This window comes from Zonotrichia leucophrys, chromosome 5 (assembly GCF_028769735.1).
Source record: "Zonotrichia leucophrys gambelii isolate GWCS_2022_RI chromosome 5, RI_Zleu_2.0, whole genome shotgun sequence".
NCBI lineage: Eukaryota > Metazoa > Chordata > Aves > Passeriformes > Passerellidae > Zonotrichia > Zonotrichia leucophrys.
In genome coordinates, this window is record NC_088175.1 from 15262256 (window position 1) to 15315112 (window position 52857).

The 52857-nt window shown below is 39.0% G+C and overlaps 1 protein-coding gene and 1 long non-coding RNA gene across 5 annotated transcripts; one reads left to right on the plus strand and one right to left on the minus strand.

Moving 5' to 3' along the window:
- Positions 1-3508: 3508 nt before the first annotated feature.
- On the minus strand, positions 3509-50384 carry TSHR (thyroid stimulating hormone receptor). Its single transcript, XM_064714844.1, has 10 exons — positions 50050-50384; positions 39591-39662; positions 37671-37745; positions 28367-28441; positions 27229-27303; positions 24463-24540; positions 23424-23492; positions 17386-17463; positions 8618-8806; positions 3509-7819 (listed from the first exon to the last, which is right to left on the minus strand). The coding sequence occupies exons 1-10, from the start codon at positions 50223-50225 to the stop codon at positions 6415-6417; spliced, it is 2292 nt and encodes a 763-aa protein (XP_064570914.1). The 5' UTR covers positions 50226-50384; the 3' UTR covers positions 3509-6414.
- On the plus strand, positions 33552-38203 carry LOC135448641 (uncharacterized). Of its 4 annotated transcripts, XR_010440542.1 has the most exons (6): positions 33582-33622; positions 33799-33963; positions 35472-35565; positions 35696-35986; positions 37042-37144; positions 37386-38203. It is a non-coding gene; the product is annotated as an uncharacterized LOC135448641 (long non-coding RNA). The 4 variants fall into 4 exon arrangements; XR_010440539.1 differs by lacking the exon at positions 33799-33963 and having other exon boundaries at positions 33552-33622; XR_010440540.1 differs by lacking the exon at positions 33799-33963 and having other exon boundaries at positions 33571-33622; positions 35813-35986.
- Positions 50385-52857: the final 2473 nt, after the last annotated feature.

The following is a 52857-nucleotide window of genomic DNA, read 5'->3' on the forward strand; positions in this document are numbered from 1 at the left end:
TTTCATACACACCTTTCCCCTCAGAGGAACAACTGGCTGACTCTAAGTGGCCTGTCTGGTTCCACCAGGTAATATATTCTGGGAAACAAAGTGTTGTGGGAAGTACAGCATTTCTAAAAAGGATTTATTGAAGAATTCATTTGCTGGGACTACTGCTTGTAAGTTTGTTTTGGCACAGATTGCCTTTTGTTTCAGAAAATTCAAATTGTTGTAGGATGGAAGTCCTTTCCTCCTGAGCTCACTTTGTTCATGCTTTTAATGAAGAAAAAGCCCTAATGCTGGGAATAATATTTCTGATGTCCTAGTTTTTGTGAGGTGAATTTGTCCGTCTGATTTTAATAAGTAGTTTCAGTCTTAAAACATTAAATCAGCATCTAGTAAAATTCCCTGTATGTTTAAAGAGTTGACAAAGGGCTTGGTAAGTGGGATGATGATACTGGTGTTAAAAATCAGGTAGCTAAAGGTGAAATATATTCATATCACAGACATTTTTGCATGTATCATTCAAGTTGGTTTTGGGAGGGAGCAGAAAGAAAGTAATTTGATCTGGTAAATTTAAGAAACGGTCTACTGTTAATCTTTGTTCAGAGTATCTTTTAGCTTTCATTTTCTGTCCTAAATGTTTTCATGTCCTTAAGCTACTTTGTTATTTCTCTCTGAGGTTCCTGTGTTGCCAGGTAGCCTAAATCACTTCAGATAGCAGGTGGGAAACGTAAAGTAATTCTTAAAATTGAGTGTGGGGTTTTGCAATAGCAGAGGAAGGAGATGTAAAGAGAAACTGAAACGAGGAAACAGTACAGAGGAAAAGATAAAACAATGCAGCCAGCCCTTAAAAAAAAAAATCAAGGAGAGACTGCAAGCTTACTTTCATGTCAAAGGAGAAGTGTATGTATGAATTGAAAAAGACCTTTTTTTTCCCTTCTGGACTTTTCATGGGGAAAGTGCATGTGCCAATGCGTCAGATGCTTTCCTAACTGCTTCTTAATGAAAATACTGTTCTTGCTGCTTTATACTGACCATTGCAGGGTTTAGTCACAAATCTGTAGTTGGCTAAAAAAGAATTAATTTGTTGTTTCCACAGCTCCCTCTAGGCAGCAGCAGTAATCCACATATAACTTAGGGAATTCTTACTACAGTCAGACTGAAACCAGCACAAATACAGCTTTAGTGCTGTTTGGTATATCACTGCTATCCTGCATGTGTCAGCAGCAGGCTGTGGGGCAGACAGACATTCAGGTAACACCTCAGAGCCTGCAGTGAAAAGGTTTTTGTTAAAACTCATGTTACTGCTCCAGTTTAATTTGTTGCAGCTTTGACTTCATAAAACACACAAGTACTGCAGTTTTTCTTCACTTTTCAAAGAAAAGCCACTGTCATTTCAGCTGAAGCTGTAAGACAACCAGCATGGGCTTGGCAGTCCAGTCAGTTATCAGTCTCAATGTTTGAAACAGAGGCTCTTCCAGACAGACAGCAAAGTAGGTCTTATAAAAACTTTCACAGTATATATATGAGTAACAATCCAGTAGTTTCAGTCACTTTCTAATGACTGTTTAGTGAGCTGTTAGATATAGGTTGTTAATGAAGTTGATGTTGACAACATATTTCTTTCCTTAAGAGAGAAGAAAAATAAAGGGTTCTCCTCATCACAGCTGCATATTGAATAACTGAGAGCCAAAATTAATGGGTTCTTTCTCCTTGAACTCATTATCCAAGCTTCATGAGCTTCCGTGGAACTCAGCAGAACTCCACAGGTGTGTAGCAGTAAGGATATGACTTGAGATGGCCACAAGTGCAAGCCCTGGCGTTGCATATAATTGGGACAGCACAGAGAAGTCCTCTCAAAAAGGTGGGGTAAGATTCGAATTGATTATATTAATCCCATGGAAGTTAAAGCCTTTGAAGGAGTAAGTTCATGATGGCCCCAATGAGATCCAAGTCCAGTGCATGCAGTTCATTTTTCCATGTTTTGGAAGCGTTACCCAATTTATTCAGGGTGGAAAGAGGCCAGGCAGTTACAAAACTACACAGGATTAGTATCATGTCTGAGAACCTAGAAATTTGGGATAATGAGGTAATTCAAACCAATGTGTGTATATGAGGGCACAAGGGGGGCAGGTGTGGAATGGGAATAGGAAGTTAAGAGCTGATGGGTTCTGATAAATACTCTGTGTATTGACCTCATAGAGCATTTGTTTACTTTCACATCATGATTTTCAGTCAGATGGAAGAGACTAAACAGATGAAAAGTATTCCAGCTTTATGGAGAAGTGTTGAATTCCAGGTTGATGATGTTGTCAGAATCTCCCAGTGTGCGTCACTAAGACCTCTTAACCATTTTCTGTTCCAGGGCATGATGAGGGCCCTTCAGCATCCCCTGCCTTAGTCCACAAAGCCTTCGTGTAAGTGCAGTGTAATGCCATGTTTTCAGAATCCCTACAAAGGAGGAGGAGGGTGTCTAAGGGAAAGGCATAATATCCAACTAATTTTGTGCCTCACTGTCCAATTTTAACAGCAACCCAAAAACCATTTGATTACCAAGTGGTTTTAGAGTGCAGACGCCTGGCATCTGTCAGAAAAACAATGCAGATTATGCTGCTATTACTCATCAGCCTTCCCAAACAGCCTGGGAGGGAGAGTTTGGTTCATATTAACACATAAGCATAGGGCTTCTACTCAAACCAAGCTTCTCTTTTTAATGAGAAGCTCTCTTTTTTTAGTACAGATTTTCCTGTAATGTGAGCATGAATACTTTATTTATCCCACAAGAAAGGAAGCAACAGGGCATTTGTGTTAATAGACCAAAATGCTATGCTAGTGATGTGAAATTTATCTTTGGTTGCTTGTGCTGTTTTCAGAATCCAGACACCAACAGCAAGGCAGGGTGTGCTTTATTTTGATTATAGCTGACCTGTTGCAGATGACGTCATCTAGAACCAATACTTACTCTATAAAAAACTCACATCTCTCTGTTGGAGAGAGAGGAGACTACAAAAGGTCACCTAAAGCCATTGAATTGCTCAGAGAAAGTTCTGGGTGTTCATAACTAAGGCCCCATCTCAACTTCACAGCTTTTGTTTCTTTCCGATTATCTTGGATGTACTGAATGATGGTTGTGGAGCCTCTGAGCTGAGCAGTACTACTGCTGTTCCTTTCCATCCCTACTGTACTGTCTGAGATGGCCATTTAGGACATCCCTCTCACAGCTAGTGATGGAGCTAAAACACCCCAAACTTGCATCAGACAGTGTGTCATGGGATAGGTCAGCCAAGGAGAACAATGAAGTTAAAAGCAAAAGAAATGGTATTAACTTCTTTTGTAGGAAAAAAAATCTAAAATTTCCCAAAAAATACTTGTTGAGCCTCTTCCAATTTCAAACAAAACATTTTTATTCCCATGCTTTGCATTATTTCTGAAGTATTCTAGAGAACATACATACTAAATGCCAGAAATAATACAACTTGCTGAGACAGATTTAAAATAGCAAGTACTACATAAAGGTGTGCACAAACCCAAAAATGGCTCAAGGAATTGATCAGACCAGGAATGGAGGAGAATACCTATACGATACAAACATTTACAAGAAAAGGTCTGGCAAATAAATTATTTAAATTGTATTTGCCTGGACCTTCCCAAGAGCTTCTAAAATGTTTTTTACCAAGTTAAACACAAGAAGGACTATGCAAGATAAACTGGAAATATCAAACTTCATTGATAAAGGCAGTATCTCAGAATTCTTTTAACAGGCATAATATATATGCGATAATGAGAGGCAGAAAAGTTCAATAATGTGTAAATATATCTGTCATCCATTAGTAACAGCAAATAGCTGCACTAGTTTACAAACAACCTATACCAGTCCAACATACCACATCTTTCTGAAGTCCTACTACTTTCTGTGAAAGAAATATTCATATTACTTTTAAAAGCACTTTTAACATAAACTTGATTTAGTCTTTCCTTTCTTTCTGAAAAAGAGTGTGATTTAAGCTTGGGTTTTCTTTTTCACTGGTACACTAGTGTCTGTGAAGTCCGTAGGATAAATGTCCATTAGAGCTTGATTGTCTGTGCTGCTGCTGAGGTACTAAATAAAGGCACTCACTCACTCTTTCTCCCTTTAAGGGTTGTTCCAGTATCAGGATGGTGGCAGAACCTGGTAGGGAGGCTGTTGCATCTGGAAACTCCCATGTTTATATGGGATTCTCGGACATGGCCTGAGCATTACAAATGCAGCTGTTTCAAGAGTAAGGAATTTTGCTGATCTGCACACTTAACAAGCTTTAGAAGTCTTTCTGTTGTAACACTGGGCAACTCCAGATTACAGAAGAGCAGGTAATAAATTATTATTTGTATGGATTTCAGCAGTTTTGCTTTCAGAGTTTGCTGAGAATCAACATAAAATGGAAATATGCCTCTCCCCCAAATAAACAGCCAAAGTAGTCTATAATACAATATTGTAGATTTCTTAATGGCATTGACAGTGAATGATTATTTATTTTCTATAAGACCATCTCATGGAATTCATTAATCTAGGCCATTGCTTCTGCTCATTGAAGCAGCCTTCATTTATAATCAGAAATACAGAATCAAATTGAGTTTTAAATACTTGGAAATATAGAATCAAATAGAGTATGTACATGGCATTTGCAATCACTCAGTTTCCAGCTGCAGTAGCCAGCAGTTCAGAGGGCTTTACCATTACAGTTTTTGGATGCCAGTAGCCCATATTATATAATCCCTGACTATTGTCTGATCAATTTAATTTAGTTCCTCAGAGACTATAATTCCATGAAAACCAGCATAGATATTACAAAATTAATTTAAAAATACCTACCTGAAGGCAAATATTCTCACAGTATTTTCCATTCTTAGGCCAAGGCTTTCAAATATCTGAGTGAAATGATCCATGGTAACCTTGGTAGCAGCTCAGCAGAGCCAGTCTGTGGAGCTGGCTGGGACCAGGTGTGATCCTGCCAGCAAAGCCAGGCACTCAGGCCACTCTGGTGTTAACAATGCAGCTGGAGCAGAGCAGCTCCTGCCCTGAGTCCTGGTGTCTGCAGGACGTGGAGGGCCAGGCCTCGTTTGTTTGTTTGTGGTGTAAGAATGAGCCAAGCTTGCCCTTGGTCTGGCCCCACCTAGCAGCAGGTAGGGCAGAAGGATGCTTTAATGCTGTAGACTGGGGGTTGTTCCTTGGGTCTGAGCATGGATTTCCTTAACACACTGTGGAGAGCACATGTCCCAGCTACAGCAGGCTGTGGTCAGCCAGAGGATAACTATGGGATTCTCATAGTTTACCAAGGTTAGGTAACAGATCTCACTACAAGATAGATGTTCTTAAAACATGCTGAGGAGCTAGAAGTCAGTAAACTGTATGGCAAGAAGGAACCTAAAGGTGTGATCCACTCCCGTGGTCTAAGTTGAGGTTTGAGGTGGCTCAACATAAAAAAGGCTCAAAGGAAAGTTCTACCCTGTGAGAGAGAGGTAAGTAGGGACAGCAGAAGTGGTAAGAAAGCAGGGTGTTCAGGGCAATAAACATGCTCAGATAAAACAGCACTGAAATATGGTAACAACTGGATCAGTCATGCAAAAAAACCTAAACAACCATCATTAACTTGACTGGGTAGCCTGGTCTTCAAAACAAATTCAAATAAACCAGCTCCTAAATAGATTTATCCAAAAGTGAGAGGGTGATAGTAATGGACACAAATGCCCTAATTTTTCTTACCTGTCACCTTATGAGCAGCTGCAAAATCAGGGAAAATTTGCCTTTTACCACTATAAAGGCAGTATGAAGAAGAAACTTGTTTTCCCACCACACCAAACTAAACCAAGAACAGCAAACAAAAGACTAGATTTGTTTTAGGTCAGGATGACAGAACGAGAAGAAACCTCTTCCATTTTAGGCCTGATGGAAGTTTTAGAAATTTGCTCTTAGAAAAAACCCAACCTTTTGACATGTAGGTGTTTAAGAGCTTCAACCTTTAATTTTTTAAAAAACCACGATTTTAATTATCCAGCTTTGTCCAGTTTTTTTCAGTTATATAAGTTATGTAAGTTACCACCAAGTCTTACTTACTGTTGGGCTTCTTTCTTTTTTTCTTTTTAAGATAGGGGATATTTTATATTTGCTCAGTTTATATATATATATATATATATATATATGTATGTAAAAATTTCCTATTTGGGTAGAGCATTCACATCTACTTCTAGAATTATCATCAGGACCACATGTTTTGCCCTGCACTGATAAGAGATTCAAATAAGTGGTTTGTCTGAAAGAAGACCACTCTAGAGGTACTTTCAGCTATAGCAAAGCATAACCTAGGGGAAAACGTTATGGACAATATTATCTCTTCACTTGATTCACATATGGACAATCACCTCTTGCCCAGGTTTTGGCTGTGATACTTTGAGATGTTAGAGCTCAGTTTGCTTGCATTCTTCTACGAGAATTTGGTTCTGCATTGTCACAGCAGGAAGGTAATCATTGACTGGGTCTTGAATGCTTGTAAGAGCCTGACCTATCCCTCGGCTGATTCTCTGCCCATAAGACCCACTGCTGTTTTTGGCTGAGACTGTCTGACCTCTGTAGACTTGAGCCTGATGCTCACAAATGCCAAACTTGCTTAGCAGGATGAACACATCTCTGCGGAAAGCTTTGGTGAAAATAGCGTAAAGGAAGGGGTTGGCACAAGAATTGAGCGGGTAGAAAAGTACCAGCAAAATCTTGGAATTGGAGACAGTTATCAGTGGTTTGTTCATAATGGCAGATAAAGCATGGAAAGAGATGGGAGCCATGCACAGAAAGTCTGTGAAAATCAACACAGCCATCCTCTTGGCAATTTTGGTGTCTTTGTCCCCCGATTTGTACTGGGGGTTTCGCACAGTTACGTAGATTTTTATGTAGCAGGCGCAAATGATGACGAAAGCAATAATATTACATATTAAAACAAACACAATGTAGGCTTCAGCCACTGGCGTTTCCGTGTCCATGGGCAAGCAGATGCTGACTTTGCTGTAGCTGCTGACTCCGAGCAGCGGCAGAAGGGCGAGCAGGATGCAGGAGAGCCACCCTGCCAGCATGACGAGCACGGCGTGCCGCAGGCGGATCTTGCGGTCGGGCCGCATGGCGAAGGTGATGGCATACCAGCGCTCCAGGGTGATTGCGGTCAGGGTGTACACAGACAGCTCGCTGGCAAAGACCGTGAAGAACCCGGCTGTGTTGCAGCCAGGCCCTGTCTGCCACTCTATGGCGTGGTTGTAGTACTCTGACCTGGTGTAGAGATCCACTGAAGCGATCAGGAGGAGGTATAGCCCCATGCAAAAGTCAGCAAAGGCCAAGTTACACATCAAAAAGCGAGGTACAGTCAGTTTATAATGACTGGTGAGAAGGATGAAAAGGACAAAAATATTGCCTAGGATGGCAAGCAGGTTCACAAACCACACCACGATCCTCAGAAATTGATATCCCATTATATCCTCACAGGGATTAAACTCATCAGGCTCTGGCGTGCATATTACGTCTTCATTGCCTCCACAGACAGGATAGTCATAATGACTGTCAAAGGTCTGCACATCTTCCATTTGAGGGTTCTTGAGCTCTTTGCCAAAGCCAAGATTTCCGTCTCCATGCTCCTCCAAAAAAATGTAATAATGGGGATTTTCATGAAAATTTGTGAACTTGGTGTTTGTGTCATACACAGCGTTGGTGTGGTCTGTGTATTCCTCTGCATAATCTTTGTAAAATGGGTCTCTGAGAGTCTTGACTGATCTCTTCTGAAAGCTGTGGCTGCTCTGGTTACACATCAGGTACTCCAGGATCCTGAAAAAGTAGAGGGGGAAATCACTGCTGGCATTTACAGTCTGACTGGTGCACAGATTGTGAACAGAGGGAATGCTTCAAAAGCAAATCATCCTGGATGAAAATACAGCTATGAAAATGTGATTGGATATATTGTTGTTAACAGACCATGAAATGTACAATAGCTTTTCTGGGCTATTTTTATTTAACTGTATTTTTAATTTTATCCCCAGCAGTAATTTTACTTGTTTGTAATAAAAAGATAATCCATCTTCTTTTTTGAGATCTACAGTCTTAGGAGGTAAGAAGACATTTATTTACTCTTTATAACTTCTTGTATAATACATGCAATATTACTTTCTTTTTCACTGTTGCTTCTCCCAGAACTTCCATCAGTCTAATTTCTGTTCAATAGCTTCTTTACAGCTAACTAGCAGTGCTGGAATTTGGAATGCTGTACCAAATGGTGTGTTACAGCAGTATTTGCAGTCAAAAATTTTTCAGTAGTTAACAGCTTTCCAGTTAGAGAACATGAGACTTGAGGCTATAACCTCTCCAACACTTTTTTCCCAGGACTTGCTGTAGAACATTACCCTTTTCTTTTTTGTTTCGCTTTAATTCTGGGCTCAACCAGAGGAGGAACTGCTACAAAAGGACTTACAAAAAAAATTGTTCTGTCACTTCGCAATTGTAACCTGTTTCAAAGAACATTGTCTATACCTAGAAAAAATTGTTACAAAAGTGCCAGTAGATGTATTTTTATAAACATTGTTTTTACTGATATATTTTTAAGAATAAATGCCAGTTAGTGAAACTCACCCACTTTTTTTTTTCCAGCTCTTGAAAGCACAGCAGTGACTTGGGTATGATAGGTCAGCTCGCATTAGCTGAAGAAATACCTTTACAGCTGGTAACTTCTTTAAAGTCCACGTATTTTTGGCCATTAGTTCTTTCAGGCTTTCCAATCCTTTGGCTGGAAGGTTGGCAACAGCTGTTCTGGAGACGTCCCTAAGAAAGAAAAAGATTACTAGATCAGGTTTTTTTTTTTCAAATTGTTACTGTTCTTCAGGAGTTTCACAGAATTCTACAGTAAAAATCAAATCCTACGGAGGTGGGGGGTTTATATTGCCTTGCTAAGTTCTGATACCATTCAAATTCAAGAAGGCTGTTCATTTCTCTATGATTTTACTGTCTTTTAAAGCTCTTGTCTATAAGACACATTCTGTGTCTTTTAGCACAGAATAGGTATTATAAAGAAATATAATGACTTTTAAAATTACACCTTTAAAGCCAACCAGATACAAATCCATATGCAACCACACAGTTTTAAAAATCCTTTAAAGAAATCACATCTTCCACTGGAAGAGTTATATTCCCTTAGACTTCCTGAGATTAATTTTAACCTATTGGCATGTTTTAATAGAAAGCATTGCAATTCCTACAAGAATATTCTCTATATACCGAAATTTAATTCTTCTAATGTAGTCCATCCTGAATCTGTCAGAAAACTGAGTATTATGTTTGTTGCTTTCTACTTGCTGCTGAGGTGGACTATGAGAGAGATGATGCACATCTCTCTCTGATGGGGAGGTGGCTTTCCTTTCTGACTGCCAGGTGAGTTTCACCTCATCCTGCTAGTGTTTTCTACTCAGTTTTTTGCTTTGTCCCAAAACCTCTTCTAGTGACACTTGAAGTTAAGATGTTTTTAGAATTACAGTCTGTGAAGAAGTAAATCTGTAAAAGGAGTTCTAGGGTGGGAGCATCGTTTGAGCATTGTTTTGTCATGAACACTCTCATAATAAATAAATCTAGTTTTTCTACACTTTCTTATCCATCTAGAAGTCTTGCTCACTGTCTGGTTTCTTGAACCCAAAAGGAAATTGGAACCAATTTTATGCTTTAAACGACTTTTAAATGTCTACAACATTTGCGTTTGCTCTGTTGTTTCTTTTTTCCTTTTGGTTTGTTTGTATTTGTTTTTAAATTGAGTTAGAAAATGCTCCTCCTTTTAGTAGGAGGACTTTTTCATTTCTAAAAGCTCCCTTACTATCATATGTTCTTTAATATGTCACAACTAATTAATTTCAACGACATGAAATTCTTTTTTGTTCTTCTGGAGTCCTTTTTCATAGGTATTTCTACCGACGGCCTGAAGTGGCTCTTACAAAAGTCTGAATATTGTCTGCTATCATTTTACATTCTAAAGGATCACAGAGTAGTTGAGTTTCCAAATCATCCAATTTGACCTCCTGGATCAAACCAGGGTCACCTGGAGCAGGTTGCTCTGAGCTGTCCCCCATTGACTTCTCAGCATCCCCAGGTCAGGAGACTCCACAGCCTCCTTAGCATTGTGTTATGGCATTTGAGCACTCTCACAGCAAAGAAATTTTTTCAGATGTATGATGAGGTCACCTCTCATTTGTCTCTTCTCAAGGCTGAACAGGCCCAGCTCCCTCAGCCTTTCCTCGTGAGAGAGATGCTCCAGAGCCTTAATCATCTTTGTTGCTCTCCACTGGACCTGTGTCAGGAGCTCCAAGTCTCTTGGCCTGAGGAGCCAGAGCTGGACACAGCACTCCAGCTGTGGCCTCACTAGGGCTGAGCAGAGGGGCAGGATCACCTGCCCTGACCTGCTGGCAATGATTTTCCTTCTTCTGCAGCAAAACATCTTGGTAAATTAGATCTTGGGATAGATCTTACCAAGACAAGGCTGGCTTTCAGCAACCTTCATAGGTCTCCATCAAGTTCTAATGGCTGTGGCAGCTGTCTGCAGGTAGGTTAAACACTGTGATGGGAGAGGCTAAGACTCTTTGAAAGGGAAATTACAACTCACAAACTTTTGAGTGTTTTTTGAAGATGTTCTGGCACAAGCTTATAGAGAAAGATGATCTTGTTTGTGCAATGAGTTGGGAATTCTGACAAGCCTTGACAAAATCAGATATCAAGAGCTGTTGAGGTAACTAATCTGTTACGAGACAAGGGGAATGTCTCTCCTGGATTCATTGAAAAATAAATAAGAGAGTGGGGTAAAAGCCAAAAGCCTGAGAACAGAGGACAGGACTTCGTGTGAGAGGAAGAATGGAAGGTTAACTGGTATCTGAATATACAGGTTACTGCAGCAGGGCCCACAGAGGTGAGGCTGGCTCTGGTACTACTGAAATACTCATAAACAGTCTGGGAAGGAAGTGATAGGAGCTGCAACAAAGCTTGTTTCTGGTACAAAGTAATACAAGGTAATGAAAGCCAAACCTGATTGTCTAAAGAAGCAGAAGGCTTCTGCAATAGTATGTGACTGAGCAGAAAAATAATATGCTTCAAAATTAATGAATGTAAAGTACATTTAGGAAAAAAGCAATTCCAACCTTACATGGATGACAGTGGGATTTAATTTAGCTAGCACTGGAAAGTTCTTGGAGTCCTCTGCAAAAGTCAGATCAGTGTTTTTAGTCATGTTGAAGGAAAATGGAATGCTGAGAATTCTTGGGAAAGAAATAGAAGATGGAGCAAGAAACTTCACTTTGTAGGTCTAGTCTGACTGTAACTTAAATATTATCTGCAATTCTAAAAATGGTATATGCAGTTATAATAAGAGCATAGAAAGCTGCAACTAGGATGATAAAAGTTTCAAGTTGTTTATATATGAAGTAATAAGGTGCAGATAAGGATTTTTCTCTTGAGGACAGCTACATCTGGAAGCAGCAGTAGTAGACTATAGTGCCATGCAATTTGTGAAGAAGGTGATTGGTAATGATTATTCACTCTTGTGACATGAGTTTTGGAGCTCAGTGGAGTTCCAGAGAATGGAGTTCAAACACACTTAAGAATGTGAGGCAAGAGACTTAAAAAATTATGCCTTCTCTTATTTTTACACAACTGCATAATTGTGAAAATCAGTGCTGTGGTTCATCATGTAGGCCAAAAAGCTAAATAACAAGAACAGTGTACCTTTTTGGTTTGGTTTTGTTCACATTCCCATCAGAATTGTCTGGGTCAGCAAGAACACACTGGGGGACAAGGGCTCATGGTTTGGAAACAGCTGCTGAGAGGAGTTTCTCTGGATGCACAGGGAATGGAGCTGCAGCTCCTGGAGAGCTGTGAACAGAAGGGAGTAGCAGGGCTCCAGTTGTGGAAGCAATTTCCCAGGGAGCAGAGGTGAACATGCAAAGTCTGTGGCAACTCAAGAGTGTTAAAAAAGTGTGAAAGAAACATTTGTTCAGTGAAAAGAAAGGGCTTGGAAGAATTAGTTGTAAGACTGTCATTTCTGTTCTATCTTCCTGTGAATTCTTTTGTGTATATGCCTATGGGTGTATATTTAAGCAGACAGGTATTGTAGGTTTTGTTTTTAAACACTCTTTTGTACTGAGGACCTTGGGGAAAAGTTACAGGAAGAGATGCCTTGAAGTTATGGTTGGTTTAGGATTAATTCTGGTGCAGGGCTAGCAATAGATACTTTGTCCCATCCATAGGCCATATTAAACACAATGGCTCAGAAGTTTGGAAGTTTCCAAAATCCCAGTTTGGGAAGTCCCTAAACTGCTGGTATGTGGTGTCTGCCAGCAAAAAGCCTTGTGACCTCTCTGTACCACTGCTATCACAAATTAAAGAGCTTCCTGCAAGTCTGGTGACAATCTGTCTCCCAATGGAAGATAATTCTTTAGTTATTCTACCTAGGCCCACACTTTGTGTGTGTGTCAGCTGGCCAAGAGGAAAGTGTGGGATTCTCAGGGATTTTTTTAAATCTTACAAATCTAGTCTTGATGATGATCTAATCAGATTCACAATCTACTTCAGCATAGCAGCTGTCTTCAAACTAGATCGAAAATACTTATAAATAATTACTAATCCTCAGAGCCATGTGAATCCAAGTAGTTGGAGTTGTCTAGACTATAGTATCTGTGCCTGCATTCATAGAGAAGACACATTTTCCTGAATGATCTTTGTGTGCCAGTGTATAAAATCATTAAGGTTGGAAAAGATCTTTAAGATCATCAGTCCAACCATCAGTCCAGCCATCAATCTAGCGCTGTTCCAATGCTTTACAAGCCCTTCTGTAAAAAATCTTTCTCTAATATCCAATCTAAACCTCCCCCAGCACAACTTGAGGTGATTTCCTCTTGTCCTGTTGCTTCTTACCAAGCCTGATCAGCCGGGTATGATCAGTCCCAGTCAGTCAGGGATGATCAGTCAAGTTTCTGATTTTGGTCTGCTGAGAAAAATGGGAACTGACTGCAGTTGTGCCTGTCTCATTAACATCCTATCATATGGATAACTAAGATGATGTTTAAACACAACAGTGCTTACATTGCATGTAGGAGTGTCTTGCTGGCACTGCCTAGCTACAGCTTACACCCTTAAAGAAACACAAGAGAATGGGCAAGAGGTCTGATGGACTTGTCAAGAGGATCTGTCTCAAACTGAAGTGGCCATAAACCAAGCTAGGCAGGAAACTGATAAAATGATTGATAGCAAGTCACAAGGACTGGATGGTTTTCACCAGAAATGAAGCTGAAGGAGGAAGTAGTTGAATTGGTAAAAGTGTTGTGGAACCTTCAGCTTCGCTCCTCTGCAGAAAGGCAGCAAAGAAGCCACACTGAATATGATATACCTGGGCAAAGTCAGCATGTAAGGGGCTTTTGTAAAAATAAGTCCTGCCTTGCAAACTTCTCTGAGCATTGTACTTACGATCTGCTCAAAGTCTCCTGGGACTTCTACAAGGCCTTTGACGAATGCCCACAAGGTTGAGACAGAAACCAGGCAGACACACTCTTGTGGGAGGTATCACATGCTCAGGATTATGGAAAAGCCAAGCAACATTCTCAGCTCGCCTAAAGCCAGACCAGACCTGAGCTTTTAAGTAGCCATGGTCTGCAGCCCACTCAGGTACTGCAAGTGCTTGTGTAGAGTTCTACACTGTGAGGGGGAGCAGCAACCAAAGTGCTCTCAACCCATCTCAACACTTTGGCTTGGCAGTGGTTTTGTTTCGTCCTCTCATATTTTCTTGCATTTCTAGGCTGTTGCTTATCTCAGCTGAAATTTACACATTATATTGAATGAGGTTCAGATAAATGTGGGAATAAAACAAAGCTTATGAATTCACAGATGTTGTTTTCTGAACCAACTGTATATTATAGAAGTGTTAAACAGATACTCAGTTGCTCAGATTTTTTTTTCTTTTTTCCTGGGTTATTATATTTAAGTCTAGTTCTTTGTTGGTTTTATGAAGTCACTATTTCAGAACTAGATCTAAGTAATATTAGCTTTTATCAACAATCCTTTTCATTGCTGGAAGCATGCAATTGTAGTTTGAAATCCAGTAATAGCAATAATTTAAAAGACAAGTAGTTAAGAAAATGAGATTGAATGCATCATAGTACAATTGAGACTTTTTACCTAATCATATACAAACTTCTGACAACTGGAATAGGCAAAGCATAAAATATATAATAGATGCACTTAAACTACACATACTATTTTAACTCTAGTGAAAGATTTTTTAAATCTAAAAATAAGCATTGTTTGATTAGCAAAATACAGAGTGCTCCTCTTGCTCAGAGACTTGCTTATGTCCCATGCAAGGAACCATTTCTAGATTGGGAAATGATGCTTTAAAGAGCAATTCTTCATTCTACAGATAATTAACTGCTCACATGTACCTTGAGTGACTGTAATATTTTGAATTTGGACTCTGTTCAAAAGCTAATTGAATAATGAGCCTGATTGTATTTTTGTTGTACTCTGTTGAACTTTTGCTCTCACAGCAGCTCTTGTTGCATTTAGTAAATCGGGTCCACCGAGATGCTGAATCCTTGCCAAGGTTTCATTTTGAGGTGAAGAGCAATGTAATGTCATCATTGTCTTAAAATAGTCTTCTAAAGGGAGCAATCAGTGTATACATCCACATACATCTGAGTATACAACAGTGACAAAGGAACCAGAATTGCTGACATCTGTTTTCCTCTATTCAGTGAGCACAATCCCTGCTTCCTCTGCTGTTGTAAACTGCAAATTTGAAAAAAAAATTACCTAGCTTTTCACTACTTGAGTATGTTTAATTAGGTGGTCTGAGAGCATGGCCAAACTCACACAACATACATATAGTCAGGCACAATTCTTTGTAGTTAAATCTTTCTCATTAAAGTTTCTTTAAAGCCAAAATGGAACATTACCCCATTAGGGTGGATCCAAGGTCAGTATTTCAGCCTTTAAGTTGCTGTTGCTGCTGAAATCCTGATCAGAAAAAAAGCATGATCTCTGAGGCACACATTCCAACTACCATAAATTCCTATCTGAAGAGTGGATATAGGGAACTCCAGACAATAACTTCTGCCAGCTTGGTAGGGAGGCAAGACGGAATTTCTCTTTAGAACTCCATAAATGCTCCCCTTTTGAATTTTTTTTTTTTTTTGTGCATACTGCTGCCACTAGAAGCAATGTCATTCATTGTCCCAGAGAAAAAACAATATTCTCACAATAATTTTCCATAGAGTTAATTTTCAAGAAGAAACAGCTTGGAAGTAAAACAACAGGGTGCCTGAACAAAAAAATTACTTAACAAACTTTTCCTTATAACAAGCTAAGTTGTTTACAGTGCCCAAGGGAATATGGAAGGGCTGTATTGGTCAGACTTTTCAGACTGTTTCACTAGTTAACAAATCTGGGGTCTCTCTGTAAGTAACTCATTGGTCATGATGGCAGAGTGGGGTGTGTACTAAGGTACCAATTGCAAGGACATTTTTGTTGCCTGTGGGAGATGTTAATGGCCATTGACATGACACAACCACAAATACTAGGTTTTCACTCAGTTTTCATATTTTGACTTCAGCCCTCTTAAGGTAATGCATATGTGGGAGTGTCAGAAGCTCTTTTGTTCCTGTTAAAGTAATTCTAGTTCCTGAAGATCAGCTAAGAGATCTGTCCAGGTGGAAGGATTTCACTTTAAATTGTTGCTCATTTTATGGCAAACCTTTTCCACATCACACATGCAGAATAATTCCTGGTTATCTGTGGGTAACACAAGCCCCTAAGCTCCTATTAAAATTACAATAAAACATAATTAAAAGCTAATAACATGAATTGTTAATTCTGTACTGGTTTTGGTTGGCACAGAGTTAAGTTTCTTTAGAGTAGCTTGTATGGGGCTATGTTTTTGATTTGGAAGTGAAAATAGTGTTGATAATCCAGGGATGTTTTAGCTCTCCCTGGGCAGTATTTACACACTTTTGTTTTTCCCACCATCTGACCAGTGAGGAGGTTAAGGGTGCACAAGCATTTGGGAGAGGACAGCCAGGACAGCTGACCCCAGCTGACCAAGAGATATTCTAGACCTTCCCAAATCATGCTCAGCACTACAGACTGGGTGAACATTTGCCAAGACTGCTATTGCCAGGGGACTGGCTGGGAATCAGTGGGCTGGTGGTGAGCAATTGTTTTTGTTACATCACTTGTTGTTCTTGGGTTTGGTTTGTTTTCTTGACCCTCTGATTTTTTTTTTCAACATCCCTTTTTCAATTATTAAAACATTATCTCAACCCATGATTTTTCTCATTTTTACCCTTCCAATTGTTTCCCTCATCCCATGGGGTGCAGGGGCAAATACATGGCTGTGTGGAGCTGAGGTGCAGGCCAGTGTTAAACTGTGATGCCATCCTAGGAGCTCTATCTTAGGACTTACATAACAAGGTATCATGTTGTGAAATACTCTGGGTTTTTCAATCCACTGTTGATTTACTGTGCTGACATGCCATTTCTGGCCCTCTGCCTTTGAGAAGCAATACCTCTCTCTGTAATGACACTATAGTAAGTACCACATCTCTTTAGTTGTAAGTACTGCTAGGACTCTTATTAGCCATGAAGGTGTATCATTCTAAGAGGAGATGGATAGCTGGCTTTTGAGACTGCAAGTATAAAACATGTCCTGAGATCAAGGATCAGTGGTAGCTGGGATAGCACAATAGTTATGGAGGACTAGAAAAAAATTCAAGTCATTTGAGATATCTAACTTGAAAACAGGGTAAAAAGGAAGTTCTTTAGTTTTTAGGAGTTGTTTTTTTTTAATAGGCACATCCTGGGAAAGCATCTCTAGCCCCTAAACCAAGAGGTTTTGTGTAACTGTTACATCTCCAAGCTAGCCTTTGCTCAGGAAGCTTAACTGGCTCTTACAGCATACAATTAACCACCCACAACCTTTTGCAGCATATTATTACTTGTTCACCTGTCTAGCACAACAACAACAACACTACTGATGCTTTAAATATCCACAATAATCAAGAGTCAAAAATCTGTGCTTCTGCAGGCTCTCACCTGTAAAAAGAGTCCTTCTTTTGTATTACAGTTGTACAGCCATAAGACAAGATGTATTACAAATCTTGCATAAGAGTATTTGGTAGGAATAGGATTCCTACATCCTATGGAATGTAGGATGCAAGCATTTCATAAATCAGTTCCTTCAAGTGCAGGCTTTGTTGCTGGTATTATTTTTGTAAACATACCATTCCTGTCCCTGCTGCTCTGATGCTAATGGTTGTGAAGAAATTGTAAGCTAAAACAGTATTATTTTTAAAGCTTTCTCTAGTTCATTTTCACCTACTTACAGTAGAGTTGGTCCACTGTACACTCCCAGAAATGCATCATCATTGATAACTTTGAGGTATTTGTTCTTGTGCAGATAGCTGCAGAAACAAACAAAATACAGTGATTTGGAAGTAGTTATCCATAGGTTACTGAAGATCTCTAGTTTACTTGCCTGCACAGATGTACAACGGCAATATGTATAAAGGCCATCCATTCCCAACCACATACTGAAACATAATCAGTTACTTCATTTTCTGTGTACCCAAGAAATAAAATACAGGTTTTCCATTTTGAAAAGCAATTAAATTCCTCAACAAATACTTTATTTTTGCTAATTTATTTATTATCTTTGTTCTAAGTTTTTTCTCTCACTGTCATACACATAAGAGCACGTGCATATATACTCTATCTCCAAGTACATATGTGGGAGGATGAGGTCAAATAGTTTTGTTTTCGTTCATCAGAATGAACGAAATGTTCATTCTGTGTTCATCAGGCTGAACACACCAAGTGACCTCAGCTGTTCCTCATACATCCCCTCAAGGTCCTTCACCATCCAGGCCTCCTTTGGACACTCTCTAACTTTAATATCTTTTCTTATATTGTGACCAAAACTGCTCACAGTGAGGCTGCACCAGAGGAGACCAGGACAATCCCTTCCCTTGCCCAGCTGGCAGGCTGTGGTGTGGAAAAAATTAAGTTAATATTCTAATCCTGTCCTGGTTCAAGTCATTGGCAAATTTTTCATAACATTCACTGGATATAAGTTTATATTGATCACCATAGTAAGAAATGAGAAGTAAATGCACTTCATCTGGGTTACACAACACAAAGTCTTAGAGAGCCAAATAATGCTTCTGGCATGCTATTCATTGGACATTACTCATGCCATAAACCTTGCTTCTTACAGAAGGAAATAGTTTACATCACCTTCTTAGCTGTTGTTTGAAATAAATTTTAATTCTTTATTAATACATGGCATTCTACCATCACCTGGTGTTTGTGTTTTCTGAGAACTGATTTTCATATTCTCTAAATTGGAACATTATTGTTCTGATCATTTCCTTTAGTGTGCAAATTTGCTTATGATTTTTTCTGCAAAAATAATACAAAAATTAATACCAGAGCAACAGTTAAGATTTAATCCAAGATTTCAACATTAAGTTGTAGTGTTGAAGGACACAAAAACCTGCTTAACCTAATAAAACCTGTCTGCTTTAGTAACTAGATGCTATTATACAACCACTTAATTACTTGTCCAATTTTGAAATATTTTCCCCTGATGTTTGAGTACCATAGTGACTAATAAACCTGAAATATAATAGCTGATATGTCTGATAAAAATCTTCAAAGTTACAAATAGAAACAGTTAGAGACTTTGGGAAGTACAGAGCCATGTGTTACTAAGGAGGGGCTGCAGTGTTAGCTGCCAGTTTTCACATCCATGAGTCAAGCCCATCAGAATGTACAATTTCCTGATGCTAATTGGTTTCAGTTGCTTAGGCCCTTTTATTTTGATAAGTACTGCTTTTAGATGGAAAGAATAAGACCTTGGTAAATAATAATTTGACAAAAAAAAGCTCATGTAGAGTCAGTTCCTTTTGAAAGTGCCATTAATCCTGCTGTTACTGGTAGTTAAATGATACTGAATGTCATTTAAATTCCCTGCAGAAGAGAAAACTACAACAGTGGTATAACATATCTAAACAAATCTTAGAAGTTTTAGAAATCACATAGTTATGTGTAATATCTAGCCTCAGTGGGGACACTAGAATAATTGTAATTTTGGAGAGTTGGTAGATGGCAATCAGATACACACGAATACCCCAGTGCAAACTACAGGAAATCTGTAGCAGTACTGCAGAATCTGGAGTAGGAGATGCTGATGTTTTTGTAGTGCTCAAGTAAATGAAGGCCCTTTTTCATGTTTTTCAATCCAGTCAGAGCAGTAAAGCACCTATACTTGTGTTTAACGGTCTCTATGGGGGTCAGGGGTAAGTAGGAAGAATATTGCATTAAACCTCGACCACACCAGAAAACTCCATGGCTGCAGGATGCTGAGCAGGACCTTCTGAGGGCACAAAACACCAACAGGACATTTCAAGTGCTATGTAAAATATATACATCCAGCTGGGTTATGAAATGAAGGTTAAAGAAAGGGAGAACAGGTAAAAAAAGATGCAAGTGAGCAGTACTAAGGATTCATCATATGATTTTTCCACACAATTGTTTATCTTAACTCTGAGCTGTGCCAAGCATTATAAGTGAACCCTGAAAGTGCATACTAAAGTAAATATATTCTTTTGGAGTTTATTTTTGTGATTAGATTTTGGGATTGCACACTTTCCACTTCAGTAATTTAGATAGTTCTGTAAAAGCTCATCACAAATATATTTTGCCATTCACTGAAAATATCTTTTAAAAACTCTTCTTTCCTCACCGATTAACTTACAGAAATAAACATTGGTGCAGCAGCACTACTTTGCAGGAGTGATGCAGTTTGGGACTTAATGATGGGTTAAGATGAGAGATTCGAGTGTGAGATGAATGCTTTCAGTAAAAGTATCCCTCAGCCCTTCATTCCTGGTTCCTGACTTTCCTGCCCTTATGAAACTTACACAGCAGTACTGTGGATCCTTGCTGGATGGCAAGACCACCTAGGTAGTGCTACTATTCAGTATGATAATGGAAACCCTTTATCCATGATTTTTCACCTATACCAGTATTAACTTTTTGGCCCCCTTTAATTAATAGGCATTTTAATACAGCAAGAGTAGTAGAAAGTCATAATGCATAGTAGAAGATAGCCTCCAAGATTCCCAAAATGTCTTCTGATTTATGGATGGAACACTAAGTCTTTGAATAATTTGCAAAAGTTTTTTATTGTTTTGCTTTGTTACTTACTTTTGTCCTTGAGATACTCATTCAAAACACATTCAAATTTCCCTCACCCTTTTCCTATTAGTTTATTTTTGCTCCTGTTTTTGTTAAATTCAAATGCTCTTGGATCAGACCCAGAGAAAAACAGGCATTTCGTTCACTATACAGTGGTAGATAAACAGGAGTTCAAATTAGAAATGTCAGAATAGAGAAAATTAAATATTTGCCTCTTACATTAGCTTAATGCTGCTGCTAGAAACAACAAATCTCCAAGCTTGCACTTAGCAAAATTATTCTTTATCCTGTTGTACGGTAACCAAACTACTTCAGAAAATTAGTTTAGAAATTTCAGTTTAGTTTATCAAACACATAAAGTCTTTACCACTCATGTTCATCTCCCTTGTTTGCCTTGTACATCTAGAGTAGTGCTCTGCTCCAAGTAGATGTCATATGATTTAATTAGGAGAAAAGTTTTTGTTGTAATAAACCATTGTTACTGCTGGTAGATAAACCCATGAACATAAGTCTAGTTTTGGTTATTCTGTTGGTTGTTTGTTGTTTCATTTTCTTTTTAAATTTGATTGAGTAGTGCATCATAGTCAGTCTGTGGTAGGATTCACTTAGGGTCATAAATCACAGAAATTACCAGGTTGGAAGGGACCCATAAGCATGATGGGGTCCAACTCCCTAGTCCTTGCAGGATGATAAAAAGCAAAATCGTGACCGTGACCATGACCATCATCCAGATGCAATTTGAACTCTGTCTTGGTGCTGTGACCCCTCCGCTGGAGAGCCTGTTCCTGTGACTGGCCACCCTCCTGCTGAAGGACCTTCACCTAATGTCCAATTGAACTTCCCCTGATGCAGGTTCATTCTGCTCTCTTGTCTCCTATCACTGGTCACCAGAGACAGATCAACCCCCCCCCCCACTGCCCCCCTTGAGGAAGCTGTGGGCTGCCACCAGATCTCCCCCTCATGTTCCCCTTCTCCAGGCTGAATAAGCCAAGTTACCACAGCCACTCCTTATAAGTCTTGCCCTCAAGGCCTTTCACCATCTTGTCTTCTCTGCTTTGGACACACTTAAAGAGTTTGACATCTTGCTGATATTGTGGCACCCAAAACTGCCCCCAGCACTGGAGGTGAGGCTGCCCCAGAGCAGAGCAGACCAGAGCAGGACAATCCCCTCCCTTGCCTGGCTGTGATGCTGTGCCTGATGCACCAGGGCAGGGCTGGCCCTCCTGGCTGCCAGGGCACTGCTGGCTCAGGGTCAACTTGCCATCAACCAGGACTCCCAGTTCTGCTTCTGTGGGGCTGCTCTCCAGCCTCCCACTTTGTATGTATAACCAGGATTACACGGTGCCAGATGGAGAATCCAGCAATTGTTATTGTTAAATTCAATATAGATGGTGATGGCCCAGCTCTCAAGTTTGTCCAGATCTCTCTGTAAAGCCCTCTACTCTCCGCCTTTAAAAATACTTATGTATCTTTAAAGAACACTAAATAATTTTTTTTCTAAAAATAAGCAAACAGCATAGGGGGATAGAACATAAGTAAATAAAGGAAATATAGAATATAATCTTAAAGAGTTGCAGCTGAGCCAATTACTAAGGATTAGGAGCAGGCCTGATGTTAACAGGCCACACCCGTAGCCAATAAGAAGAGTGTTACAAAAGAGTGGATTGGTGGGAACTGCAGTTAGGTGGCTGCTGGGAGAAGAAGGAAGAGTCAGTGCCTAGAGGAGATGCCCATGAGAAACATCAAGGAGGCACGGAAGTCCAGCAATAAGGAACCCTTGCAATGTAATGTCAGCTAACAGTATCTACAGAGGCTAGTATGTGCTGTCTGCTTCTCTCCTTCCCAGTTCAATAAAGCAGATGTTTAGGACTCCAGATCTTCTAAGACCACATTTTCCTTTTATTTTTTAATAATAAGGAGAATTCCAAAGAAGATAGAAGCAACAGTACCTGCATACTATGAGAGAAGCATAAAGAAAAATTGCTACAAGATAGTGTCCAACCTGTGTTTTGTCAAAATGTAAGAAGTGGAAGAGCCAACACAGTTAATATAATGGCCAAGGCTTGGAAAGTTTCTGAGTATTGCTGCATGCAGCTTAGAGGGATTCAGTCAAGACACTGGCTTTATTTTTGCCATATTTTACATCTTGCAATTTCTGTGGGCACTAGTACAAGCACTATGTCATCATGGAAAACTTCCTTTTTCATGTGGAACTTCAAAGTAACTGAACTAGTGTGAATAAAATCAGATCTATTCCAGATCTTTGGTTTAACTCAAACCTTTCAGACTTTAGGAAGTCTAGCTAGCTGCTAAGATAAAATAGGCAGTTTGGAAAGATTAGGACCATGTGAAGTTTGCTCTTATGGAATTCTTATAGAATTTAAGCCTAATTTAAAATAAAGCACTAAAAAGAATCATATCTATCCTCATGTCTCTCTGGTTAATTTAAGAGCTCATGATGAAGAAACCTCTTTACTCATAAGAGTGACAGAGTTTTTGGTCAAACCTCTGTAGGACAAGAGTAAGCTCTGCCAAAGTGAATGGGGTCACTAAAATTGAGATTTATTCTCTCTTAATGATTGAAGCAGATGATTTTGGGTATGGTGTAAAAAGGATGTTCACTCACTAAAGATTATTTTTTCAGGAAATACAATAAGAAGTTGGGATATATGAAAAGGTTAATTCATGCTTTTGAGATGCGCATCTCATTTCCAGTGTAAGTGGCTGGTTCCTCTGAGTTGCTCCCAGCACCTTACACCACTCTCTTTTTGCAGGTAAGAGACACGTGTTAAAGAACTGCTACCATTATCAGGTAAGTGCTACACTTACTAACACAAACAGTCTTGTAAAAAAAAGCATAATTTCCGTCCAAATTGTCTTAGAAAAGGTACTGATCAAACAAAGTTTTACTGTAGCTTCAAGCCAGGACAAAACTCCCAATTAAATTACTTGCCATGATTTTATTTCTGAGCTATAAATATGCATACTAAATGAAAGCACACTGCAAAAGACATTAAGCAATGATACTGTTATTGCTGGCAGAAATTAACATCCTCTCTTTGCTCTTTTAAAGTAATTAAACTAAGATAGGTATTTCAGAGCCTCAAATAAGCAGAGAAGTTTGGGGTTTTTTTCTGAAAGAAGAGAATTACCTGCTACTTACATAGCATCCAGATTTGTCCCATTAAAAGCATGGCCTTGAATACTGGTAAAACCATTATTGTAGAGTTTTCTGCAAGCAAAGAAGAAATTACATCAGTGTATTCTGGGCTGTTTCAATACATGAATACCTAACATCCTATGCATCATTTTTCTTTGCAACAGCACATTCATGGATGGGTGCAGTTTAATCTCTTGAAGAAGCAGCAGTTACTGTGCAAGGTCAAACAGATGCCCAGAAGTGCACCTGAATCAAGGTTGCCATGTGGCAGGTGTGCCATCCACCTCTATTTACAGCAATGATAGACTAAACCACTTTGTTATAATTTTCCCACTCTTAAACTAAAAGCAAGGGAACAAAATCCTGCTAGGATTGATTAAGGAAGGCTACAGGAACTAACTAGCAAAAAAGTTGTGATTTTACTATCAGGCATGCTTTAAATTTTTGGAATTCATTCTTTTACTCCCTTAGAGCAAAAGGATTTTTTTTAGAATTTCTTTAGAATTCATCTGTTTGCATTCTAATGCTCTTCCTTCCAGTTCAGTTCATAACTCATTACAGTAATTTCACTCCCATCAGCTCTTTCTTTTGGCTCACATTGACTGACTTGCATTACTGAACTTTATTTAAGAATTTTCTTTAAAATATAACTCTTCTGATGTTTGCCATCCATTAGTTTCCATGGTATGTACCACTCAGGTTGCAAATAAAGTTAGACACAGTTATAACCCTGATGAATCTTTACAGGGAGAGAACTTTGCACACTTTCTCCTTTGATTTTTTTTCAAATATAAACATTCACTGGCACTAGGGTCATAGAAAAACTACTTTAGTCAAGCCAGTTTAAAGAAAAGAGCAGGACTGATTCATATAGCTGTCAAAGTACAGAATTTATGCAAACTAGACTATAGATGCTATCTGTGATGTTTCTCTGTTGCAAACTACTAGAGAGTAGGAAAGGAATAGTTTTATTTTTAAACATTTTGCCATAGGCAATTACCAGAGAGGTGATTGCCTTGTGACTTAACCTGGAAGAACTTACAGGGTTAGAGATTCATTACAAAGCCCATGGAAAGCATTTGCAGGCACTGAAGTCATATAAGGATTATCTGCAATTTCACTGAAAAAGGAGACAAAATATCACAATCAAACATCTGCCCAACAGAGCATCTGGAGAACAGCTTTGTTATTAATTGTTATGTGTCTTGATAATAAATAGAAGTTTAAAACATAATTATTTAAATTAATTAATTTAATGTATTTTAATATTAATATAAAATAAATTAAATTGCCATATTTATTATACGTTTAAATTTATTTCTTCAAATAAATAAGTTTAAAATAATAACCTATTAAATTATATCTAAGGCAAGAAGATACATGTAGGATGAAGAACTGAGCATATTCCAGCACCCAGGAATACAGCTCATGAGGTGAATGGGTTTTGTAGTTGTGGTGAGGTGAGCCAGCCTGTGTGATGATGGTGGCCAATGGCACAGACAGGGCCCTGTCTCATGAGCCAGAGGATCAGCAGAGTGAGTAACCATTACCATTGCAGTGTCAATTGAACAACCCATGTGGCTTTAGAGCTGAAATCCTGCTCTCTAAATTCAGGTAAGATATCAGATAATACCTTATCAGGACAGAGGCATTTTACTTTACAGAAGTGCATCTAGCACATCTCTTTCACTAGTAAGTGAAATAACTTAGTGATTCTTCTCACCCCTTGTCCAAAGGAGTGTTTCACTACTCATTTCTTAAATACTTTAATTTTACTCCAACTCTGCATTCTTCATAAGTACATTCTGTCTTCAGACCAAAATTCTGTTGTAACAAAATGGAGAAAGAAAAGCTAAAGAGATGTACTATTACTAAACTGGAGAAAGGAGAGAGGAAAAAGCTAGTAGAAACAAAGGGTAGAACCAACTATTTGATTGCCCTTTTTCTGATTTTTCCTGAATAATACTATAGTCTGGAAACAAAAATATTTTGCAAAGGTTTCTTTTTCTTCAGCTTGTGGAGTAGGTACAGCCTAATAAGGCCCATGCATAAAGTCCATGGGCTGAGAAGTCAACAATTACCCATGTGCCAGAAATAACCTCATTCCTTTTCTGTGCTACATTTGTGCGTATATATGTGCTGACACTGAACAGTACTCCAACCATTTTCATTCCAGGTAGTTTTCCTTGATAGGTGGTTTCCACCACAAGTTATTTGGGTTTGAAATTTTGCAGATTAGTTCATTTTTTCTAAATAAATGTTTACTTGTAAGTTGCTTCACCTCAAAGGCAGAGTCATACAATGAATGGGTTTCCCCCAAGCTATATCTTACTCATTATTTAGAAACCTATTATTTTTCAAGAGCATTTTTTTCTTGATGGAAGAAACAAAGAGTCTTTCATTGAATAGCAATATTTAGAAATAGATATCATAGAACTACCTTGAAAGCACAGCTCTATTCTTGAAAAACTCTGTGCAGCATATAAGAACTATATTTATATTTTGTTATAAAAATATAAAAATATAAAGATATCAAGGCAGAAGTAAAACAATTTTTAGCTTTCTGCCACTTAGAAAGGCACTGAGTTAGTTAAAGAAAGAACACAGATGGTTGTATAAACTGCTTTGTTTCATCTAGCCTCTTCAATTCTTGGTTCTCTCTACTATGTAGAAGTAGGTCTAGCAGAGTTTTCAATCTAAGCTGAAGCCTTTCTTGTCTTTGAGAAGCTCCCTAATAGTTTTTAGGATGTAGTTACATCTCAGAGCTCTGACGGGCTCAGGTTTCAATCTTGGAGGCCCACAGCCAAGGTGAATGTGTGTTAGAACAAAGCTTATTTCTGGTCTCAGAACTTCCTTGGAAGGGAAGATCTCATTGCAGAACAAGCAGCATTCCTCTACTGCTCTGAGGTTCATCCTGCCCGTGGCAGACCATGAATGCAGTGGGAACTGACCCTTCTCAACCAAAACCACCTTTAGCAGCACTGAAACACGGCCTGTGCTGGATCATCACTCACATCTTTGCAAATCACCTTTAACATAACACACCTATTTTTAATTGCCTTTTGTCTAGCCCATCCAGCATTCTCTTCCAGCTGAAAACTGCTACAATATAAGATTTCTAACTCCTCTCTGGGACCAAGAAGTGACCAAGATACTTTTACCTTGTTTCAGCCTGCAAGTCTTTATCTGCAGCACTCTTCCTCCTCAGCTTGATTACGGCTCAAACTTCTGACTTAGTTTAAAACAGGTGGATATTGTCTGTGCTTTTTAAATACCAAGAAACTCCTGCTTATTTTAGAGTTCAAAGCAGAACTCTTTGTTTCTATAATACCTTTAAATATAATAGTGGAAGACCTCCTTGTCCCCATTTGCATTCTATTCTTTTTCTTCAAGAAATTATTCTGCAGTTTTCTTCACCATGCTAGCAAAATTTGTTAGAAGAATTTTGATAGGATGACTTGATGTTAGAAGGATGTATGCCAGCTGAGGTCCCATGTGTCACACTATTCTCATTTCATATTAATTCAGCCATTGCAAAACCAAAACCAAAATAAAAGCAAAGGGCCTGTAGAAGTTGGGTGTTATAAATGTGCTGTGTGTCCATGTCTCTAATTCAGGTCAAATGTGTAGTGCTAGGGGAGCTGGCATTCTCCAGATTTGGTGCTAATGCTCATTGAAATATTGCTTGAGGAAAACCACTTTGTCAAACTTAAATGATATTTTTCTCAAAACCAGAAATGTTCATTATACATTTTCATGTGGTCTGAGGATGGCAATATTCTAACCAGCTCTGAGGACAGATACTTACAGCAAAAAATTCACATCAAATGAATAGATTTTGTTGAGGTCTGGAAATACTTTGAGTCCAGTATTAAAAATACCACTGAAAGAGGGAAGAAACAGAAAAATTTGCTGCATCAGTGAACAACAACCAACAATGTATTAAAAGTGTTCAACAGAGCGGGATGGTTACTGCATCCTCTCTATTGTCAATCAATTCATTTATAATCAACTGTCCAAAACAGAAGGATGCAAGAACAATATAAAAATTTCCAAATGCCAGACTTATGATAAATTATAGAATCTAAAAAATGAGAACACATATTAATAAGACAGCCAGGTGGATCTGTAGAGGGAAGCATCTTGTGAGGCTGATAGGAAGAAAATAATTAAAACTCTGCTTTAAGAGTTGTTCATATAGCTCTAAAAAGGGAAACTGTCTAAAATGTGAAATGCTTAAAGCCTCTTCTTTATGAACTCCTATAGAGTGAAAACAACTGTAGTTCTCAATTTTTAAAACTATTATCCTGAAATGGAATTTTTTTACTATCTTTTTTTATTACTTTCACATCTATAGGAAAAACCTGGACAAATCTTTCCTCCTTGCCGCTGCCTCCACCACGTACACACAGAGGCCTTTCTTCCAAATATTACTCAAAATCACGGAAGTTTCTTTAGAAAATCATGAGTAATTTTCAGGATTTCTTTCTGCCTTATGAAATCAGGTGTCTATAGGTGAGCTTTTCACATTTGGCTGACAGCTATGCTTTAAAACCCTGTGTAAATGTGTAGTAAATACTAAAGACATGTATATATCTGTTGTGTCCTTTCTTCCCACTGATTCCTACAAAAATGGAATAAGTCAGCACTTATCATAAGAAAAGAGCTAGCTGTGGAATTTTGCTAAGGAATATTAGTCTATTCTAAATATTTAATGGATAAGACAAATGGAAAAACTACTGATGAATTTGTGGACATGTTTTCCTTTCTCACAAGAGTAGTAAGAGTTCCAACCCCTACCCTTGCTGGCTTTCTGTTATTAGAATAAAGCAACAGGGAAAAACATGGCAGTCAGCTCCAAAATCAAATGCAAACAAAACTGCTAAAATGTAAAGAGCCATCTGTGAGATTTAAATACCAATTTGTTGCAGGTACTAAATACTTACAGGTATTTCAAAAGTGGGAGGTTTTTAAAGGCATCTGGATCTATGTAATCCAAGTTCCTAAGATTTCGAATTTCACTGTAAAAAGGGAGGAACATTGATAGTTAATATTTAATAATGGATCACAACAGAAATCATCAATGTTAAAATGAAATCTCAGGGACCTAATTCCTGCAGCAAGCTTTTTGTACTGGACAGCACTAGCTCAAGACCAGAGCAATCTTACAATGATGCATTATCATCTGGATAGGTGCCATCCTGGGGACTGGCCTTTTGAAGCAAGGGGATAAGAAGTACCTAAGATTTGATTATGGATCCTTTCTCTGCATGGTCCTAAAATCAAAACAAATACCCTGTGGTAATGGCTGTTACTTTGAACATGGTGGGGGTTTTGTTTCTGCAACACTGAGTAAAAAGAAGAAAAGTAAAACTTTTGTTATTTGTATATAATAATCCTATCAAATTACAACCATCTATGCACCTTATCATTTTATGTGCAATTTTTCTGCTTACTTTCTTCATGGCTCTGACAGTATTTTGTATTATTTTTTCCTGTCTTTTACAGAGCTCATCAAGTGATGGCTCAGTCACTTAAAGCAACTTTGTTCTGAGACTTGGAATGGCCACAACATTGACTACATAACCATGCCCAGCAGTACAGAGGATGGCATATCTCTTTGCTGTATAACAAGGCAAGATGTAACGTAGACTTCATTCCTTATATCTTCTGTCCACAGTAAAGTCTTTAAATACTTCCCCCCAAGAGAAAGCTTGGTCTGCAAATGGCTTTTTAGTCTGCTCATGTTGAAAAACCAGCCTGACACTAATCACAGCTATGGCCATGATGGTGCTTTCTGCAGGTGTGTTGGTGGGGCTGCTGCCCCTCCAGCCACTACCATCATTGCCTGGAGTCATGATTCTTCCTCATTTTTCTAAAATGTTTCTCTCTTCCCTTAGTACAATTTCCCTGAATACTTCTAATTCTTCTATTTTCTAGCAGATTTCTCTCTTCTCTATCTATAACAACAGTCAGCAGTCTGGCTGCACCAAGCAGACTATGCCAAAATTCTCAGTATTGAGGTAGATTCAATTGACCTACCAATTTTCATCTTTTATTAAAAAAAGCCCTCCCCCATCATATGCAGGCTTTTAGTTTCTTGGACTCTTTACTGATTCCAGCAGTTTTGCATGGATGGTTTTGCATGTTTGCTTCTATTTGTTTACCTTAAATCAGCTCTGGACACTGGTCTCATAACACTGCTGAAACAACTCTCAGCCTTTCTGAAATAGAAACCATGTAGAAAAATGGTGCCAGGCTTCCTTCTGATACTAGCAGTGGAGAATTGGTCTGAAGAAAACATTTCTAGTTACTTATATAAAGAAATTTTATAAAGATGACAGATTTAGAGGGCATGATGGTGCAGGTTATGTGAGTGATCTTCCAGCCTTAAGTCAGTCAAAAAAGTGCTGCTGTTGGACTGAGACCCAATGGGCAGAAACCAGTAGTGTTCAATTTGCCATGGCCTAACTGTGCCAAGTAACCTATATAATATAAGAAACAGAAAATTGGGATTTAAAACTACCTCTGGCTCTGGAATTGTTTTAATAGGATAAAATCAACCCAGACAATTTGTCTAAGAAATAGAAGTGGGAAAAAAGACAGAAGTTAGTAGATAAATCACTATGTAGACACTGGTACAAAGATTTCAGCCTCTCCATATATTGTTGTACTGACAAAACAGTTCTGCTTCACCTTTCTGCACCAGTTTTCTCTCTGTTTACTAAAACACTGCCGGGAAATGAGGATTGCCCTTTTACTTGAGTGTTAAATTGATGTCATTTATTGCTCTAGTACTGCTACTGTAGTGCTGCATTCAACTATTCTTCACATCTCTTAGCTACTTTGAACTGTAGCTCTGTTTCTGTATTTGAAACAAATCCTCTCAGTGTCAGTTTCTTGCTTCTCTCCAATTATTTTAATAGTTATGTAGCTATCACATTCCCAACAGTGGAATTTGCTTCATAAACATTAACTGACATGTTTTTTCCATCACTGACTGCTTTCAAAATGTTGGACTTGTGAGCTTCCTGGCCTGATAATCCTCTGTGGACCAAGCATATTCCAGGGAAAGACAGTCTTCAGTTCAGCCTTTAGCCTGGAAATGGATAATGCAATGGAGTATCAAAGAGTCATGGGTTGTTGCTATTCATAGATAGCAACATTCTGCCTAAATTATTTGGATGAGGGTACTGGAAATAAGAATTCAAAATCAGCAGATGGTACTAAAATTAAAAGAACAAAATAATGTAATGAGATACAATTTTGATTTATTAAGTAATTGGACCATGAGAGGACATTTGCTGATTAAACAATGCAAATTAAAAGCTAATTAATCTGGGAATAAAATATTTTAAACAGCCAGATGAGACAGCACAGTAATGAGAGAAAATCTTAAATAATGTGAAGGAATCAATATGATTCAACTAAACATTGGGAAAAGGTTTATATCCCCGCTGTTCAATTTTCTTGAACTGGTAATTTTTGGATTCAAAAAGAAGTAGACTTAAATATCTACTGTATTTATACTTGCAATTCATCCTACTCTTTGTATTGCAGAGGTGCCTTAAAGCCCAAAAGGAAGAAAAGGGCCATTGTGGAGCAGACAGCCAGGCTCAGAAGTGTCTAGTCAAAACAGATGAGAGAGGTATAAAAATAAAAGGTGATTTGACAGAAGTGAGTGTTACACTTAAGAAGAAATGAGGACAGAAATCCAATTTTCCCTACTTCTAGTCCAGTCAAATGTGCCTCCTGCATTTGACTGGCCTGAATATGTGGCCTCTCATTTTGTCTGGGGGAAAAGGAGAAAGATCTTGTGTGCTGTGGATAAATGTAGGCAACACCAAGGCAACCATGACACACAGCTGAAGTGCAAAGAGTAGATTTATTCCATCATCTTGAGGGCTGAAGGATTCAAAAAATCAAATAGAGACACAGAGACTGCTAGGCTCATATTGGCAGGGGCAAAACACAGTGAGGCCTGAGTGCTGCCTTACACATCAAAGGGGGCCTGGAACACGTGCAAACCTTCACAGGGCTGTGGTTTACATCTCTACACTTCTTATCTCCTTTCCCTGCTTACAAAGAGGCCCAAGTCTATAAGAAGAATGCTTTTAAGTCTTTCACAGTTTTCTGTTGTCTTGTGAGAAAATGTCACTTCTTCAGTAGACAAAAAATAACCAAAACAAACACAGATACATGAATTCCCGACACTGTTTTCTAACATCTCCTCGGTGCAAGACTGGTCTCTGAATGAAAACAATTCTAATTCCAATTTAGTTTTCTCCCTTGCCAATCTTCTCTTTTCCAACCCTTTCCTCCCCACAGATCTTCATTTCCATTCATGAACTGTGCTGCTGTCCTTGTTTTAAATATTCAAACATGATTAGTCTTAGAGTACTGGAAAGAATTTCTCTCTAAAATCACAGATTTAAAGAATATCTACTGCTCCATTCATATTGGAATCTATGAAGTTAAGCCCATAAGGAGGAAGGATATTTGAATAATTCTGGTCTCATCAATTAGCAGGACAAACTGCATTTCACAATTTCTTTTACAGTAATCAGGCATGAGTAATATACTCAAAGACACATAAATGCATGGCCCTAATTTTCAAGCTGTAATCAAAAGACTGCTGTGGTGTAAAGATTAATCCCAAAAGGTCCGTAAAGATAGAAGACCAAGTTGATTATCAGTAAATTCATTAAGCAGGGTTTGCACTTCTGTTATTTATCTTCTATGAATTGGTGAGTTGAAAATATTTAAACTTGTGAGCTTAAAAAGTTATGGTTCTTTGAAAAGCAGCTCTAGGAAAACTGTTAGTAGTTTAAGCTGCCTAAAATGCAGATAAAGCCAAAGAGTATACTTAAAATGGCTAGTAAGCTAGTTCTCAGATATCTAAGTGTCTATGAGAGCTGATTTAAAATTACTTTTGAAATGCAGCTTTAAAAAATAGAAGAATCATGGCATACAGCAGTGTTACAATTCTGAGTCCTTCTGGGTATTAAGTGCTTTTAAGGTACAAGAAAACATGAGACAGAAGGCATTTTTGTTGACCATTGATGCAAAAAGCCAAAAGGTATCCTGAACAAACATTTTACTTTGCAGTCCTAACTGAAATTACTTAGAGATGCTAAGTAATTAGAGATTACTCATTAAGTAATGAGATGCTTATTAAAAAAAAAAAAAGTATGCTGCTACTCTGCTACTTTCCCACAATTTAATAGAATTATTAGTGGAGTATTTACAAAAGTATTCAAAGTTGCTTTACAAACTCTATTCTTGGAAATACAAAAACCATTTAAATAACTGTCTTATTTGTGCTTTAAAGACACTTGATGTTTGACATTTTAGTTCTGGCACTCAGACTAGGAATTTAAAATGTACTAGGTTTACAATCAAATCACCACCTGATTGTCCAAGAACAGCAATTCACTTTTCATTTTTAATGAAAATACACAAAAAGTTTATCTCATCAAGAATAGGTGTGCAGAGAAAGTCACTTGATTTTATAAAGATATGTGTCAAGATTTACAGATAAATATGAACTGATGTTTAGTTGTAAAACTATAACTACTTTCAAATCCAAATGTATCTAAAAATGAAACTAATAGTAAGGCTATTCAAATATTAGGCTAATTAATTAATTGAGACATATGCTTGCCAGCTAACTTTTCAGAAATGTTAATATGCTACTTAAAATTTTATCTGAATTTGGTAACATAAAAAGATGCACAAACTTTTACATATTGAAGTGGAATCTAAATTTCATTCACCAGACGTGCTTTTCATACCTGCCTTGCAATATTGATACATTCTTGAGTCTGTTTAAGCCCAGAACTCAGAAACTGCAAATCTGGTTTTCGAGTAGCAACACAATCATGTTATGCTGTGATACCTGCAAAGACTAAGGATATCCAGGTCAGCAATTGTGAAATAAGCTTTAAGTTTTAAATAAGCTTTTTTTTTTTCATTGTACTGTGTAGGGGGATAGAACATAAAATGTAATCTTACCCCCTAAAGAGTTGCAGCTGAGCCAATTATTAAGGATTACGAGCAGGCCTGATGTTAACAGGCCACACCTGTAGCCATCAGAAGGGTGTTATAAAAGAGTGGATTGGGGGGAACTGGAGTCAGTGGCTGCTGTGGGGACAAGGATGAGTCAGGGCTTAGAGGAGCTGCCTGCAAGAAACATCAAGGAGGTACGGAACTCTAGCAATATGGAACCCTTGCAATGTACTGATAATAGAACTTCTGCAATATAATGACAACATATTATAGTAACCTGGGCCCTCCCTCTCTACCTTCTGTGATTTCACAGCTACCTTAGCTTCTCTCACTTGTTCATCTACTTCCATGTTTTATTCTCCTCCTGCAGCCAAACCATCCATGTTGTCCCATCTGCATGCACCTATTTAAGCCTTTGCACCACTGGCACCAGAAAACTGGCTTAGGCTCCCAACAATCTACTTCCTCCTCCACACTGCAGATTTTAACAAAATTGTTTTGCACAGCACTATCCCAGCTCTGAAATTCACTGCAGGTACACAGTATTCCCCCATCAGTCTCTTCAGTCTTCCTCTCCAGATGCTTCTCCCTTCTTCCTGCAGTGCGGGATCCCCTGGCCTGGCATGATGAGCTGTCCAAGAGAAGGGCAGCCCTTGCCCTGAGGATGGAGGGGCTGCTCTGCCCTTGGCTCCATCTCCCTGCAGGGCTGCAAGTGCTCCCCCAGCAGCTCTCCAAATAACGTCACATAAATGAGGGCAAGCCACTTGAACCATAACCTTTGGCCTTGTTCCCAAATGTGAGAGGGCTTTTAATGTGGTTGTCTAAAAGAAGAATGCTTTATGAGCTGGGAGAAGAGAGTAGGGAGAGACCAGGGGAGGGTGAGCCAAGACACAGAGAAAGGAGGAAAAGAAAGATAGAGGTTCTGAGGTTCTGTTTGCAGGACTGTTTCCCTGAGAAACAGAGACCTAATTACAACAGGTTTTTATTTAGTGTAATGTAAGCTTCAGTTCTACTAGTAAGGCAACTACAGAGAGGCACTGATTGCTAATCAGACCCTTTCACAACTACACTTACAAAAAATACATACTTATGTAATTGTATGAGAGAGACAGATCTGAATTCGTAAACAGACATGCTTAAAAAAGGTAAATACAGAGAGAAGAAACAAGACACCATTGTGAGACCAATTTAACACAACTGAGGAGGAAAAAAACCAGCAGAAATGTGTTCCTTATTTACATCTTCATAGAGTGGAAGTTTTGTCATTAATTACCAGCAAAATGAGATGTGGCTCATTAAAATACAGCAGGTGATCAGTATCCTTCTTTTGCAGAAGTTGCTCAGTACTTGAAAGGCATGGATGCATAAAAATATGACCTTTATAACATATGGGTCACAAAAATATGCTTAAAGAGCTGAGGTCTGGAAGGAACAGAAAGTCAGGACAGAGGTACATGAACCAAATAAGCATTGAGAAAATGGGTTGTTGAAGATCAAGGCTGAAGTGTACTAACTAAGCTTGGCACACAGATCATGATGAACACAGGATGCCTATTCACATAACGCTTGGCTTAAAGCAAAGCATTAGTTCCTTCCACAAACACTGAATTTTCTCTTGAAAAGTTTCTATGTCTAAAAACAAATGTTTTCAGAATGAAACTGTGTGTATAAGTTTCAGTTAGGGTGAAAAGATTATTTATATAAAGCTGCACTTTATGAAAGTTCAAAGAAAAACAAGCTGTAAAAATAAAACTCTGTGAAATAACTTTTCAAAACTGTTAATCTCAACCTCCTTTAAAATACTTTGTGATAATCTTAACCTAGTATTATTTTAGCAATAATACTTTAAAATACTGTAATCTATTAAATTAATTTAATGTAAATACATTAAATTAATGCATAGCACAAGTTGCAAATTTATCCCTGTATTATGCCACTCTTTGGAAGGTAAATCAAACTCAACAGTGATAGGTTTTAACAAATCAGGAGTTATAGAAACAATTCATAAAAATTATCAAATCTGTAAATTGCTTTCTTTCACAGCTTATATGCAACTGTCGAAACTTGCCAGATGCTAGGATATTCCCTGATTAAATTATACATGTGCCTTACTTCCAAACAGAGTTTTTTAAACCTGGTAAGCACTTTTAAGTGGTAGAGGTGGCCCTTCTTTGAGGGCTACCTTCAAAGTCTTGGGGTTTTCCTATAACTTTTGTGAGCAGAGTTCTAATGTCTTGTCCTGGGTAATAATTTTGGCTCTTGTGCAGGAAAAAAGGAATCTTGTATGCTGTCCACAGTTTCTCTTGGCAATGCTTTGTGAGAAATACAAGGGGTCCCGTGTTACCATACCCTTGTATAGTCAGCAGGAAATGTTCTCTCCATAGTGTCCCCACAAGGCTGTGCCAGGGGTGACATGAGAGTGACATGAGCCTGGGAACTCTGCTGACTCCTGCACAGACCTGCAGCTTTCAGTCATGGACAGCACATCCAGGCCTGGGGGCTGCAGTGGGTGTGATTTTGGAGCTTTCTGGAGCATTTTATCTTCAATTTCTAATAAGGTGAGCCACAAAAGAAGTGCCATATGAGGAATTTGTATCACAGTGGCAGATACTTTATTCATTGCTGATAAAATGTGCTGACAGTCAATGTTTCACTAAATGTTCATTTTCATTAAACAAGAAATTTTACAGACACAACAACTATGAAAGAGGAAGAGAGAACATGGACACAACAGGCTTAGGTAAAAACATCAACATAATAGGAAATGGTATTATAACCACAGGTAAGTACTGATATCACACCAAAGCCTTACTGTGAAACTCAGGAATACTATTGAAGCATGTTGTTGGCCTGAAGTAGATCTCAGGATCCTTGCACTCTGCTTCTAGATATGCCAGTCAGGTTCATGTTCTCCTAGAGGAGTCACTTACATTTTCTAGCATTAGTTTCTCTCTTTATCTTCACTAACAATAATTATATTTTTCTCCTGTAACTTTGTTAGTCTTTCTGATTCACACTGTGTTAAATAGAAGGAAAAAGAATCATAGAAAATACAGCAGTGTTACATCATCATCTAATTCAATCTCTTTCTCTGAGTGAAGATTAAATAGATCTATAGAATTTCAGATCATACAGCCTTAAAGGCCTGCAGTGGTAGAGACAATGTCTCCAGGAAAACAATTCTAGTGTTTATTACCATAGGAATAAATACCAGCCATAGGAATACATTTCCTAGAGGCTGCCATGAGTCTCATCTAATCTACTTTAACATTATAAATACATTTTCAAACATTAGTGTGAAAATAGGTGGTAGTTTTCACCTCTTGCAACAGCTTTAAAAAAATCAATCTGCCTCTGTCATGTTTTCTTTCTGGACACAAAAGACCTTTCTCAATTACTGTGTTTTCTGGATCCATGGTGACCTACAGTGCTCTCCCATGGAACCTCTGCAAACAAAGATCTCTGAAATATGCCAAATTCAGCTGAGCCTTACAACAGTGGCACACTTTCCAATCCCCCTTTTGGATCAGTAATGGAAACATGGAAGAGTACCAGATACAGGAGGGGTCCTTTGGAGCTCTCTCTTCAATACATTACACTCTCATTTTGACAGGGTCCTGATGGATGACAAGAATTCTCTGGATGCATACAGCAGTTCTGTAACTGCCCTTAGCGTGTCACTTGGTGTGGATTGGTCAGAACAGGAGAACAAAAAGGTGCAGAAACACTTCCCAGAAGCCTTTTCCCCTATTATTCTTGTTCCACTTAATAACCATATAAACTCTTCATTTTAGTAGTGCACTTTCAGAATGATTACTTATTCTTCATGTCTCCATGTAGTGCCATTTTGCTTTGTGCTTTGCTCCTTCTGATTTTATTTCTTATGCTTATATTACTGCTTTACACTTACCTGCAGTAAATTGACAGAAATAATTCTTAGTTACCATTTTATTTCAGCTTGACATCAAGTTCATGATGCACTCCCACTAGTTTCTCAGTACATTTATCTACATTTCTATGGGAAGATACAGAAGGGAACCAAAAAGATGTATGGAAAACAAGCACAATGAAATAAGCTCAAGAAAGAGACTGAATCACTCCACAATTATGGAGAAAGGAAATGAAAAAAGGAATATTTAGCTACATAGGAGACAGGAATGATGAACATCATCACGTATATTATTTCTACATATTCCAAATTTATCTCATGACTGTATTCATTCATTTAATTACAGTACTTACATGTGAGTGACTTTGCTTAAACTGTTGAAGGAATGGGCCTCCAGACTCTGAAGTGTTTCATCTATGGAGATGTAACTAAACACCAGCAAACAGAAAAATAAACAGGCCTCAGACACTGGGAAGCCACAGCTAGTGCCCATCATGCCGCTTCATTTGTCATCTCATTATTTTTCTCATCCAGCTATGATGGCACTCAGAAAGAGAGCAGGATTTAAATCAGATCAACACTTGTCAGCAGCCACAAGGCTGCTTATTTTCCCAGCCCTTATTTTCTTCCTTCTCCCTCTCTCCACCTTTCTTTGCTTTTTTCCAACCTCAGCATCCCCCGTATTGCTGCCCCTGTTGTCCTCTGCTGCTGATGGAGAGCAGCTTGGTGACCCGTGGGGCACTTCAGGAGAGGACAGGCAGGAGCAGGGAAGGCCCTGGAGGCTGAGCTGAGGCTGGGCTGTGTCAGCTGGCACTGGGGGCACAGGAGGTGCAGACACGTGTGAGCTGTGGGGAGCTGAGTGCCCAGGGTGGGAAAGGCACTGTGCTGCACAGGGGAATTGTGCTTTACGTGGGGCTGCTGGCAGAGAGCTCTCTGGGGGGCTCCTTTGTGGGGAGAAACTGCGGGGAAAACACTTTGAGGAGCCACAGACTGGGTGTTTGTGAGGTACTCGTGAATGTGACCCCAAAGCATCATCCTATCCTTGACCTCAAAAATACTGAATGTTCAATTTGCTCTTAAGCCAGCAGAAAGTACCAGGTGAATCCCTTGTACCAAGATTTAGTGTATTTGTGTTATTAACAGTGTAAACCAGAAATTGAAATTGCATTTGAATATCCTATAAAACATTTATGCAGTGATGCCTTTCTGACAGAAATTAGCTTTGTAATTAAGCATGTAATTTAAATGTTTTTTCTTTCATTCACGTGGAAAAGCAGCACAGGGGGAAAAAATCTCTACTTCTGGCTATCAAGAGTAAATAGCCATGCAGTCATTTAAGAGAAATTGTAGCAATAACATTTTTGTTTAAACAAAGTTCATAAAGAGGAGAACTAAATCTTCTATTCAGTACAGATAAAAACATGTTTATTTGTGGAAATCATATAGTAGACATCATATAGCAAAATGAGCTGCTGTATTTTGAATAATAAACACAGTATATAATCCCCTGTTGAAACTTCAGAACATTTTCCAGATGAATTTGCAAAACCAGGAATGATTGGTAATTTTCATTGCACAGAAATTATGGGCGGGAGAGGCAAATGAGACATGTGGTACATTAGAGACCAAGACATATACATAAAAGTTGTATTTAAAACACAGGTACTGATTCCCTAACCTGAAGTTTATATCAAGAGGGTGGGAGTTCACGTTTTGTGGTAGTAGTAATGCTACAAGAAATATCCAGATGGACATTGACACTATTAAAATTTAAATTGCAGTGGAGCTTTTGGAGCCAAAGAAGGGCTGACACCCTTTTATATTGAATCAAACTCTGTTCTAAAAAAAGTTCATCCTTTTTATATATAATATTATACATCATGTGAGGGATATCCCTCCCTCTCCAAAAAAACCTAAACAATACCCTATCTGATTAAACTGAGATGGTAAATGAAGATGCAGATATCCAAGAACAATTACTTAAGAGGATTTTAGGAAGTCTTTATTTCAATATATCTGGATGAAATATGAAATATAATAGGTGAGGGGGACACTTAGAGACACAGCAGGAGTTAAGCACCATAGACACTGGGGCACTTGAATTGTGAGGGGGTAAAACCCCAGGGATTCCTTTGTTCAGGATCCCTCCTTGGAGAAACCAAACCCTAATATTTTCATTTGATAAATTTTTATACACAAAGACAAAATTTTGGAGAAGGAGAGTAATTTTTAAAAATTTGAAAGAATAGTATCAGGAATTGAACAGAACTTACATCCTAGAGATGTTGGGGAGATTGGAAAAAGCATCACTTGGAATTTTTCTTAGATGAGTCTCCAAAAATCTCCTAGAGAAACAAAAAATTGGCAGTTAATATCCTCTGGTAGCTACAATTTAAGATTAAAAAGTCCTACACAGCTTCAGCTCTGCTCCAATGTTATGTTCTTATCTTGCCTTTTCTCTAAGTCGCCATCTTCGCCTCATTTCTATTCCTGTTTCATTATGTGGCTTTTTTTGTTTGCTGTGCTCCATCAATCTAAATGGCAGCTTTCTGCATCATCCTCCCAAGAACTCAGTGGTGACAATGGACCTTCCAAAACTCCAGAGCATGGCCAGCAGGACATGTTTGCCCATTGATGTTAATGAAGTATTAAGAGAATTCTTTTAATAATTTCAGGCTCCACAACAATATCCCATCCCTCATTCTGAGCAAGAAGTTCAGGCATGTCAGCCAAAATTGAATTAGAGCAATTGCAGCTACCTCCCCAGAATTCTTCATTTTCTTTGTAATAAATAGCACATTCTTCCTCCTCAAACATCTGATGAGGGGGTGGCATGTACTTTACCCATCTGCAGGAGATTTCAGAAAAACCCACAATATTTAAGGGAGATACTTATCAATAGCAAAGCTTTTAAAAAAATGAATCTCTAGCAGACTTACTCCTCTAAATAAGAAAGGAGGAAATGCTTTTGAAATTCAGTCTATGATAGCTGTTAAACTCACAGTTACAACATGTTGCTGTTAATCTTTGGTTTTCCAATACAGTTTGGGAGTATACTTACAGAGCATCTATTGAATGATAATCAAGAACAAATGATAAACTTTCCCCCTAGCTGCTATTAAACAACAATTAAAGAAAAAAGAAATAAACAAATTAGGATGATTTCCTGATTCTGTTTTGTTTCATAATGCCAAGTATCTCATTTCTACAATTATATTTGATTTACGTAGCCAAATATATTATCATCTTGAGATTTATCAAGCTTCTGGAATTTGTATACAAGAAATAAAGCTGTAGAATTAGAGTTTAATAATAACATATGCAGAAATTCTCCAAGGTTTTGTCTTGAATTAAAATATAAATTAGGAGAATGTATATTCCTATAATCCCAAGGGAAGAACTTCCCCAGTCTACCTTCTTTACTCCATATATTTGTTACAGGAATGAGTAAAGACTTCTACTTTTCCAACAGTGCGTTGATGTTTCTCCTGACCTCAATACATCTGGCTCCAAACAAGCTCCCAACCATGGCAATGTCAGTTGGTCCAGAGGTTATGTCCATATAGATGTTATTTTAACATCCACAGCAGTATCAGTGATATTACTTCAGTAAGATATATTAGGGAAGTAAATATATATTTTACATATTTGTCTCTTAATTTTAAAAGCATTTTAAATGCATATCTACAAAACACAATAAGTAAATACATACCACCCAAAGAATTTCAGATTGAAATGATATGATTTTTAATTTGAATCATCTCAACAAAAGCTTTATGTATTTTAATGAACTATTTTCCACCAATACAGGGGGGAAAATTTACCATATGTCAATATGAAAGAGTTTGTCAATTTGAAACAAAGTAAAAAATTTTACATTCAAAATTCATTTTTCTGAGAAAATTATAAGAAGCAATGACCTTTAGCTTTTTATCTAAGAGAAATAAATATGACAGCAAAGTAATGGCTAGGTAAACAGCTATTGATACATTCATTTCTAGTTTTTTATGTCCAATTAAATCCAACACAAATAAAAATATATTTTAAATCATTCTGAAATAAATGCATTATAGTCTTTCAGTGGTGCAAAAATAGCTATAAAAAGGCATTTCACATAGTGAAATTTGTGCTAAGCTTACCAGAAGATGATTACCACCTAGTGTCCAATGCTAATATTACCAATGTAGTAGGAAGGAAGGAATGATTCACACAGCAAAGGAACTCTGCAAGTGGGGAATCCTTCTGAATATGCAAGAATACATAGCTGCTTTCCTATTAAAGCAGTCCAACAGAATAACATAAAGTATCCCTCAAAACTGGCCCAGCCCTAAATAATTAAAGAAATACTAGATTCCTTCAAAATTAAATTGTATGGGTCAGTGTTTGGGACAGGTAGGTACTGAAAGTAATCTCTTACTGCTAATGTATCCTCTGCCTACAAACTGAGGTACATATGGACACTCTCAGACTGACAGGAGAGAATTTAGGTTGGTTACTTGTGAATTTATAGCAAATAGAAAACACCAATCCACAATGTTGGAGCTTATCCTTGCTCAGTTTGTGATCACCCAGTGCTTCTGACTGGATTGAAATAAAAAAGACTTCGCAGGAAGGAATGATCCCATTCTCAGCCAGTTTTCAGATGACACCAAGATGGGCAGGAATGTTGATCTGCTGGAGGGTAGGAAGGCTCTCTAAAGGGTCCTGCACAGGCTGGAATGATGGGCCAAGGCAACTGTGGGAGGTTCAACAAAGCCAAGTGCCAGCTTGCTGTGTGCCCTCCCAGCTCCTTGTGCACCTCCAGCCTGGTGGGGTAGCATGAGAAGCATAAAAGGCTGTGACACTCTAAGCACTGCTCAACAATAACTAATACATCCCTGAATAACCAACATTTTTCCCAGCACAAATCCAAATCCAATGCAATCCATAGCACCATACTTGGTACTATGAAGAAAATTAACTCTATTTCAGCCAAAATCAGGTCACTTCTCTGCAACTTTTTTTTTTCATTTCATTTGCTCCCAGGCCACTTAAGTCCTTTGCCTGGCTGTGCAGCCTGAGGAAATGGAGCATTATTGAAGTAGAGGATAGACCAAAGAGACACTGGGATGTACTGGACATACATCAATCCATGGGACCTGGGATGTTGCACCTAAGGGCAATGAGGGCACTGGCTGATATCATTCTAAGGCTACCCTATCATCTTTAAAATATCATGGTGATCAAGGGAGGTTGTGTCTGAAAAATAAATCAGCATGGACATCTTCCAGTGAGGCAAAAAGGAGGATCTGAGGAAACACAGGGTAGTGGCTGCTATGTAGTTATTTTTTGTGTGCAAGTAATTTCATATATTTGAATGTCCTTTTGCAGATGCGATGTACATGATCAGAGGCAAAAAAAATAAAAATCCTTTATTTTCATCTGTATTTCTATCTTAATAATTCATACATTCAGTTTGACTTTTTGACCTCTGCTGAGCAGCTGGCAGCAATTATAGGCACTTAGTGGTTCTCTGATTAAAAGCAACAGTAGCCAGCAATTACAGCCCATTCTTACTCTCTTTCCCTGTAAGAAGTGAGCCTCTTCTGACTGCTCTTTTCTGAAATTTCATGATCCTGTTTGAACTTTCTTTGCAGAAATTTATAGGCTTTTAGTTCAATATTTCAGAAACACAGCTCTTCTCTATTGTAGTTAGAGGACATTTTATAGCAGGCCATCATAAAAGTTTAAAGTTCAGGGTAAAAGAGGCAGCAGTACCGAGTTTAGGTCAAAATCAAAATTTAGCTCAAAAGTAATGAAATAGGTACATCTGTGATCACAATGCACGAAAATATGAGGGTGTAGTGTTTTAATATGGCAGTTGGATGAAGTTCCAGGCGACCGGAAAGGACAAAGCATTGAACCCATCTTTTAAAAGGGTGGACAGGAGGACTGGGGTAACTATTGATCTGTCAGCTTCATCTCTGTTCCTGGGAAGATCCTGCCACAAGCTATGCTAAGGCACATGGAAAACAGAGAGGTGATTTGAGACAGTCAGCACAGCTTCACCAAGGGCAAATCCCATCTGACCAACCCAGTGGCCTTCTCTGATGGAATGACTGCATCAGGGGACAAGGGAAGGGGTGCAGATGTCATTTATCCAAGGCTCCAAGTGCACAGGGCAAGGGAGGGGATTCTGCCCCTCTGCTCTAGTGAGACCCCACCTGGAGTACTGTATCCAGCTCTGGAGTACTAAGCACAGGAAAGATGTGGACCTGCTGGTGCAGGCTCAGTGGAGGACCATGAAAATTATCAGAGAGCTGGAACCCTTCTCTATGAGGAAAGGTTGAGGTTGAGCTGGAACCCCTCTCTGCGAGGAAAGGTTGAGCTGGAACCCTTCTCTATGAGAAAAGGTTGAGGTTGAGCTGGAATCCCTCTCTATGAGGAAAGGTTGAGCTGGAATCCCTCTCTGCAAGGAAATGTTGAGCTTTTCTTCTGCTGGGCTTTTTCAGCCTACAGAAGAGAAGGCTCCAGGGACACTTTATTGCAGCCTTCCAGTACTTAAAGAGGGCTTCTAACGAAGCTGGGGACACACTTTTTCGTAGTGCCTGCTGCAGGGCATTATGATTTTAAACTAAAAGATGGTCAATTCAGACTAGATGTAAAGAAGACATTTTTACAATGACCATGGTGAAACCCAGGCACAGATTGCTCGTAAAGGTGGTAGCTAAATCACCTCTGGAAGCATTCAAGGTCAGGCTGGATGGTACTCTGATCAACCTGATCTAGTTGAAGATGTCCCTGCTCCTTCAAGAGGTGGTTGGACTAGATGGTCTTCAAAGGGGCATTCTAACCCAAACTATTGTATGAGTCTATGATAAATTACAGTATTAGGTTTCAATTCAATTCAATTATTCAATTCTATATTTATGTATCTACTTATTTGTGAGAAAAAACTAGCTCAATCTTTTCATGTTGTGTAATTCAACCTTTCTTTGTAAAGAGAAAGGTTGAATTTAAATGTGTATTTCTTTGCATTCACTGAGATGACACCCACTAGCTGGAGTTCAAGAGAGAACTAATCTTCTTTTAGTATGTGTCAGCAGCTCATTTAGGCTTAAATTGTAGTGTTTATTATAGCTGGTCTCATTGCTTCATTGCTTGAGTCCATAGCACTGCACTTGGCAAAATCCTGAGTGTTTTCCATTGACTTGGGTAAGGTATCAGGGCACTGGCTGGTTTGCACAATCTTGAATAGAATAAAAGGTGTTGACATAAAATGGCCTTTTGCAGATGGCTCACTTCTCATTTTAGAGTAATACAAGCTATTTTTTCTACTCTCTAAATTTTGGCTACCACATAGTAGCCACCTAAGTGTGGTTAAGAAACTGCTATGCTATTAGCAGCTTCACAATACATATTGTTAATTTTTTTGAGACTCTTTATTGTGTAGTCTGTGAACATAAGGATATGTAAGAGCTGAGTCCAGCAGAACACAAAAGCATGTTTAAAGTTGAGTTTTTAAAGAACTGAGACTGTATCTCATTTTCCTTATTCCTGGTTTGGCAGATTAGCATTTCAGAGTAGTCTCTCTGAACAGCATGTGGGAAGGTTCAGTTGCACTTGGTGATGAAGGCAGATCATTTAGACATTTTTAAAACACTTTCTGAGACAGTCCAATTTTCAATATATAATTGAAATATAATATCACCTTTTATATATAATATCACCTTTTATAGGCTGTTTGGAGGTTCTGTAAACCCATGTTAAGGAAAACATCAAACATTTCTTGATTTTGCAAATATAAACAGACTGTTTGAGTCAGATTCATGAAAAGTTGCCCTCTCCACTGATATTAGCTATTTGCAAAAAATCCGTAAATTATTCCTTAGTAGTCACGTGGATTTTTTTTTTTTGTTGCAAAATTTAAGCTTTTTCTTTCCTTTTACAGATTTATCAATAAACTCTGTTTCCCAATTCAAGAGAAGGCTGTTGTGTGCCTCTGAAGTGTAATGGGTTGGAATGTTATGCCAAAAGAAAACACTGTAATGAAAACTGATTATAATAGCAATCCAAGATTCAGTGTAGTGTAACACTTACAAAATCAGTCTGTTAAACCACTGTTGAAATCAACTCCAAAAATAAGAGTTTTTTTTAACTCTGATATAAACAACTCTTTTGCTACTATGATGATCAAAACTCGTCATCTTCTCAAACGAGGAAACGATAAAAATTCATTTCTACTGCCTTATCACCAGTGTCTTCTGTAAAAATGTGTGATATTCTCATTGAGATTAATCTCTTCACAGCATTTAAAAAAGAACTACTTGCAGTCCTCCTGCTTTCTGTTGAGCAAACTATATGTGTAGTTCAAAAATGCTGAAGTAATGGCTGTTTCTGCATTTTTTGGTTTGTGCTTGTACAGTTCCTAGCACTTGATAAGTTTCTGTGCCATGACACAGGAAATTTAAATGTTCCAAATGTACAAGAAATGTTACTGATCCAATGACTGATAAGGAATGAAAGAAAACACTGTATTCAATGTTCACAAGGTATTATTTTGGTCTTTAGCAGTTTCTCTATTCCCTTAGTCCCTCAGTCCTGTTCTTTATCTGCTCACTTTGAGTTGGCCTGTGTATATACAGTAAAGCAGTGCACAGTTTGTAAGTTACTTCAAGAACCCTTACAACAGTGCTTCAGTTTACCATTGGGATTATGGACAAATCCTTTCACTGTAACATTTCAATATAAAATGGACAAATCCTTTCACTGTAACATTTCAATTTAACTGAGACAATAATACACGCTAATTTTTCGACCTAGTGTATTTGATCTACTGTATGTCAAATGCAGGATTGTTGTGTGTTAATAGCAGGATTATGGAAGCAAAATGATGCCTTTCTAAGCAAAATATGTAGGTAAGTACAATAACAAGCATCAGAATTGACAAGAAAGGATAGTTTTATGCAAAATACAATATTTAGGAAAAATTTTATGTTGCAGCCATGTACATAGAATTATTTCAATCATTATCTGAAAGGCAATTGATAAAATGATTTCATGGACTTGGTAAGTATAATGGTGTTTGGTAAAAAAAATACTTATTTTAAGAAGGTTCAAATCTGGCTCTGTCTTCAGAAATAGTCAAATACTTTTACAAATGAAAATAATCACATATTTTTTGGAAAACAAATTAATTGCAACTAAAAAATTATTTCGAAATGTGTAGCCATTCTGTATTACCTACAGAATACACAGAATATATGGGCATTAATCAGAAGGCAGTACCCTACCTCTGGCAAATTTACAGGAGCAAATGCAGAACTGTAGCTTAGTATCTAATGTAAAGAGCATATTCTTGAAGACTGTACTGGTTTTGTATCTATTTATATACCAGTTCCTCTGTCCTTGCCTAACATCCTCTTGTTCAATTTCAATCAAATTTGATTATGTTGATATGAAAATAGCACCTGGGTACAGGATAGAAACCTTCTTGAGGGAAGGGAAGGGAAGGGAAGGGAAGGGAAGGGAAGGGAAGGGAAGGGAAGGGAAGGGAAGGGAAGGGAAGGGAAGGGAAGGGAAGGGAAGGGAAGGGAAGGGAAGGGAAGGGAAGGGAAGGGAAGGGAAGGGAAGGGAAGGGAAGGGAAGGGAAGGGAAGGGAAGGGAAGGGAGACATTAAGTTATTTTAGTAAGTGAATGTAGAAGATGTAATGCACACTGAATAAGAAGCAAAACTTTATTAGTTTTATTGTCAAAGAAAAAGAATTAAAAACAATTAGCAATAGATTTATAAAATGAAAATAATTGAGAAGTGCATTGAGGTGATGCTGGGATCATGAATGTGTAATCAGAATGATGCCAAGAAACATATTACAATAATTCAAGAATTATGATGCAATTATATCTTTGAAAAAATGTTCTGTGGGGTTTTGGTGAAAAAAAAAATGTTATACTGAGAAAAGGTCATATTCAAAATCAATATCTGTGCATTCAGGAATTCTGGATAAGTACCTGCATTAACTATATTTAGATAAATAACAGTTTAAAATGAACGCACTTTTCTGGCTTAAGTTCATGCCCCTTTTCTACTAAAAGAGTTAGAAATAAACTTTTATTGGAATTTCTTGTAAGCATTTCTTAAAAAATTGTTTGTTCCATTCTTTTAAAGTAGTAAAAGAGAAATGAGAACAGCTCTGATTGAATAATCAGAATGAAACTTTAATTGGAGTTTCAAGATCCTGTGCATTGAAAAGAGCTCATCATCTCCAAAAGCTGGCAAAGTGTTCCTAGTCTCACCAGTCTCTTAGTCCTACAAACCCTACAAACCTGAATAGCCACACAAAAAAGTTTTTAAATTGGCAATCTTGAGGTTCACTCATTACCACCAAGAAGCAGAATTACTTTGCCTAAAATAACAAACTTGCTGCATTTAGGGAAAATTGTAGAGAGTTTAAACATAAAGCCTGCAATATGTACAGTGACATATCTCACCTCAAAGAAGAGTTTAATTGTTCTTAAGGTTAACAGAAACTCCCATTATTTTGGAATCTTTTGGCTTTGATTCAGAACTGCTGCCCACTGTACAGAAAAAGATGAAAACATGACGGAATCAGGGGCACACACTTTACAACCTCACAAAATTCTGTGTGTTGTTTTAACTGCCACGTGCAAATAATCCAGCCTGAAGCATCTGAAACCACTCTGAACAAAAACCACATATAGGTAAATGTTATAACTCCCACTTAACATATTGAGGGAAAGAAATATTAAGACATTTGCAGAGAGCAAGGGACTACAGAATTGGGTACAGTCCCCTAGACTTCAGCAATTCAAATAAGAGAATAGAAGGAAAATAAACACACTTTATCCAGAGAGAAAACTTCAAACTGAAGTAAAAAACGGTGGGGTTTTTTGTGGTCGATTGGGTTGTGTTTTGTTTTCTTGTTTGTTTGGGAAGGTTGTGTGTAAAAATTCTGTTTTCCTTATTTCATCAGATAATTCTCCCATTTGCTTTCAAATAAAAGACTATGCAGCACACATTCTACCACTTCTACCATGCACTACAAAATCACAATTGTCATTACATGGAATATTTTCTTGACATGGCAGGGAGTACACATCTTGAGAAGTTTGCAATGGTCACTCCAATAGGTGCACATGATTAAATTTCACCCCAAATAAACAGAAAAATATTTCTCTGTTGTTTTCATTAATTACATTTCCCATGGAAATAAGATTTTCACTGGGTGTTTTTGTCTTTTCAAAACAATGGCTTATAATTTTACATCCCCCATTACTACAGGTGTTTAAAACACTAGAATTCCAGTGGCCAAAGTGCTTTTTTTGTGGAGCTGTATGCAGAGAGGTACTTCTCAGCCATCAAACCAGCATATTTCAAGGGAAGTATCAAATTTCATTATGTGATCTCATTGTTTCTATTAACTATTTTAAATGCCTGTACAAAGGTATTTTCTCCCATAAACTGAAACTGCTATATTTTCTAACTTATGGTAGATTTCAAAGAACATACTACTTGGTGCATGGCCATAGCATTACTGCAATTTCAACCTAAATAAACTATATATATAAAAGTATAATAACAAAAAAGTGTATAATTTAAAATATTATTAACTGAAATACTGCAGTCTAGCCATCCACAAAATTAAAGGCAAGCAAAAATAATGGAAATAACATCAATATTTTTTCTTTCTTTCTAGGCAAGTGACCAATTTAAGTTTTTACTTTCAGTGTTAAAAAATCTGAGAAGCATTCAAATAAGTGCAAATAATTTAATGGTTCTTATTAAGTCCTGAGAATCATTATCAAGACATAAATAAATCAATCTGTTACTAGTTTACCTTGCAGTCAAATCAACTGAGTTTGAGTTAATTTACTTTATCAGAAAGTAATCTATATTTACAAATGAAACTTCCAAAAAGACTATAAAACTTCCATACAGACTATAAAACTTTTGTACCTCAAGAAACAAAGTGAAAGGCAGGAGTGATTCATCTCTAGTTGTAGCTGGCAGGTGCCATTTCAGTCTCATTACAGTATTTGACTCTCAGATATGACACAAGATGCTCATCTGGATTGGCAGCAAGAACCCAGACAAGATCTCCTACTGTGCCCACAATGTACCAAACACTTAGGCTGAGCTACCTGAATTACTCTATGCCTTTGGCAAGCTCTAAATTTGCTGCTTTATCCCATACTCCACACTTTCATCTGAAGTGCCCTGTCTCCCAGACAGTATACTTGGATTCTCAATTCTCATGGATTCCTTTTCTCTTCCTTTGACAAAGAAGCTGAAAATGCACAGAGGATTTTGTGGAAGTCTTTGTGAGGTGACCCATCCAGTTCCTATTGGCTTTTAATTACAAAATTGTGTTTGATCTACCTTTCCTGCCCCTCATCCCCTAAGCACTTGCCACACAGAATCCATCCAGCCTACTGCTCACTTTGCCCACAAACTGCCCAGTTACTTATTTTCCTACATTTTTCACAGAACTCTTAGGATCCAATGAACCATCTCTTCACGGCTCTTGAAGGTTTGAGAGTCACTTTTCCTACCTCCTGCCACACGCAGAGTCTGCACACTTCTGTTCCACTCTCCTGTACTGCCCAGGTAATCTGCAGCACCTCTGCCCTCTCACCACCTCCTATCTCACAGGACATCAGCTCAGAGCATCTCCTGCCTGCAAAGTATGAACACCCACAGCTGCCTTCCCTAAACCATCCCCATGTACTCACAGGGTCTGGGTGTTCTCCGGGAGGCTGGGAATAAAGTAGATGTCCCTGCAAGTGATTTTGTAGTCCTCCCAGTCAGAGCACTCGCAGAAGGCTGAAGGACACCTCTCCGTGCCCCGGCTGCACAGCACCAGCACCAGCAGCAACTGGTGAAGGAAGGCTACCATGAGGCACAGCATCTTCCGCCGTCCCTCGCTTCTCCGAGGAGACGAGGAGATCCCAGAGCTGCACGGGCAGACCGCGCTGCCCCGCCGGGAGAAGCTGCCGGGGAAAGGCGGCACCTGTGCTGGACAACGCCGCCTCCTCACTAAGCGGGGTCAGGAAAGGTCTCAGCAAGCCCTGAGCGCCCTCGCCATCGGGCAGGGTCCTCTCCTCGCTCCGGCCCCGCGCCCGTCCGGCCAGCCATCCTGGACCTGGCCCCCGCTCCTCCGCACCCCTTCTGCGGGGTATCCCGGGGCCCATTCCCCGGCAGGGCTCGCTCCCCGCCTCCCACCGCCCGTTCCCCGGCAGTGCCCGCTCCCCAGCTATCAGCGCCCGCTCCTCGGCTCCCAGCGCCCGTTCCCCGGCTCCCAGCGCCCGTTCCCCGGCAGTGCCCGCTCCCAGCTCCCACGCCGTCCCCGCCTCTCACTGCCCATTCCCCGGCTCCAGCGCCCGCTCCTCGGCTCCCAGCGCCCGTTCCCCGGCTCCCAGCGCCCGTTCCCCGGCAGTGCCCGTTCCCCGGCTCCCAGCGCCTGCTCCCCAGCTCTCACCGCTCGGTCCCCGGCAGTGCCCGTTCCCCGGCTCCCAGCGCCCGCTCTCCAGCTCTCACCGCCCGCTCCCCGGCTCTCACCCCGGCTCTCAGCGCCGCGCCGCTCCCGGACCCCGCCGCTGCCCGCGCTCCCTCCGCAGCCTCGGGGCTCCGGGGCCGCCTGCCGCGGGCGGTCAGCACCGCACGGGGCCAGCGGGCTCTGTCCTGTCCAGCCCAGTCCTGCCCAGCCCTGCCCTGCCCTGCCCTGACGGGGCGAGCGCCGGCCGGCAGCGGGACCGGCCCGCCGAGCTGCCCCCAAAGGCAGCGGCGAAACGTCGGACCCCGACCATTCCTCCTTACATCTTTGCAAAAAGGAACAGGAGGAAGGGGGCTGAGTAAGAGCCATACTAACTCATCTGTGAAAGCGGTGAAGTTAAAGCAGACCTTTGCAACAAGTAACTGCAAGTTAGACATACACTAAATGTATAGCCCTTAAAAAAGCACAGAAAGTTCAAAAGAGTGATTTTGAAAAACGACAGGATAGAGCAAAAGAGGAGACAGTAGCATTTCCCACGTTATCAGACAAGATAAAATCCATCCACCAAATAAAAAAAATGGGGGAAAAAATCTAACCTTGACAGAAATGAAGTGGAATTATTGTCACCTTAAGTAGGTATACAAGAAGACAAATGTCAACATAAATGTTTGTAGTCTTCAGAGGAGGAAACTCGAAAATGTAACCTATGCATAGTATAAATTAGATTACATTATTCTTGGATAATTAGTCCCTCTCCAGCTACATTAGTTATTCAAACATTTTGAATACAACACATCAGACACTATTTTGACATAACTCTTTAAAAGTACTTTAAGTCAGTTCACCAGTATGTGTTTCCTAAATGTAATTAATCCCCTCAATACATCTTTTTTAAGGCAAGCAGGTGATACCATGGCCATAAAGAAATTTTAATATAAATCCTGATCTTATGGGCTTATGTTAAATCTCGTATAAGTGAGGAATTCCATGAGTTACACTTATCCCATTTAGGGTGGTGTATCCTTTGGGGGTGTCCCAGAGAGAGGTCAAGCTGAAGCACCCACAAGTGTCCTAGAGAATTTCAGACTCCATTGCATGAATTCCCTTAGAAACACTGGCTATCCTCTGCCCTGTTCAGTCATGCCCTTCTGACACACTGCTCACATCTGTAACTCACCTGCAGCCCTGAGAGCCACCACTCACCACCACATTTTGGTGTCTGTACCAACCTGACTAAATAACAACAAAGCCACAGGCAGATCACTGAATTTCAAGGTAAATGAACAAGGGAGATACACGGTCCACAGAGGCACAGATGAGACACAATTGTGACTCAGTCTAGCCAAGTCATGGCTTGTTACAAGCCCCAAGACATGGGGCTTGTAACTGTTCACCACTTTGGCCAGTGCTAAGGGAGACAACCCCAGCATGGCGTAAGCCAGACTGGCTGGCTCAAGGCTGCTGCCAAGGTGTTCACGGTTGCCATCTCTCAGCAGCGGGATCATGTTCTTTCCCAGCCAAGAGCTAACGACACATTTCATGAAGAAGAAAGCCACAGAGCAGTACAGGTTCTGAGACTGGAAACACATCTACTTCTGTGCTGCTACCCCATCTGGTCCTGTCCCAGCCATCTTGTCCTCTGTGGAAACTAAACACACCATATACTCTTTGGCATAGCTGAGAGTCAGCAAATACAACATTACCACAGTTGCTACGATCTGCAAAACCTACACTTGTCCAACACTCAGGGTAATATTGCCTGGCATTCATGAGGCATAGCCTGCCTTCCTGTTTTTGGAACCAGAGACAAGATAAAAATTCTCATCAATGATATCAGTTGTGGGACACAATTGTATTATTTCATAATAATTTGAGATCTTATTGATCTCTGAGGGCAAATCACCAGAATGAGATAGTGGGGCAAGCTCAGGGTTCTGTACTGTGTGCTCCATTCAATCCTGCTGATCTTTCCCAGATCTGGAAACACCAACTCAGAGTCCAACTGTACTAAGGGAGGCTTTTGCCAGGATCTGTGGGACTTGCCTTC

Coding starts and splice junctions, on each gene's coding strand:
- TSHR (XM_064714844.1), bottom strand. CDS start 50,225: ATGCTGTGCCTCATGGTAGCCTTCCTTCACCAGTTGCTGCTGGTGCTG. Junction 39,663..50,049: donor CCGGAGAACACCCAGACCCT/GTGAGTACATGG, acceptor TTGTTTCTCTAG/GAGATTTTTGGAGACTCATC. Junction 24,541..27,228: donor TTTGATGTGAATTTTTTGCT/GTAAGTATCTGT, acceptor CTCCTTTTTCAG/TGAAATTGCAGATAATCCTT.